This window comes from Solanum tuberosum, unplaced genomic scaffold (genome assembly GCF_000226075.1).
Source record: "Solanum tuberosum cultivar DM 1-3 516 R44 unplaced genomic scaffold, SolTub_3.0 scf00171, whole genome shotgun sequence".
Classification (NCBI taxonomy): Eukaryota; Viridiplantae; Streptophyta; class Magnoliopsida; order Solanales; family Solanaceae; genus Solanum; species Solanum tuberosum.
This window is the reverse complement of record NW_006239097.1, coordinates 889,233-961,321: the sequence shown is the minus strand read 5'-3', so window position 1 is coordinate 961,321 and position 72,089 is coordinate 889,233. Positions and strand designations below refer to the sequence as shown.

Below are 72,089 nucleotides of genomic sequence, written 5' to 3'. Positions count from 1 at the left end.
AAGGAGCTATGTTGTCTAGCGACTCAACCTCTTGGAAGGAGGTTGTCAATAGTGAGATTGAATCAATCTTAAGCAATCATACCTGGGAGTTGGTTGATCTTCCTCCAGGAAACAAACCCTTGGGTTCGAAATGGATCTTTAAAAGGAAGATGAAAGATGATGGAACTATTGACAAATATAAAGCAAGACTTGTTGTCAAAGGCTTTAGACAGAAAGAAGGTCTTGATTATTTTGACACATACTCGCCAGTGACTAGGATTACATCAATTCGGATGTTAATTGCCCTGGCTGCAGTATACGGTCTTGAAATCCATCAAATGTATGTGAAAATCGCCTTCTTAAATGGAAAGCTGGAGGAAGAGATTTACATGGAATAGCCTGAGGGCTTCGTAGTTCCCGGTAAAGGAAAGAAAGTATGCAAACTTGTTAAGTCACTTTATGGACTAAAACAAGCACTGAAACAATGGCATGCAAAGTTTGATCAAACCATGTTGTCAAATGGATTTAAGATCAATGAATGTGATAAATGTGTCTACATTAAAGACACTCTGAATCAGGAGGTCATTGAATGCCTTTATGTGGATGACATGCTGATAATGAGCAAGGACATCGCCAATATAAAAGCTACTAAGCATATGCTTGCTAGTAAGTTTGATATGAAAGATCTAGGAGTAGCCGATTTAATATTGGGAATAAAGATTCACAAAACTCCTAACGGTCTAGCATTATCTCAATCTCATTATATTCAAAAAGTACTTGAAAAGTTCAAGTATTTGAATTTCAAAAAGGCAAAAACCCCAATTGATGTAAACCTTAATCTTGCTAAGAATAAAGGTGAAAGTCAGTCTCAATTGGATTACGCCAGAGTATTGGAAAGTTTGATGTATGTCATGAATTGTACACGACCAGACATAGCCTGCACTATAAGTAAACTGAGTCGATACACAAGTAATCCCAATCAAAATCATTGGTTGGCAATGAAGAGAGTTTTGGGATACTTAGAAGACACTCAAAACTATGCTTTGCATTACAACAAATATCCAGCAGTTCTTGAAGGATATAGTGATGCAAATTGGATTACTGGGTCAACTGAAACCAAATCCACGAGTGGATATGTTTTCACTATTGGTAGAGGAGCAATATCTTGGAAATCATCCAAACAAACATGTATAGCTCGCTCTACAATGGAGTCAGAATTCATTGCCTTAGACAAGGCAGGTGAAGAAGCTGAATGGCTCCGGAATTTCTTAGAAGATATTCCGTTTTGGCCCAAACCAATGGCCCCTATATGCATACACTGCGATAGTCAAGCTGCAATAGGAAGGGCTGGAAGCGTTATGTATAACGGGAAGTCTCGTCACATAAGACGAAGACATAACTCTGTTAGACAACTACTCTCTAGTGGAATTATCACAATTGACTATGTAAAGTCAAAGGATAATGTGTCGGATCCACTTACAAAAGGCCTAACTAGAGAGGGAGTTGAGAGATCATCGACGGGAATGGGACTATGGCCGAGAACAAGTCATCGTGACGGTAACTCTACCTAGAAGACTGGAGATCCCAAGATCTAGGTTCAAGGAGATAAAACAAAGTCATAAATGACGGTTCAACATTGTCAAAATTTATTTTATGTCCATTCTCATGATGAGACAATGTTCAGTAACCAGGATAAAGGCATAAGGACCACTTATAAACCAAGACGTGTTCATGGCTGAAACGAACAAAACAATGAGAACCAAAAACAGTTCAAGGGTTGATTGTGTGACTTATGTTGTCTAGGTATACACCAAATCTCGACGGTTCAAAGATATCAATCTACCGATTGACCGAGTATATCCGATATATGTTCACTATGGAAAGTTCAAAGGGAAACTCACTTATCCAGATGCAATCAATCTTTACTTACGAATCACACTATTTTTCATGCATATGTTTTAACAATAGCCATTCCCCATTCATGTGGTGGATTGTTGTGTTTAGCAAGGTGTGAATGGGAAATAAAAAGAGAAAATGGAAAGTGGAAGAACCAATGAAAATGGGGGAACCAATTTTGGAGGGAAAATGAAAAGTCATTGCAAATAGCAAATGAAAAGTCATTTCTCCCATATTAGTAGAAGAAGGGAAAATTGGTGTCCTTATAATAGGAAACACTTCCTTTAGTTCTTAAAGGGTTAAGAAGAAGGTTCCCCCTCGCGCCGTCGTCGTCGTCGCTCGCTCGGCTTTGGATTTGGATTTGGCAAATGATGTGATTGATTGATAATATTTTTTGGACAAAATTTATCTAATCAATCTCATTAATTGATTTCCTTTCTCTTAAAAATTAATTCAGAATGTTAGTTAATTAACAGAATTAATTTCGCGTAACGGAATTTATTTGAAATTCGCGTGTAACGGTAAAAACGTTCTGAAGGGACCTGTTCCTTCCGAAAAGGCGTTACTTTTCCCAAAAAAGACACAACGTTCTGGAAATACACCATTGTCCGAACAGACGCGTTCCTTGCTGCAAATGGCTATAAATAAGAGGTCTTTTTCATTTTTTATTCACTGGAAATTTTTCCTCTCTGCATACATTTTCTTACATAAGCAAATTGTCGATCGACTGAGTCTATGTGTGCTCTCGTTACTGTTCTTGCGTTAGCTGAAATTATTGAAGTTTGAGGTACCGCTACTTCTCTAATAGGTTAATCCATTTTATCTTGGGAGAAATTAATCTGCAACCTCGGGTACTTGAGGGGATTAAATTTCTTAAGGAAACACAGTGGGTTCTGTGGACTCGAATTATTATTTCTCTATGTTTCATCTATTTTTCTGTTTCTGTTTTGCTAACCTTAATACATGAGATAACAGTGACTTGGAGCTGTTTTGCTTTTGTTGGAAGGAGAATGCTGCTGAATTATAATTGGATAAGTTTTTCTTTGATTTTGCTGGAATTACAGCTTTAGCCGTAATATTGTAGAGGCAAACCTAGGATTTGAAGACGACAGGCGCTTCATCAACGGCTAATTTATATTAGTTAAAACATGACACTTACTACCGGTTCGTATGATAATTTCATTAAACATAAAAATATATAATTAATGCACTAACGTATAAATATGAAGTAAATGAGTCTACTACATAAAGTTTGCTTTATGGAGTGGTGGTTTTACGTTTCATTCTGCAAACCTGTCATCCCTTTATTTTATTTAATATTTTTAAACTTCACAAATAAAAACGAAAAAGAAACAAAAGTAAATGGGATTTGAACCCAGTCCCTCGATATTTTTAAGCTTTACAAATAAAAACAAAAAAGAAACAAGAAAATGAGATTCGAACGACCTAAGTCCCCGAACCTCAGAGGTGTGCATTAATGTGTAAGTTAGAGAAGTTAACGGGTGCACGTGCACCCTAAGGACACACGTGGATCCGCCTTTGCGTAGTAGTGCTATCAAATCCAAACATTGCCCTCCTATCAAAGTAGTTGTCTAAATTAAAATGAAGAATAAAAAAATACAAAGTTAAAAGAAGGACAAGGTATAATTATAAATAAATTTCTTAAATTTAAATTTTTAATAAGTATATAATCTTACTAATTTTTAGTATAACAATTAATTAATACAACATCCAAAGAATATGCGTAATGAATACCTACATAATTAATATTTATATAATTAATATTTGCATAATTAATACTCATATTATTAATATTTGTATAATAATTTCAATCAGCCAGATCGATTAGAATCTTTCGAATATCAAATCAAATTAATTATGTCAAGCTTTTAAATTTATAAACCAACCAAACTTACAAATGTCGGGTTTTCCAACTTCGTAGTTTTTGCCTTTTTGGTGTTCTTTTTGTTTTCTCGGATTTTCAGATTATTATTTTTTTTATAAAGTCTTCATACAAAAAAAATATAACTTGTATATAATATTTCTTTGATCCTAGTAGAATATAACTATCTAAGGTGTTTCTTAATTAAAAAAATAACACAAAATATTAGATGAGTGATGATTGTACTAAAATATTCGACAAAAGGGATAATGAAATAGCATAAAACAAATATTGTTAATTAATAAGCCATAATGAAAATGATCATACTCCAAGGCCTCTTTTGTTTTTATTAAGATTAAGACGTCTGAATCAAGAATGCACATCTGAATAAAGTTGTGCATTATTAAGATTTAGAGGTCTTAATTTGAATAAACATCTTAATATTACGATATTGCATTAAGATTTGAATACTAAATTAATATAATATTATATCAATAAAATATTTTAATTTTTTTATATGGCAATTGGTGATGATGATGACTAACCATGATTAATGTGTGTCGATTTGGGATGATGTTAACTGATGATGCTGGTTGTGGGTAGTATTTTATGGTATAGTGATTGACCGTGATTGTTATTGGTAGCAGCTGATAATTAGTAGTGGAATGATATTGATAACTAATGGAAGTAGTGAATGGTGACAATTAGCATATATAATGTTGACTAATAATGGTAACTATCAGTAGTGATTAGTGGATGTAATAATAGTTTAGGTGATAACTATAATTAATGATGGCTAATGGTGATGATAATTGATTTTGGTGATTGGCAATAATTATGATTGGACTGTGGATGGTGGTTATGGATGGCAGGTGGTGTCATGGTAGTGATTGACAGTGGTGGTAGTTGTGATTGAAATGGTGGTTGTGGGTGAAAGTAAATGAAATAACGGTGAACTGTATCTTTGTAGAATATTGTAAATAGATATATTATAAATGACTTTAAGACTTTGTTATAGATCTTAATCATTTAGACCCATTAAGTGGTTGTAAAATAAGAACACGCTTAATAATTAAAATCTAAACGAAAAAGGGTTAAAATTGTCCATAAACTATACGAAATAGATCACTTATATCTTTTGTTACATTTTGGGATAAAAAATGTCCCACATTATTCCAATTAACCACAAATATCCTCAAGAGTTAACACCAATAATGTGACAAACGCCATGACTCTAATTCCTCCACCTAAATTTGCTAACTAGGATTCACTAAAATATGGGTCATTAATTTTGGCTCAATTTATAACCCAATCCTAACCCATTTTTAGTAGAACCAACTTACTAAAAATTAAGAGACAAACGTTATCTTTACACCTTAAATTAGCAACCAACGGCTAGGGTTTTTTAAAGAACATAATTTCGCTTGAAGAATCTCAATTTATAATGACTCCGTCTAGTCTTCTCACAAACACAGATATCGCAGTTTGCATGACTCCAACTATTCTTCTCACAAGAAGATACATATGCTACTAAAGAGTGACACTACTAAACTGTTATTATGCAAAGTATCATTTTCATAGGAAACAAACAACTAAAGCAAGTGCAAAAACCGAGTTGGTCGGGTATGCTGAATTGAATGGTGAAAATGCGAAGAAAAGATGGTGTTTGTCTTTTAATTTTAGTGGATTGGGTCTAGTAAGAGTGGCTTTGGATTGGGTTATATATTTGATTAAAATTAGGATAAATTACATATATACACACCTTTATTTTCCATAATTTCTATTATTCCCTACCATTTTAAAATATTTCCAAAATCCTTCTTTTTCCTTCCAAACCCCATTGTTCCCGGATACATAAAGTTGTACACGTTTCTCTTCCCATTTTTACTCCTTATTTCACTCCCTCAATCTCTTCCTATTTTTACTCACTCAATCTCTTCCTATTTTCACTCCCTCAATCTTTACTTCCTTCATTTTTTAATTTTCAGATTTGTTCTCTCTCCTTTCAGTAAGATCGCTCCACAATTTTTTTCGAAGAACCCAAGTAAGTCTTCGCTCCACATTTTTCCCAAAGAACTACCAGATCTCCTCCCTTTCCACCTTCACAAAATGCATAAGGGAAAGGTGAAAGAGATGATGTATCCACATTGCTCCTTGCAAACAATTCGATTCCAGGGGATCCTCTTTTGCTGGTGAAACTACATTATGAAATGGAAAGAAGTAGTCTCTACCAAATGTATCATTTTTATTATGTATCAAGTGTTGCTATGTATCTTCTACGATTATCCAAATTTAGAAGAATATGTATCCGTACACAATACCAAATTATATTCATGATAAATTTGTGAGCGGAGAAATCGAGGAAGGACACATGCTCGAGCTTTAAATCTACTATTGAAAAAATGCCCAAAAAAAAGAGGGGAAAAAGTTGGATCTACCATTACACTACTATCACTGTAAAAGATATAGATTTTCAATGTATCTCGTTTATTTTTATTCTTAAATTACCCTTTGTTAGTGTCACTGATCTGATACATCACTGTCACAGTAGCCTTTGTTTTATGCAATGTATCATATTCATATTTAAGGTGTTGATATATAACCCTAATGTTGTTGAATATTCGATTAGTTTTAGCATATTCAATATAAATGTTGTTGATACATAAACATTACATAATGTATCATTTGCATGTATCAAGTTCTTTAATGTATCATCAATCTTATTCAAATTTGAAAGGCTATATAGACAACAATAAATCAAGTTGTGTGTTATGTATCTGCACTCTTTAATATTTGTTCAGTCCTACCCAACTTAGAATGCGATGTATATGTACATATTACCCAATAATAATCTTGATTTATAAATCGTAATGTTCTATAACTGGAGCATTGTGTATCAGATCCAACAATAGGTATATGATACATATCCATTATTTAAAAAACAATCTTATTTATCATATAATCTGCATATATATAACTAATTATATACTTCAAACTAAAATTTGATTAAGACTAAAAAAGGAATACAAAGAAATGTGAAGGAACGAATAACCAAGCCATAATTGCTTAGAAACCTCTTGTTTGAAAACAATGATGAGACTAGATTATATATGATAGTCAACACAATCTATTTTTATGTGAATTGGGAGTTGTTAAATTCTTTTAAAATAAACAATATAATTATAATAAAAGAATACAAATTGCCAAATTTTATGAATAAAGAGAATTAATATTATTTTAAAATTTAGCTAATGGTTCCATATATAAATAACGCCTTCATTTGATATTAAGGTGCCTTTTTTGTTTCGAAAATTTTCTCTCATAGTTTAAATATTTTTTGGCGTAAAAAGAAAGTGAATATTTCCTTCCTTTTTTGTTTTATTTGTTTTTGCAAAAGAATTTTAAAAATAGTAAGCGAAGTTTGGTTTGGTAAAAGTTTATTTTAAACTACATGTATCTGATACTTAATAACTATCACACAGTAATGTATCATCCACAAAAATCCAAGATTGATATATATATTAATGTATCATCCACAAATTTTCTTGATCAAAACAAGTAATTTACATATCTTGATTGTTACACTATTTATATGTACAATATACACAATAATAGTCTGATACATTTATACAAATTTGTGATACACACTTGATATTCAAAACGTATTTGATTCATCTCATTTGTTAAACCATTTATTACATGTATCATATACAATATATTATGTTGAAACAGTTTTATACAAATCACATTCAGATACAAAATAATGACCACATCATAATCTATAGATACAAAATTACTATACACATGCGTCGTTTACCACTAATGTATCATGACTTACATGTTCACATCAAAACGACAACATAAACGTCTTCTTCAACCTTTTGCAACAAGTCTTAACTTGTCCCCTCAAATAAATCCTCGCAAGATCCAGGAGTAACCAAGTATTTAGCTTGACAAGTAATCATTTTTTGGATATTTCTGAAGATAGGGTCTCTAAATTTCCCATAACAAGACCAACAATGGGGGAATCATTCGTTATATCAATCAATGGTGATTGTTTCCCATTTTTGTTTCTTGATTTCATCAATGTTTTCTTCTAAAATTCTTCAATTTTCTCTAAACAAGAAATGAAATAACTTTTCTGAAATCAAATTAAAATTTAATAACGAAAGATGAAAAGAGGGAATAGAAACTTACTAGTTGACAGAAGAATCTTGTTAGCAATGTTAGCAGCAGCCAAGGTTGTCCAATTAGTTTTGCGTGATACATTGAATTCAAATTACTCGACGATTTCGAATTGATGATTTGAAATCGTGAATCGTTTGTCCAATCATCTACAATGGAGGATTTGAGATTCAAGATTTCGAATTGATAGAGAAGATGAAAAATTGATTTTTGAATTTTGTGAAGCTATTACAGATTGGAATGGAATGATATCAATCCCTCTGCGTGATTTGTGGGAAAAGAAAATCAGTTCTGCCTGATTTGTGGGAAGAAAATTAGTTATGCGTGATTTGTGGGAAAGAAAATCAATTTTACATGAATATTTCATTTTAAGCGCAACAAACAAGTTTATGATGTATCATATATAATGTATCCGGAGGAAACTTATGTATCCGGATGTTTGATTTTTAAGGGATTTTTGTAAAATAGAAAAGAGTAGGGATAAAATGTAATTTAGGGTCTTATACTATGGGATTTAGGTAAGTTATACTTAAAATTAATGACTCATATTTTAAAGGAAAAATTACATAAATATACAACTTAAGAATATCATAATCTTTAAAATTTCTTATCATTTAAACAAATTACAAAAATCCCTCTTGGATATATCCAGATCCCCTCTCAGATACATCCCTCTCATTAATTAATGTATCATTTGCAATGTATCAGACAACCAAGGAATGTATTCGAGAGCAATGAAAAAATTGAGATTTTGTTAATTGGGGAAACTTTCGGGATAGGATGTAAGTAGCCCCCAAATGTATGAGATTTCGGTAAGTTATACAATTTTAAAAGATATCCTAGTTGGCAAGCTTAGGTGGCGGAATTAGTGTCACGTGGCCTGTCACATCACTATTGTTAACTCTTGAGGGTAGTCTTTTGGGATAACGGCACGGATATTTTTGCTCCCAAAATATAATGAAGGGTATAAGTGATTTATTTAGCATAGTTTAAGGGTCATTTTGATCCTTTTCTGAAATCTGAATGATGAAGATTCATACCTCAAAAACAAACAAACTTAATGACCAAAATCTGAATAATTAAGATTAAACATTCATTAAGTGCAAACAAATGAGGCCTAAAAGTACTAAGTCATGTCAAAAATAAGTACGGTTAATAAATAGTAGTTACATAATTAAATATTAAAGAAGAAAAATTTAACCAATGCAAAATTAAAGAATATACATCTAATATTACTTTTATTCTTAGGGTGTGTGGTATGAAGGAAAATATTTTCTTGAAAAATAAGTGGTTTCTTACTTATTTTCATGTGTTTGGAAGTAAAAAATATCATACTAAAAGTATTTGTATATATTTAACGAGAATGGGTGGGACTAGGGTGAGGGGTTCTGGTGCAGGAGCGTATCTAGGGGAGGTTCTCTGGTTCACGTGAACTCATGCTCCACTCTCTAGATGATATATAGTAGTGTTATAGTTTTTAAAAAATAGTTAAATATAGAGGTGTGAACCCATGTTCAAAGTATCATATAATAATACGATTATGATTGAGTGCACCTTTCTAAGTAAGGATAGAAATTTAAATCTTATATATATCTTGTGTTTTTGAGTAACACCTCTCCAAGTGGTTATCGGTAACACTTCTGGCATTTTTATTAATTTTTCTTTTGTTTTTTTTTTTGCCTTACTCTTTCAGAATTTTCAAGTGTGTTACATTGGGAATTCCTAAAAAAATTAGCACTGTGAAATTTTTATATAATTAAATCAAATGTGTATATTAAAAATTAAAATTAGTAGTATTATCTATTTTGGACCTATAACTTTTATTATTTAACAGTTCAGTGATAAGAACTTAAAGATAAAATCAGTCAAATTTATATTTTAGATGCATCTTTTCGTAATAGTACACTCATCCTTCTGAAATCCTGAATTCGCATTTGTTGTAGTGGGGTTGGGTAAGGTGGTAGAGTGGGTGTTGGTGGTGGTGGATTTGTGATTGGGTGGACGATATGTGGTTGTGGGGTGAGTAATTGTGAGGGTGGAGGACACCATCCCACTTGTTTTCCTTACTTTCATTAAGAAAATTATTTTTCTTATTTTCAAAGAGCTTGTTTTTCTAAAAAAGTATTTTCAACTTTTTTACCCAAATGAACATGAGAAAAAATATTTTTACCGAACACACCCCTAGTGTTGAAATCATTTCTTTTGTTAGTATTAGTGTAATTGGTTTTGGTTTGAGCAATATTTGAGTTAATAACATGCATGTATAACCTATAAATTTATTGGATTATTCAAAATTCTAAGTCCAAACTTGAAATAATATATTAAAAGGATAAGAACTATAAAAAAAAGTTAAAGAGATATTTATAAAATGCATAAAAATTTTATAAAAGTTATAAGCATGTAATGTCGGATTGGTTTGGTTCGTTTTGACTTTTTTTTAAGTTAAAATCAAATGAAATCAATTATAAATATATATATATATATATATATATGAAAACATTCTTATCAATGCAAAATTTATTTAAATCTCGAAATCCAAAGGATATCACGTAAATTGAAACTGAGAAAACGTAAAAATGAAACCTTTGAGCTTTTTAGGAGAAATTGGAAAAACAAAAAGGGGATTGGCAAAAGTATATGCCATGAAAAATTGGACCGGGCTAAAAAAGAAAATAACATACGCTACAAGAATCCACAAATATAGCTTGATTTTGATACAAAAATTAACTGAAGCTGATCTGACTGTGAATAGGAGCAAGTGTGGTCCAATATTTAGACGATTAGAATATTTTTAATATCAAAAGATAATGAAGAATAAAAGTGTTCTATTTTCTATATTTCAGAAGTATTTTTGATCTTTTTCCGTTAAAACTGTAACACAGACCACATTATTTGTTTATCTTCTCATTCCATATATCATCATAATTTCCAATTTCTCATATAACTCTTATTTTTAGTTTTCTACTTCTAATAAAAATGTGACTTAAATATGTAAACAAAGCATATGTAGAACAGCAAAGTGTGTGCGGGTGCTAGCTCTTTTCTGGTGAATTCTTTAAAAAAAAGTCTGGTATGAGTGAGTTTATTGATGTGACTCACTCACATCATTGGTTTGCCTCAAAGATGGAAAAATTATTAATACCACTAACATATAGTAATAGAGACTAGGAAACAGTTCCATACGTACATGTCAGCTCATACAAAGAACCACCTTAATTATTAGTGCAAATCACATTTTCACTTATTGCTATTAGGCTATTAGGGGAGTAAGAATTTCAATTTTGCAAGTTTTGGATTTTACAACGATAATTTTTAGTGTTAATAAATGTCATTTTAAACTTAGTGTGTATTTTGTATATATGAAGAAAGGTATTTTTTAATTTTATCGTCTTTGATTGGTTTAAATATTTTTCAAGTTGACTAAATTTCTTTCAATTTAATGAGAATGACTTTTCTCTATGAAGTAAGGAAAATATGTTTCTTCCAACATTACTATCCGACCTCAACTCGGGACTCGATTCCTAACCTTAATTTGAAACTCAACTCTCTATTAGGGACCCGACTCGGGACCCGATCCCAACCTAGGTTTCGATTCTCGCCACCAACCCATACGTATGATCGAACCCCTCAACCCCTTTCCAAGACTTGACTCCTGATCTCGATTTGGAAAAAGACTCCAAATCCTGACCTGAAACCTAATTTCTGACCTTGATATTGGGATCCCTGACATGTCCCCGACATGTCCCCGACCTCGGATCAAACGACAACCTCAATATCGTGACTTGACTCCTGACTCAACCCGAGACCCTACTCCTGACTTCAATCCCGACTCCCGACTCCCGACCCTAACTCGGGACCCAACCTAGGTCCCTCTTGACCCCAACCCATACCAGAGATCAGACTTCCAACCTCGATTCAAGATCCAACTTCTGACCATGACCCCAATTAGGAACAAGACTCCCAATCCTGACATGAAGTCGATCTTGACCATGATATTAGAACCTTGACCTGACCCATGATCAAACCCTGAACCCGACCTCGATATTGGGACCTGACTATATATTGATTCCGATTTGGGACCATATATATATATATATATATATATATATATATTTTCGAAACCAAACCACTAGTCGAGATTATTTTTTTTCTAGGTTTGACTCATATTATCGATTTGATGTGATTTGTCAATTTTATTTGTACACCCTGCTAGGCAGCATTCAAGAATTTAGTATATTTGGATGATTTGCTTGAGGCCTGGGGAAAGAACCTTTTGCCAATTTACATGCAAGCTACAAATGATTTTTAGAATCACAGATCAGCTTAGGCTCTTTACAAACTATTATGAGTATATCTTTTGTACATGTTCCTTGTAGTATCCTAATTTTTCCAGCTTAATTACAACAACATATGTGAAATTTGAATATTTTTTAGTGTCTCAAAATGGCAAGTCATACAATTTCTTGAATTTTTTTAGTGTCTACCTACTTGTTCACACGAAAAGTTGGAGGACAGAGATGTCAGTTGAGACCAAGTTAAAACGTGATGTTTATGTATTATGTCAAATAAAAATGTAGATGCTTCATAAAGGTACTTTTCTAAACAGCCTAAATAGTCAAAAGACCCCTTTCTCTTTTTTGCATTTTAAAGTTTGCACCATAATATTGACAATATCTCTGGAAAACAGATATTAAGCATATTCCTCAACTTTGAAGCTGATTTGATTTTCAATATATTTCATTTCAATGCCTGATTGAAATATAATAGCAAACATGAAGAGCCTATATATGTATGTATGAACTTATGTACAAACCATCAAGTACTGAAAAAAATATTAAGAAGAGGAAAAAGCAGCAATTGAAAGTCAGCTAGTAGTTCATGTAAGCTTGTTGTTGAATTTTAGACATTCTTAGCTTGTTGTTTTGAAGGAGGAATGTTATGAAAGAAGAGGCATATTGCTGAGATATCATCCATGGGAACGCCCCTTCGTTTGCGTTTCCACGCACAAATAGCACTTTCCACCAGCCTCTTAGCTGCATCTTCCCTTTCTTCAGTTGAAAATACTATCTCCACTGCTTCTTCATTTGACATCACATCCCAAACCTAACCAATATCAACAATGAATTGACTTATTTTCAAGTTTGAGAAATAAAGACAAACTTTTGGCCTTGCACGCGGTCTTTAACATACATGACACTTGTATGGCTATAACAACGTGTAAATATGAAGTTTTCAAGTGAAATATAGAAAGCTTTCATTTTTATGGAACAAATTAAAGGGGAAAGAGCGTCATATAAACTGGAACAGCGGGAATACATACCCCATCTGTTGCCAAGATGGCAAACTGATCTCTATGTGTTATGTTTCTGGATGTCAATTCTGGTTCTGAAATAAGGCCAAAGTCCTTTATGTAGTAATCACCAAAGGCTCTTGATATTGCTAATCCAGGCCCTTCGACTGTAGGCATCCACATTCTATACACCCCTGGTTCATCTTCACATGACAACACTCTCCCTCTTGACTGCATTATTCGCTCGCTTTCCCCTGTAATGTAATCATTAACATATTTACTCTTTTCGAAAAATGCTCATGAAACTCAATATTATGTGAAACATGGAAGAAAACTGACGAGGTAAGTTAGGTTTGAGGTCAACGGTGAGCTGAACTGATACTAATCTACCATCATCATCTGTTGTTGCTAATACAGCTCGAGAATCTCCAACGTTTGCTACTACCAGTAGATCACCCTGAAGTACCAAGTTTTCAGACACGAGACAAATAAATTTTAGTCACTGATACAGGTATTATAATATTTAAGCAATCTAAACTGCTTTACGAGATAACAGTGATGTAGTTTAAACAACAATTGTCCGCTCACTACCACAAAAATAGCTTTTAGCGGCAGTAAATATGCACATTAACAAAGAGCGCTAAAGTCTTTACCGGCATTAGTTAATTGTCATTGAATTCGATGTCGCTATAGGCTTAAGGGACATTTACAAAGAGTGTTACTTGCCTCAAAAAATACATATTTTGCTGTAATTAAGTTATTGTCATTAATTAATTGTCACTAAAGATCATTTTTGGTGTAGTGGCTCCTGATTCTAAACGAGAGAGTTGCAGTGAGAAATTGAAGTAAATGTCATTATATCCTTCCGTCCTAATAATTATAAAGTAGTCTAACTTGTTAAGTGTGTAGACTTTACCTGTCTAACGAGCGTTAAAGCTGTGGTACCACTGTAGAAAGAGTCAGCATACTGTTCGAGCTCTTGATCGATGATGGAGCAAGTCTCAAAGTAGGAGTGCTTCCAAATGTCAAACTGGAAACAACTTCTATCTATCGATATCCCATCAGTACCATCCACGGTGTGTGAAACTCGTTTCTGCCAATTACGAAGCAAAGCTGGTGGCATCAGTTTTCTGACTCTTTTAGCAACAAGATGACCCCAAGGACCATGCCCATCAAACACCCCACAGAAGATCATGTCATCTTGGCATCCAAAATCCTAAAAATCAAACTTTATGTCAACAACTACAGATACATGTTACAGTACTAATGCAAAAAACGAGATTTGATTTTCGTAGTTACCTCCCACACAACAAATCTATCCTGATTGATACCTTTCTTCCCTCCTTTGGAGAAAACAACAGCCAAATTGCCAGCTACAGAGCCAGATGACGTTAACATCATCTCATTCTTTTTAGCTTCTTTAGCCAGTGAATCTGCAGTTTCCCTTCCGTCATCATGTTTACTTTTCTTCCCATTTCTGATTGCTATAGATTTCGTAAAGCCAGTGAAAATAGAAGAGAACTGCACCATCTTTTAGTTCCTAATTATACCCAAGTACAATTATGTAGAATTAGGAGTACTCCTTGTGACTAGCTACAATATATGAAAACAACCAAAAAAAACTGAAATGGTCATGATATTCCAACATATAAATCAACATGCATGCTACAGAACATTAATTTATAACCCACCAATTAAAAGTCAAAACAACTTTTTGTCCATATGTTTCTTTTGATCAACTTATTAAGCCTCCAAGTGATGATAAAGGCCAGTGCACTAACTATGTGTGGGGTTCAGGTAAGGGCCGGAACACAAAGGTCTATTGTAAGCAGCCTAACCTTGCATTTCTGCAAGAGACAATAGCTTGATCCCCCACCTCCTCAAAGGAAAAATTAAATTGAAAACGGCCCTTTGTTGTAAGCAGTTTGAAGCTGTATTCCAGAAATGAAAGGTTTTCTCTACTGATCAAAACAAAAAAAAGATGTAATCACCAATAGTGCAACTCATCCAAAACAAGATTCATTGTCAAGGCTAATATTTTCTTTGAGTTAGTAACTTCACAGCAGGAAAGCTTACTAAAGCTAATAGTCAACCATTAATCAGGATTTGAGTTTGTTTGATCAAGGGGCAAATTTAAGCTTAGGTTTAGTCCCTGACCCCACCATGCGAATTAAGCTTGGTATTTAAGTGGAACGGGATAGGAGCTAGCGGCTTTAGAAGGCTAGCAGTGCTTGATCCTGAGGGTTGGCACTTGGCTCCAAACGGATTTCTCAGTCATAAGAAATTGAAAAGGTCCAAATATCATGACTGCTTCAAGAGAAGAAATACATATATATTAGTGGCAACTATATAATAGTTGTCTTTAATTTCTCACCATATATACTTGCAATATTTTGGATCCAAAGAGGCAGATAAAGACTACTATTACCCTAGTCAAGCATTCTTCGGTAAAAGGAGAAGCTAGAATTCCATTCCATCAGATCCATATCGAATATTTAAATAAATCTCAACCAAAAACATAATCTATAAACTTCGTATTATCTCTAAGGATACAAGTCAAGAGGAGGAACAAATTACCATTCCCTCCCTTCTGTTTGAAAATGACATTTCTAAGGGTAAACTTTGAAAAATTAAAAGTCATGTCATTCTTTTTAGATTGATTTCCAACCAAAAACATAATCTATAAACTTCGTATTATCTCTAAGGATACAAGTCAAGAGGAGGAACAAATTACCATTCCCTCCCTTCTGTTTGAAAATGACATTTCTAAGGGTAAACTTTGAAAAATTAAAAGTCATGTCATTCTTTTTAGATTGATTTCCAACCAAAAACATAATCTATAAACTTCGTATTATCTCTAAGGATACAAGTCAAGAGGAGGAACAAATTACCATTCCCTCCCTTCTGTTTGAAAATGACATTTCTAAGGGTAAACTTTGAAAAATTAAAAGTCATGTCATTCTTTTTAGATTGATTTCCAACCAAAAACATAATCTATAAACTTCGTATTATCTCTAAGGATACAAGTCAAGAGGAGGAACAAATTACCATTCCCTCCCTTCTGTTTGAAAATGACATTTCTAAGGGTAAACTTTGAAAAATTAAAAGTCATGTCATTCTTTTTAGATTGATTTCCAACCAAAAACATAATCTATAAACTTCGTATTATCTCTAAGGATACAAGTCAAGAGGAGGAACAAATTACCATTCCCTCCCTTCTGTTTGAAAATGACATTTCTAAGGGTAAACTTTGAAAAATTAAAAGTCATGTCATTCTTTTTAGATTGATTTCCAAATTATGTCATTCTTTTTAAAACGGATTAAAAAAAAATCGATTGTCACATACAACGCTACTAATTTTTTATTTTTTTTTTGTTGTATATGAATTTAAACTAGGTATCATCATCAGGAATTAATGTAACAATAGCAACAAACAAACTTAAATAAGAAGAGTATAAAAAACGTACTGAGGTAGAGTTGAATATAGTATTTTTTATCGATCCTATGTGTGTTCAGATTACGAAATCCTGGCAAGCGCACGTCTCCGTCAGAGCTCCGGCGAAACTCCGGCGACAAAAGCTGATCGGAGAAGCTTCAAGCAATTTATGTTCCATTCTTAAGACTCTTCATTCATCATGAGTTGAACTCTAATATATATGTGCATGTCCAACATTTCAGACAGATGGAATTACTAAACAACCCTTTATGAGATCATCACACTACAATAGTCTTAGGGGTAGTTTGGTCAAATTAATTTTGCTTTTGAACTTATTTTTTCTTTCTTGTCTTGTTTTATCTTATAAATTTCTCCGCCTCTCAATTTATATGACTAGCTTTCCATTTTAGTCCGTATAAAAAAATAACGATACAATTCTATAGTTAGTAATAATTTAACTTTAAAATGTTAAATTTACCCTTAATGAAATGATTTATAGTCGTACAAATATTTATGACTTATTTCAGACCACTAATTTCAAAAGTCTTTCATTTTTTTTTAAATTTTGTATGAAGTCAAACTAACTCATATAAACTGGAATGGAAGGAGTAATAATTTAGGGCCAGGCAATTGTGGAGGAGCATATAATTTAGGACAAATTACTTAACTACACTCCTTTACTTACCTTAATATCCATTTATCCCTACTTATTTCAAAAATTTCAAAAATCCCTTATTTTACTTATGTATCCCGCATGTATCCCGTGCACAATGTTATGTATCCGTTTCTGGTTAAAAAATTGGTGATTTTTAAAGGACAAATTACTTAACTACACTCCTTTACTTACCTTAATATCCATTTATCCCTACTTATTTCAAAATTTTCAAAAATCCCTTATTTTACCTATGTATCCCGTGCACAACGCTATGTATCCCGCTATGTGGAATGTATCAAACCTAATGTATCCCGTGCACAACACTATGTATCCCGCAAACATCATTTTTAAGGGATTTTTGGTAAATAGAAAACTAGAAGGGATAGGATGTTATTTAGTACTTATAATATGTGGTTCCTATAATTTATACTATAATTTAAGATATCAAACTAATACTGGCCATGCATTGTTATTAGTTGCTTAAAATCTAACCAAAAATATAGTTAAACTAATGAACATAGAATTTGACCCACAAATATAATAATAGATGATTAAGTAATAGGCCTGGTAATTAAATATAGTATCTTTATGGTTCTAAATTGATGAAAATTTAGTACGTTACCGCAGTAGTAGTTGATATGAATAATTTATTGGTTAGATTAATTAACATTATCATTTTACATAAACAAATATTAAACATTCTTATTAAATAATTGTAGGTGCTATTTGACGTTTTCCAATATACTCTTATTGGTTCGGCGGTGTCATTAAACCTTAATTTATGTCAGTCTTAATCATTTGTTCTCATTAATGTTTTTGTTTTCTTGTTGTACTTTTACTAGACTGACAAATTCAAAACAGGTGGTGTTTAATGTGTAGTTTAAAGATAAGTAAAAAAGTTTTTTTTTTTTTTTTTTTTTTTTTTGTAAAACTCAAGAATTGTCATGAGGAGTTAATCTATAATACTTTCCCGTTTCAACTGTGTTTGATTTGACATAGAATTTAAAAAAATTAAGGAAAACTTTTGAAATCTATAGTTTAAAACAATCTTTGATCAGTTCATTCTTACCCTGAAAAAAGCAGGGACATCTTACATTCTTGAATCGATAATCATCTTTTGATTAATCTAGCCTCCTCTGTCCCTCAGGACTAGCAAGGGGTAGTACATCAATATTCACCTGTTGTCCCTCGACTATGCCTTATCAGCCTAATCTTAGGCCTTGACTCTGACAATAAATCATTCCATTAAGGGTAGGGGAAATTTTTTAAATTAATTGATATTGCCTCTATTTTTTTAACTCTTACCCAAATTTTGAATAAAGCTCTTTTCTCAAGTTGCTTATCTGAAACTTATAGTGCTATGATAAATAATTCCATTAAAAGAAGTCAGCAACCATGAAAAGAAAAACAAGTCAACCTCCAAAATTGATGAGGAACATTTTTAAATATTAAATCTAATTATTAGTACTTGAAGTCGTTATTCTAAAATGTAGAACTCAAAAATTCAAATTCTTGATCCACAATGGATGAGGAAGAGTAGTTGTCCAAATAATTAGAGAAGTGAATGAGCAAGTTGAGCAAATGCATGTGGCATGTCTTTTTTGACAAGTAGAATGAGAGGGAGAGAAGAGTGATAGGTCTAAGGATACAACATTATTGAGGGACCAAAACAAGTAAGTAATTGCTACATTCCAATATGCAAATGATGACCATGAGAATGTATATATAATATAGCTATATGGGGAAGCCAAGAGCCAGTATATCCTATATTTGATGATCAATTAATAGGCCATTGTCAAGTGTTATTTGCACCTTTATTGTACATAGCTACTCCATTTTGAAAAGCAGTTTTAATGTCCCTCTCAAATATGATTGATGTCATTATAAGGTGCATTTCTTTCCTGTACCACACCAAAAGTACCTCCCTCAAATTAAGGTAACCTTTTTTTGGTTTTCTTAGCTCACCATTCAATTCTACGAAAATCAGTAATGTTCTCACTTACCATTCACACGACTTACACCTACATGTAAGTTGCGTTTTAGGCACCAAAAATGTCATAAATAAATAAAGTTGTAGTACCTATCAAACAGAGGTTACAATTCGTCCGAAGAACAGGATTTGGGATGATTGGCTTGGGTAGAGCCCTATTTAGTCGCTCTAGCCATGCGAGTTTGACCATTTTCACATATAAAATCCGAGTGATAAATTTAAGATCAAATTGTAAGTAAGAAAAAAAAAAGTAAGAATTAAAATTTCTTGACCAGTTACGAAATGAATAGAAGAAATGACCTGGTATACAATGTTATTTATGTGATCAACTGTTCCAATTTATCTATAGATATACTATTAAACTCTTCAGCTGAATTTGGATTGGCCCAGTAAAAAGTGATATTCAGGGTCCAACAATTATTGTAAAAATAAGTGAGGGGCCAAAAAGAAAGGTGTAAAGACTTGTCCATTTTGCTTTGGAAAGGACATGTTTGCTGGTCATAGAGAACCCAAAAACAACCAGTACCAAGGGTTGTAGTTGAGTGGTAAGTACTCTTTTATCCTTAATCAAGAGGTTTCGAGATCAAGTCACCTTTGTTAGGGAGCGATTTACCCCCAAATGTGGGACTTCCCTGCTCGAATCCAGATTTAGTCGGTCTCAATGTGGGTACCAGACACCGGGTGGAAAACCAAAAAGAAAAAAAAAAACCAGTACCCTCTTTTCTCCTAACAATAGAGATTCAAAAGTTGCAAATAGACAACTGATTTATAATACTACTTCCAACATCACCACTGGCCATGCATGCCTTTCAACAAGAGCTAAGAAGGAACACTGCATTTTGCAAATTGTATAAAAAGGCTTCCACTACAACCATGAATATGACAAGAATGCCCTTCACAACATGAGATCTAGCTATTACTTTTGGTAAATTTTCATTGATAAATCTTTCACTAAGGCGTCTAACTATTCAACGACCAGCTTGGAAATCTCTCAAGAGTTTCAGAGATTGACGATAGAGATTGAGATCCATTCCATCCATATTTCGTCCAACTCGTGCCTTCAGAATTGCCTGTAATCAGAAATCAACTTTGTATATCACACATCATAATTTATAAGTAACATCCCTAGCCACAGTAGCTGATACTCCTCCTCTTACAGTTTAAGGGAAAAAGACAACAACTAATTGGCTTGTATACATAGACACTAAAACAACAATGCCATAGTGATCTAATTGTCAAGTCATATTCAATAATTACGGTTATTTCTTTTATGACCGAGAAGTCCATCTGGAGTCCACCCTTTGGGCCAACCCTAGCCTTCAAACTCAGGTATGATGGGTCCGTCTCTCAACCCCTTCTCCACTTAAACAATGGACTTAGTTCGCTTGGTGTTGGGCTCGAACTTGTGACCTAAGACACAAGTTCCTCAACCTTTGCTAATTTTCTCAGTGCATCACAAAGATGAGTGTTTTTCTTTTATCATGTAATAGCACCATTATTAAATTCAATTTTTGTGCTCCTTTTTCTTGGGGAAGGAAGTGGGTAATAATCTAGATATTAGAATGGTGTAATATGAAGACTAAATGCATGTATGCAGACCATAAGCAAGTAAAGCAGCTTGTGCCACAATATGAATATTCTATATTCAAGGTATCATACCTCATTATCGGGTTCAAGAAGCAGTTCTCCAATAAACTGGAAGATGGAACCAATGCGAAGATTGATATTCAAGTGTTGTGTGTCAACTTTTAATGATGCATTTCTATCAACAATCACAGCAACAGCAGTCTCCACATCATAATCTTGGAGCCTAGAGGGAACACAAAGAATAGTCAAGCCTTGAGTTTCAATTTCCTTCCTTTTGCTTGACGAGCAAGTTCTTGAACCAACTCATGGAAACCAAAGTATGATCTATGCACATTCATTTCAGTAGTAACAATTACTTTTTTGCGCACAAGTTCCATAAGTAACAACAATGTAATGCGAAAAATTAAGTTAGAATGGGGTTTGTATTATCTCCAAGTTTGTTATGAACAAGCATTACCCTAAATGTACGGACTAAAGGTTAACCCTTTACCTGCCGCAAAGAATTACAAAGACTGACATTTATCACAAGTATACCACACATAATATTCTCTTCAAACTGAACTAAACAATGCGATCAAATTATGCAGAAGATTCTTGAAATGAGCTTCATTCTTCTTAGACAAAATTTCTCTTGTTCATTATTCTCATGAACAGCAACAACTACATAGACTTTCCAGTTCAAATGTATTGGTGATTGTATATAAAAGACTACAGCGGATGGGAAACAGTCAAGGCAGGAAAACTAGTTACATTATTAAAAACAAAAAGTGATTACTCACTTTCCAGTTACGCGAAGAGAGATCCCATGCTTAAAGTGTTGCGAAGATGGAACCAGCTCTTCTAAATTAATCAAAGCACCAGAAGCTATTGTGGCCATTGAAGCAACTGGAACAAGGAAATATCAAGCTCCTATTCCTTCCTACAAATTAATTGTGTCATGTATGATGAATATATAAGAAGAATTTCATCTTTGAACTATCCCATTATAGGCAAAACTGAGTAAATATAACTGTAGGCAAGTTAGTCAAGTCCTAAAATATCATACTAAAAATCATCATAAAAAATACTCCCTCCGTTTCAATTTATTTTCCTTACTTTACTTTTAGTCCATTTCAAAAGGAATTTCTTTCCTTTCTTGGCAATTCTTTAATATCAACTTTCCGTGTGACATAAAACACTACACATTTAGTTTAAGACCACAAGATTCAAAAAGTATTTGTTTATTTTCTTAAGAGAGAAGTATCAAAAACATCCTGAACTTGCACAAATTATTAGTTTCGTCCCCCGAACTATTAATAGTCTTAAAAACACATCTCTACTTGACTAACTGAACTCAAATACACCCCCGATCTGTCACATGATATAGCAAATGGTTTTAGGAGCATGGAACTCTTAATAAAAAACCGAGAAAAGTGTTGAAAACACCTCTAAACTTGACGAAAATTTAGGAGTGTATTTCACTCAAGTTGTAAGATTAGGATGTATTTAAGCCTAGTTAATCAATTTAATAGGTGTTTTTAAGACGGTCAATAGTTTAATTCAAGCCAAGTTTAGGTTATTTTCAGTAGTACTTTTCTCTTTTCTTAAACATTGCAAAGTCAAAATCAGGCAAACAAACTGAAAGACAGGAAATACTTATTATTACCATCAAAATCATATACCTAAAACAAACAAAATAGTGAATTGAGTATGCACTAATAAGTAAAGTGAATTTGAATGAAGATATGTAAGTGAAGGCCAACTCAGCCATTCTTTCGAAGAACAATTTGCAATTATCGGCAAAAGTTCAAATTCAAAAAATCCATATTAGAAGAAGCAAAATGGGGTTATAAATTTGCAATTATAAGAGAGGGTGGAAAATGGGTAAGCTTAATTACTTACTGGTAATGAGAAGAGTGTGAGAAGAATATGACGGCGGCTTCCCTTCAGACTCCGGCACCGGCCAACCTTCCACAGGGGTTTTCTTAAGTTTTCTGCTTAGTATAATATAATATTTACAATTCTCCCCCAAACAGCTTTCTTTAGTTTATTATTTCCTTCCTAAATTTTTATTTGTCACTGTTTGACTTTAGCATATTCATTAAGAAATAATTATTGATATAACTATTTTACAATACTATCCCTACTAACTACCTCCTCCATTTCATATTAATTGAATTTTTGAGGTGTTTCACATCATTTAAGAAAAGTAGATTAAGACATAAATTGAACATAATTTTCCATTTTTACCCTTATTAATTATTGTCAAATTTATTGAAGTTATCACATTAAAAATCCAAATGAAGGGTAAAATTGGAAGAACACTCTGAAAGTAATCTTGAAAATCGAACAATTAAATTAATTTGAAAAATGAAAAATGTCTCAAAAATTCAATTAATATGAAATGGAGGGAGTAATGTTTAGTATAGAATCTTGAAAAATGATATGAAGAATAGTATTTAATGTTAAGGATAAAACATAAAACAAAATTGTATTTCCTTGATATGATATATACTAAAAGAAAAAACAGAATAGTTTCCACGTCGACGAGTAAAAAGGGACTGCCTAGGATTGAAGAAAACCAGCATCCACAGAAGCAAATTTGGCAAATCCATTTCGGGGCGGGCAGTTGTGTGACAACACTACAGAGAAAGCGGCGCTTTCGTGTAACATGCTATGGTCCCAACGCCCTTACGAGGTAGTGATGATATGTCAAAAGTGACAAGTAAAAATGAAAATTTATTTTAAGAATAAATGACAAGTAAAAATCTTCGAAGTGAGTAGTACTTGACACGAAGTTTAAGAAAAAAATAGACATTGTAAAGTTAAACTGTTTCTTGATATAAAAATGTTTCATTTCTTTAGAACTGACTAAAAAGAAAAGTGAGATTGAGAGGGAGTAGTTAATTTTGCCAACTAGAGTATGTTTGACATTACTGCTAAAAACTGCTTATTTCTAGAAATACTTTTTTAAAATGACTTTATAAAAAAGTGTTTTTGAAAAAATAATAATTTATGTTTGACTAATTCATTTGTGTTTTTAATAAGCAAATTATGTTTGGTTAATCGTTTTTTAAAAAGTAATTTTGAGAGTCAAATTACGAAAAAAGATAAGTATCAATTTACTTTTAATATTAAGATTACTTTAAAGGGAGAAACTATTTTTAATATCAATTTACTTCTAATTAATGTAAATGTACGTATTCAAATTTCAATCAATATTATACGTAATAAAATTAAATATTAATATGATAATTTAACTATAATTAAAAATATCAAAAAAAAAAAATTTAAAATCATTCCACAAATTAAACCACTATATATGAAAAATTCACCAAAAAAATAAATAAAATCTTTCATATTTTTATTCCTAAAAAAAATATTGTTGTTACGTATTTCTAATTCTGTAAATTAAAATGTAAATAATATATAAAATATAAAATAATAATATATATACAAAAAATTAAAATAAATCTTAAATAAAATTTAACCAAACTTATGAGATATGCTAATAATTAATAAGGGATATATTGATAAATATGTATATATGGAAGAGATATTTTAGGCTTCGAAAAAATAATTTCCTGCTTCTACTTCTTCTTTATTTTTAAAAAGCAGAAATTTTTAATTTCTTCCCAACAACAAAAAAACTATTTCTACTTTCATAACGTATTTTTTAAAGTATTTTATTCTATAAAAAAAAATACTTTAAAATTTTGATCTCTCAACAGCAATGTCAACTCTTATTATACTATCGGGTTAATTATAGCTTATCAAAAAATTTCCTCTACAGACGAAATCCCCCAAATCCATTTAAAATACACAATATCTATTAATTACTTTTCCCCATATGACCCAGAAGCACCTAACTTAAATAAATAAATAAAAATGATCTTTACCCCCGAAAAAGATAAGATTAACAAAAAAAATCACACGCATATTTATAATTTTACTTTAATTAGAGATTTCAGGAGATCAGCCTAACGTATTTTTATTTATGAAAAAGAGTCTGAAAAATATTTTAATTTTGGCCGAAATTGTTGTTACGATATTAAACTTTATGGAGGATCTTTTACCCCTACATTATTTAATAGTGCATTTTAAAGGTATATATGTGTCCACGTGGACATGTTACTATTTATAATTATGCAATATTTATGATGTCCACGTGAGCACATATATACCTTTAAAATATACTATTAAATAATACAGGGGTAAAAGGTCATTTCCAAAGTTCGATATTGTTACAGTAATTTCGATCAAAGTTCGAATATATTTCAGACATTTTTCCATTAAGCTTACTCTTTTTTGTGTATAGAATAAAGGGGCTATTTCAGTTTGTTTTTTTTTTGTGTGGATTGATTTAAATGGGTGAATACGTAATTTCGTATTTTTGTTGGAATTGGATATTTTGATTGAATTTTGGAAATTCTGTCCATAAAAACTACTTTTAATAAGTTTTATAACGTTGAGAATATAATTATCCCAATAGTAAAACAAGAATAAAATTAACTAATAAACTAGGGTCGAGGAATATTTTTTATTCTTTCCTTCTTTATTTATATTCGACAAAATGTTCATTAAGTTAAAAAATTTAAGCAAAATTTGGCCAATTTTCTTCTTCTTCGTTCTTCTTGTACTGTTCTTCTTCTTCATTCTTAGTCGTCATTCTTCTTATTAAAAATTTGAAGTATCGCAAATATAAATTGTTTGGGGTAAATTATAAATCAAAAGATATAAAACATCAAGAAAATTTCATACCGAAAAGTTGAAATTGTTTAGAGGTAATTTTGAGTTGATCGAGATTGAATAGTTATGTATATTTAATGTATAGCTGGTGTATACTTCATGAATAGTTAAGTTATATTTAGCTTTTTAAGTATATTATAATATATAGTCATTGTACAACTCATGTATAAGTAAGTCATGTTGCAAAATCAATGTATACTTTCTGTGACTTTTGGCAAGCTATATTCTATAGTTGGTATACTTTCTCGTGACTTTTGACTATTTTTATGTAAATAAAGTATGACTATATTTATTACTTAATAAACTAATTATTTGGAAAAATCACACCACATATATATTTAAGAGACAATATTACATGTTTTAAATCTATTTTTTAAATATTACTAGTTATAACATTTTAATTGCGAGTTATAGCATATCATTTTTTATTTATAAATTAATTAATTCCATTTTATTAAATAATTAGTCTTTTAATAATTATATTTTATAATGTAATTAATAGGTGATATAAATAAAATCATAATAGAGAATCAATCATAATTATCTAGTACACATTTTTAGGGATTTGTTACTTTTTAAATAGAGAATCAATCATAATTATCTAGCACACATTTTTAGGGATTTTTTACTTTTCAAATACACTTTTTTTACTGCCACACATTAACTATCCACCCCCCACACCACGTTTCTTTCTATTTCACACTCTAACACAGTACCCCCCACCCCCACGTTCAAACGGTAAGAATTTCTCTCTCACCATATTCATTCTCTTCTTCATTGTTCAACCATAAATTTCTCTTTGTTCACTCAAAAGAGAATCAAATCTTCTTCAAAGTACTACCAAACTAGATAAACATGTCGAAGAACTAGGAGCCCCAGATTAGTAGATTTGAGTTCTAATGTTGAAATCGAGGCATCAACTTTTAACATATTGACTCAAACGCCGCCGACCAACAAGAATGTAAATTCGGTGAGAAAGAGTGTTATCCCTCGAAAGAAGGAACAAATTCCCCCTCGAAAGAAGGAACAAATTCCAGAAAAGGAAAAGAAAAGTGAAGCAAAGAAAATTGCAAGTCCTCAAAATCAAAAGGGACAAAAGAGAAAAGGGAAAATGGTGGAACCCCCTTCGAATTCGCACTCAGATTTTGTAAGCGAGAAAAAAATAAAAATAAAATAAAAAATTCAACAAATTTCGATATGGGTCAGTCATCAAAACCCTCCAAAAGAAGAGCAATAATGAAAGATGACTCAGAAATTCCAATGTCAAACAAGGACAAAAAAGTTCTTAGGGTAAATTTTTTATTTAAATTATTTTATCAACTATTCAATTTTTATTTTATTCAATTTTTAATTATTTATATTAAATTATCATTAAAAAAAATTCCAAATTTGATATATGATATGGTTGAATAAATTGAGTTTTATTATTATTTTGTATTTGTTTAGTTGTATAAAAATTGCATGAAATTTGAATGATATAAATTATGATATGTATTAAATTGGTAAATAATTATCTGAACGAGTATATTTTTGGTATGAAATTGGTATGATTTCTAACATCAATATCTACATGTATTGGCATAAAGTTGATATAATTTTGGTGTGTTTTTTCTCATATATGTATCAATTTTGTTGTAAAGAAATGAAGTTGATGAAATGCTACACTGGTTAGTATGATATTTTTTTCAAAATTGTTTCTTTATGCATATGATTTTGATATGAAGTTTGTTTAATGTTAGCATGAAATTGGTATGATTTATGCATCTATATGTATATTCATTGTCATGGCGGTATGAAAGTACGGAAGAAGCAAGAATGATGATGGTGCAAATAGTGAGAGTAAAGTAACTGGAATTGTTGCTAGCAAATTTGGTGGATCCTGCATAGCAAAAGAACATGCTCCAGATACTCCAATTATCTTACACCAAGACTACGAAAATCAAATTTGAAATAGTTGATTGCAGCTTAGACTCTTAATTATTACATGTTTTTTTTTAATTTTTGAATGATGTATATTTCTTTTTACTACAATTTTATACACAATATAATATGCACTGTTTTACGTTGTCAAATTTATTCTTTCCAGATTTATTCCAGTTGGATACCAACTTCATACAATTTTATTTTTCATCTACCTAAAATTTTCAAGTTGGATACCAGTTGTATACCAATTGGATACAATGATAAATAGTTTTAGTTTGGCTAATTTGATTTGAAATCTCAATTACATCTTGTTGTTTCTATTTTTGCAATGAGATATCAGTTGGAAACCAAATGGACACCAATTGAAAATTATATGAAATAGTTTAGGTTGGCTTACATTACATCTAATTAATCTCCAAATTGAAAATTAAGAATGACACTAAATTGATATCCAATTTGTATACAATTAGTATCCAACTTGAAAATTTAAGACAAACTAAAAAATAAAAAATATATGAAGTTGGTATCCACCTTGTATAAATCTGGGAAGAATGAATTTACAATGTAAAACGGTAACCATTATATATTGTTCTAAAAAAAAGTAGCAAAAAAATTATACCTTAATTACATCTTGTTTTAAACTTATTTCAAGTGGGACACCAGTTGAATACCAAATGAATACCAATTGGAAATTACATTAACTAGTTTTAATGGGACTTCAATTGCATACTAAATGGATACCATTTCATATTTATATTTGACTTGATTTTTCCAGTCGATACAAATTGCATATCCGCATTACTTAATCATTTTTCACTATATATTTGAAAAACAATGAATACACAAAAATGATTAAGTAGTACACATAATAAATTTCTGAAATTATAATTCATTAGCTTAAAAGACAAAATAAATCAAAACATGAGTTTGTCACAATTATAAATTATGACTCGTAATTTGAACATGTCTTCCTGTTATTGCCCTCTCGATGAAGTTGTCGTATTTACTAGACCACTATATAGGCTGGAAGATTCATAAATAATTTCCTCCACCTGAAAATCAACATATTTGCCTGTTTCATCAAAAATCACTGTGTCGATATTACAGGATACAAAGTAAAAATACATATGTTATATCGGTATACAAATTTCATACAATTTTTATGCACACTTTTTCATACATATTTCATGCTAAGCACTTATTCATACCAGAATCATGTCACTATAATACCAAAATAATACCATTTCTAACTATTAATTGTCATTTACTAAATAAATAGTATACCAAATTCACTTCATTATTATGACCAAATTCATTCCAAATAAAATGTCCAAAAAAAAGTTCAATCATATCAAAACCCCGACAACAATTTTTATGCACACTTTTCATACATATTTCATGCCAAAAACATCACTTATTCATGTCAGAATCATGTCAATATAATATTAAAAAAAATACCATTTTTAAATATTAATGGTCATTTTCTAAATAAACAATATACAAAATTCATTCCAGCATCATGGCCAAAATCCATTCCAAATAAAATGCCAAAAAAAAGTTCAGTCATACCAAAATTACCCAAAAACATTATCAATTGTCATACATGCCTGGTATAACTAGTATATCAATTCCAAACAAATTTTATGTAATTTTTTAAAAATAAAAAACATATCAAAAAATGAAAAATGGTTAAAAAAAGAATGAACAAATTCAATGTTCATACCAAAATCTAACTGTCTACATAGAAAAAAAAACGCCATAATCAAAAATATTATACACATAAACATCTGATTTTTTTTCAGTATCACTGTTCCATAATTATTTTTACATTTTGTTGATAATCGATTAAGAAACTTTCATTCACAATTTCATAGCATTTAAACTGAATAGAAAAAAAATATTTATATATTGGAATTAACACTAACCTGAAGGATCCCATCTACCACAATTCTTTACCACCATGTTTTATTAATGCTGATAAGAAACCGTCAATTATAAGAAAATGAAGATTATTGAATTTAAAAAAATAGGAATTAGACGACAGTGACAACAAGAGAGAATATTGAGAAGAGAGAGAAATGGTGAAAAAAATAGAAAAAATCATGTTTGAACTAAATTAAACAAGTGAGAGAAAATGGCAATAACTGTTTTGAGCTAAACAAAGAAAATAAATATTCTTTTTATTATGACTCTCCTATTTTTATGCCTCCCATTAATTATCATTAATTTTTTCAAATTATTTCCTACCAAAGTATCCGTTTTTATTTTATTTATTTTTCAAACTAATTGGTTTCTACTGTTATTTTTAATCATTTTTTAATTTAGTAAAATGTTTTAACCTGTAATTATTTATTGTTATAACATGAAAGATAAAGAATAATGTCATAACTTATAATTATTAATCCTATATATGTCAATTATAACATTTTCACATTATTTTATTGTATATATTTAAAATTGATCCGAAAGTTGAAAATTATTCAAATTGTCATAAACAAACATAAAGTTTCAGACAACAACTTCAAAATTTAAAATTCAAATTGCATGTCTAAACACACTACAATTACAAGTTTATAAGCGCACTTAGCATTAAACCATAAGAGATCATTTGATAGAATGCATAAGAATAGCATTGGATAGGACGTATTAATAATTTTGAGATTGATTATGTTGTAGTTAGTTCTTATCCATTGGTTGATTTGGTGTATTACTCCCTTCATTCAACAATAGTTGTTCACTAGACTATGTTGGGATGTCCAGCAACATTTATCCACTTTATGAAACCAATAGACAATTTTACACTTAGGGGTCGTTTGGTTGGGAACAAGTTATCCCAGAATTAATCATCCTGGAATAACTTATCCCACCATACATGGTGGGACAAGTTATCCCATCACTATGATATGAATGGTGGGATACCTTATCCCACCATGTATATGGGATAACTTATCTCATTACTATGGTATAAATTGTGGGATAAGTTCCCAAAATGACAACCAAACAGGACTATCCCAGATTATTATTTTTTATCTCAGAACTATTTATTCTTATTCCTCACACTAAACAACCCCTTAATTTCTAATTTACCCTTATCATTATTTATAGTCATTTTTCTATTACATTTTTCAAGATATTATATTTATTATATTCAAATGATGATATAGTAAAATTACTCTTCTATTCATAGTTTCTTAAGAAGTGTGCAAAATCAATAGTGGACAAGTATTGTTGGACCGAGGGAGTAATACTTATCCTTGTATTAACGACCCTTATATTACTAATACCATAATTTGATATGTATTAATTATACACCTGGTAGTATCATGACTAATACATCCTACTAAACAAACCCTCCCTCGGTCTCAATCTGTTGGTAATAACTAATAAGTAAAGTTTGTGATTAGCATACAACTAACTTTAGAGAAAATCAAAAAGACTTTAATGACTCAAGGTTTATATTAAGGAAAGGAGAGTGTAGGAGAACGAAGGAGAGAGGGAGCAGCCCTCGACCCGATCATCCAATTCGCTCCAACAGAAATACAGGTTGCACTTCTATAAGCTTAAAGTCATAGCTGAATGAAATAGGCAATGCTAGTACGAGCTCTCATATTCATGAGAATGAGACTATGACTGCTTAAATGGAACTTAATGAGTGAAAATGAGGTTTCATAGTTTAATCATTATTTTATATTGTCATCAGAAGTAATCAGCAACCTTATTATGATTACACTTATTCCCAGGTGCATAGTACTTTTAAGAATTCAAAATCTTGTCTTGAAAGGGAAATTAGACAAGAATAAATGGGTATCAACATTTAAATAACTGATCTAACATTAATCATAACTCTATATATCCAAGATAAGACAACTACTGCACAACCATGATCCTTACAATTAAAAGAGCTGAGAATAGCATCAGACAAATATATATATATATATTATTATATTATTATATTTAGATATGGCAGTTTGTTAGGATCTGCCGTAAAGAGCTGGACTAAAAGCTATACAAATTGTACATTGAGGCCCACTAATTTCAAGGTATTCCTTTTCTTCTTCTATCTTAATAATTTTTCCTTCAAATTTTAGGGGAAAATCGAAATGGAAGTCCCTAGCTTCAATTTTTTCTTCGGACCTTGTTTGTGAGCAAGGGAAAAATCAAAGTATGAGTTTTCACTCATGCAACTGAAAAACTCTATTTTATGGGTTTATAAAGCTTTGATTTTTTGTATTGAAAGAGAAATTAGGACAAAAGTGTACAAGTTTCTCCATCCTAAGTTCTTATTTCTCCGTTTATTACTACTATTACCACATTTTTCTGCTTTCATCTCCTGATGTTTACTTCTCTTTCTTAATTCTCCCCGTCTTATTCTATTTTTGAATAAATTTGGATTTGTGATCATATTTGGTAGATGGATCTTTGATGTTATAAGCGGGTGCTTACTATTGGTAAGTGGGTGAGTAGTGGTTGAATTCTCTTTGTCCTTTCTTTTTATCTGATTTTCGTTTTCGTCCAATGTAGTTAGTTGAAAATTTTAATTCTAATTCTTTGTCCACTTACTGATTTTTGGTTAATTTATTGCCACTAATAAAAGTTCAGACTTACAAGTACAATGCTAATAGGGAACTCAATTGATCATCATGATACTATGTTTCGAAAAAGAGCCTGTATATTTAGTTTTTTAAAATTTGCCTTATTTAAGATACTCAAGGAACTATTTTTATGTTGATAAATGCAGAAATTGAGGATCTGTTGTATTGCGGTTAATGTAACATGCCTAATAGTGCCCTAAAAATATTCTTTGTAAAAGGTACTTTTCTCTTCCATTTTTTACTCTTTGGATTTCTCATGCCTCTCTTACATCTCTTGAGAATTTCAACAAAGTGCGTCATAGTTTTCTTACTTTGATACAAGTATATCGCAAAACCAACTCTAACTTTGTTTGTGCACAGTGGGTGTCGAGGCCAAATTTCAGGTTCCTTTTCTTCTATCTTATGCTCAAATCTTTTTCAGTTTGAATTTTATTTTAGGCTTTCTCCTTATGTTTGATGTAATTTTGGTTTCTACTTGATAAGTGGAAAAATATATGCATATAGAACATGATTTATCTTTTTTGTATGTTTGTAATAGTTGTTGGCTGCTGTTACTAACATCAGTTTGGTACTACTATATTCATTAAGTAATTCATGATTTAACTTTGTGTTTTCAAAACCCTTCCATTGCTTTGATGGACCAAAAAATTAGAGGGCATATAAACATGTGATTCTATCTTTTTAAGAAAATCTTATTTGTGTCCATTCTTTTGCATTTTTCTTCCTTATCTTTTCTCTGTACTTTTTCTTAGTGAATTTTGTACTACATGGTTGTAGTTGATTGTTTAAACTCTTCTTCAGAACTAACTTTGATTGATTAAATCAGAAAGGATAAAATATAAATGAAAAGAAAAGAACTTTGATGCAGCAAAGTTTTTGACGATATGCATCAAGTACAAATTATTCTTTTATTTATTTTTTAAATTAGGCATTCTAAAGTTGTTGTGTGAGATCATAGGAATGGATTGCTGGTATTCTGTGGTAATAGGAAGTTCTACCCTAAAGTTTATCTATCACACCTTCTGTCCTATTAACCATTTTTCGTGAGTGCATCTAATGTCATCTTACTATGTTTACATGGAGTAGGTAGCGGAAGATGTAAAAATAATATATAAGAAAGAGCCTATATGTGAAGACATGATATTTCGTGAGCTTACTTTCTTTAATCATCTCACTATTACATTTGACTTATCATGTGAACAAGCAAAATGTTGAAATTTTGTCTTAAAAGAAGAGCATCACATAACATGATAACACATAATAGGAGTGTCACAATGATAGAATTATGTATAAACTATATATTTTCTGTATTTTGTATTATGGTTATGATTCTTTACATTTATCTTATGTTTATATTTTTAACACACACCAGCTATTTGAAGAAGTGCAATAGTTAGAAAGTCAGAATATCTTTGCATTATTGTTGAGACTTAGCAAAAAAATCTCAATTTTATGTGCCTTTCAACTTCATTCATGGTTCCCTTATGTTAATTTAGTTAATTCTTACAAGAAAAATAATTCATATTGTTTTTGTGCCATGACTAAATAGATTCATTGTCCGAGGAAAAATGAAGAATAAGGGGAAGCGATTTTGGCTAAAGGGTACCAATAGGACAAGCTTTGCGGAGAGTTTAATGGTAAGTTGTTTTTAGCACGCAAATGAAATTATCTAAGTGGTTATATTTTCTGCTGTCTATGAATATGCCAATGTTATGTAGTGGCTAAAGAATGATCTGGTTTTGATGGTGTTCTGCCGCATCTCTTTATAATATATTAGTTGCCTCTATATTTAATGGGAACTCATGAAATGTTAAAGTATCTGTTAGAACCAGTGAACATTAGCTCTTACAATGGTGTCATTTTCATGTCTTGTATGTTATTTCATGTCTTTATAATGTTCCCCAAGTTCAAAAAGTAGTAAGCTATTTGATTTGATAATAATTAAGAAAAGGAATATAGAGATTTTAATGCCATTTTATTCCTAAAAGAAGTTCCTTCTTTTAATTTCACCTTTGTCTCTCGAAGTCCTAATATTATTGACAGAGGACAAGGTAAGACAAGTGACTATATATAATTGGTCTCATGATAAAAGAAAAGAACTAACAGTGAAATTTATCGTAGATGGTGTATTGCCGAAACAGAGATTGTAGGTTAAGAGGTAAAGTGACATACCGCAGACACAAAAGCATTTACTAATTAAATCTGACAAATAAGGATATTACTTACAAAATGATCGAAGTGCAAGACACCATAAAGGAGGAAATCAACTCCTATCTCCAGGTAGTAGGAAGATTTTTTGAGAGATATTTCAAAGGTTTGACAAATTCTTAAAATACTTGCTTTATGATTAGGAGAAGATGTCGTTTCTCCTTGAAATCCTTCAACTCAAAAGTTTCTTACCAATGTACTCCACATTTTCTATTTTTTGAAAAATGAAAATCCTTTCTATTATGAAAAGTGATTTCATGAAGTCTCGACATAAGAGAATCAAGTGTAAATTATATTCTCTGTTTTTTCGTTGTTATAACATTTTCAGTTCTAATAGCTTCATAAACAAGTCGCCACTAGGTTCTCTATAGTAGTATTTGATTTGAGTAATGTGAACACAATATTAAAAAAATAAGTTTATATTGTTAACAATTAAGATTTGCTTCAAGTTTTTGGTCAAAACTTTGATTTGCACAACTCTTATGCAGGGAAGACATTTGAATGGATGAAAGTTCCTTTGCATCAACTATAGAAGATATATTTAGTTTTTGAGCTCCTGTTATTTAACTGGAACTACAACGATGATAAAATTTCTTTTACATATGTTTTTATGCATTATGCAATGACAATCATAATCAAAGCTCAAATTTTCCTTTTCAGCATTTTAAATCAAAAAAAGTTGAAGATACACAAATGCACATGTTGGGCCCGTGCCGTGCCCATCTAGTATAATAGAAATGGTACTTCATATGATTGTTGATATGAATGGATTATACAACCTAAAGTGCTTCGCAAAGCAAAACCCAGGAGCTCAAATAGAAATTGCTCCCAACAGATAACGCATTATCTCTCTACATTGCATAAATTATAAGTGAACAGAAAACAGCTGCTGCAGTGTTCAATCATAAATGCGGAGTATGGAGGATAATGTAACCAAAAAACTATTTACTGTAGAGAGAGCTCATCTACCCAAAATGTTCAGTCAAAACTGAATCAATTGGAAAAGATCCTATAGTAGCTCAAAACACTTGGCTATGAACCATGCGTTACAGAAATCCAACAGTCAAATTGACCTCTGAGCCTGTCAAGTGTGAACCTATTGGCCTAAGTGAGCACAATTATCAACAATTCTATCCTCTTTTGCTAGTAACATAAAGCTTATCTTAGTATGTGTGCACCTTCCTCAGTATTCAACAAATAGCTTCACAAGTGTGTATCGCCACTTTTATACAATGTTGTGATACAGAACACAGTCAAAATAAGAAAGCGGGAAATTGTATGCTCTGAAATGGTGTCCTATAGAATTTCTGTAGAACGCATAACCCACTGAGACACTTGATAATTTTTCTGATTTGTGTAGTCCATAAGACGAGAAGCTTTAATGAAAAACTTGAGCAGATGCATAGTACTCACTTTCATTAAACACAGGTCTTAAATCTTCTTTGCACATAAAATCCAAAGGGAAGGAAACAAGATGACCTTTCACAGATTTTAATCTCTCCATGGGATCTATACTCTCGATATCTCCACCCTGATAAGATTCAAGCTTGCTTGGAGCTATTCCTAAATCAATGGTTGTATGACCAAGTTTTTCTTTTGAGAATACCATGCATTGTCGGAGTGAAACCCTGCATGACATCAGAGGAGAATATGAGATCAAAAAAAGAAAGAAGGAAAAACAAAGACAAAATGGATCGAGAAAATGATGGCAGCTAGCAATACCTGGATTGCATCAGATCGTTGGGTATGCAAGAAAAAACGTCTTGGTATATCATGGTATTTGTCTGACAATAACACCACAACCAAGCATCAGAAAAGGTTGACATATTAAAGCACACATGCAAAAAAATTGAGTGTCAATAATTCAGTAAGCAAATAATAGCTCGAAATTTTGAGTGTCAATAATTCGGTTTGTAAGTAATCACTCGGTTGATTTTAAACCTATATAATAATATTTGTATGCAAAATTTAGAGGACTTGAATCATGAAAACTTCAAAGGAGCACTTCACCACACATACCCTAGCAGTTGCCATCCAAATATCCTTATACGTCGGATCAATCACAGGGTCCTTAATTTGACCAACCTAGCAAGGAACAACAATTAGTCAGTTGAAAACTCATATAGCCTAGAGCAAAAGGCCTCAAGAGTAAATTAGCACCTCGCCTGAACGAAGACCAAGGTGCTCAGACCATAAAGAAAGGCGAAGAGTTAATGCAAATTTTCCCGCCTTCCTTGGCTTGCCTCCCATGAATGAATCAACAAACTCCTTGTCCTCGATAAGTACACCAATCTGAAATAAAATCACAATCCCACTGATCGGTAAAAGAAAAAGAGGACGGGTAATAAAACATAATACAATGAGTATAACATAAGTCACTGGATACAACTCTAAACATCTAAGGTGACTCATAAATAATTCAGAGGTGGGACTGTCGGTAAAACTGTCAAAAGAGTGCAATAGAATAAATGAATACATATGATGCTGTCTTCCATAGTTATGATGCACAATGACGAGTCTTTAAGAACCGACTCGTTGACATAAATATTAAGCTGATCATCCTAGTGTAGGATTGTTTAAAAAGGAAATCAAACAATTTGCTGCCATTAACAAAAACGGACAATTATATGTAAGGTTCAAGTATAGTATTTTGAAAAACTGATTCGGTAGTAAGTTGGAACAAAATTGGTGCAATAGCTCATAATGGTTACAAAGATTTCATACAGCCTGCCCAACTGTTTGAGATCAACACATTGCTGATTGACTGACTTTGGTTGTGAAGTAGACTAAATTCTTATAACAGACATTTTAACATCAACCCTTGATAAAAGATAGTTATAACATTTAATCACATCCCACAGTGCATCCATGACCAAAATGAATGTCGCAATAATATCAACATTAGGCCTGAATCCACCCACCCCAAAAGGGGTGATATCAAAGTAATGCTGGGAATTTGCATGTATGTGATTGGACTGAGTAGAAAGTGGAACGACATAAATTAGTCAATTAACCTGCCATGGGGGATACTTTATTTAGCAATTCAGTAGCCTCTGTTGGTGGTATGAGAGACATGTTTGGCCAGCTGAAGAATTGATAGATTCTTGTACTCTTCATCATGGGAAGAGCAATTTACTCTCATCAAACAGACAGTATTACCAAAGTTAGGATCTGACCACAACCCAATCATGCTATCTTGTGGAGAGTTGAACTTCAAGAAAAAATATTTCAAATTTGAAAGTTGGTGGCTGAGGGTAAAGGGTTCAAAGAAAAGGTACGACAGTGGTGGGGAGCTTTTGTTGTTAAGGGAAGGCCTGACTATATTTTAGCTGAGAAACTGAAGATGCTAAAAGAAAAGTTACAAAAATGGAGTAAAAATAACAGGGGCAATTGGAAACAAAGAAAGGGTGACATTTTAAACCAGCTTGCAGCTTTGGAAGCAATCCAGGAACACAGAACTCTCACAGATGATGAGGCAATGCAAAAATCAAACTTGGCTATAGAGTTTGAAGAAGTTGCAAGAAATGAGGAGATAGCTTGGAGACAAAGATCAAGAATACAATGGTTGAAACAGGGAGACAGAAATACAAAATACTTCCATAGGATAGCTACAGCTCACAAAAGGGTAAACTCCATAGATAACTTGAAGGTGGATGGTATGGAGGTGACAGATGCAGAGGAGATCAAAGAAGCTATTCAAAATTACTACAAGGACCTGTATAAGGAGGCAGAAGAGTGGAGGCCAGAATTAGTGTTACATGAAGCTACAAGGATATTTGCAGAAGAACAGGAGCTACAAAGACAATTTGAAGAGGATGAAATCTTAGAAGGCATTAAATTGTGTGCTATGGAGAATGCACCAGGGCCGGATGGATTCCCTATGTCCTTTTATTTGGCTTTCTGGGAACTTATGAAGGAGGACATCCTGAAGACTCCAATATTTCTATGAATATCAGAAATTTGAGATAAGCCTTAATGCAACATTCATAGCCTTGATCCCAAAGAAGGTTGGAGCTTCAGAGTTGAAAGATTTCAGACCTATAAGTCTCATAGGTGGAATATATAAAATTGTGGCAAAGATACTGGCTGAAAGACTCAAGAAGGTGGTTAGCAATTTAGTTAACAAGCATCAGATGGCATTTATAAAAGGAAGACAGATCATGGATGCAGCCCTAATTGCTAGTGAGTGTGTGGACTCAAGACTTAAAGGGGCAGAAGCAGGTGTCATGTGTAAGCTAGACATAGAAAAAGCCTATGATCACGTCAACTGGAGATTCTTGTTGAATACTCTGAGATGAATGGGCTTTGGTGAGAAATGGTTGAAATGGATTGACTTTTGCATTAAAACTGTCAAGTTATCTGTTTTGGTGAATGGTGAACCTGTAGGTTTTTTGGTCTGAAAGGGGTCTTAGACAAGGTGACCCTTTGTCTCCTTTCCTGTTTATACTAGCTATGGAGGGATTTGATAGCATGATGAGGATAGCATTACAGAATAGATGGATTAAAGGGTTTGAGATAGGAGATAGTAGAGGGGAAATAATGGAGGTATGTCACCTACAACAAATAGGTTACATCAGAATGATTTTGACTATTTTTGAAGCTTCTTCTGGCTTGAAAGTTAACTGGGGAAAACCAGTTTGTTCCCGATAAAGGAGGTGCCAAATAGCCAAAATCTTGCAATCATTTTAGGGTGCAAAGTTGAAAAGATGTCAACTACATACCTTGGTATGCCACTGGGCAGTGAACACAAGGGGAAATTTGGGATGGAATATTAGAGAAAACTGAAAAAAGATTGGCTAGGTGGAAGGCACAATACATATCACTAGGAGGGAGGCTCATCCTTATCAACTCTGTACTTGATGCACTTCCTACGTATGTAATGTCTCTATTTCCCATACCTCCCAAAGTTATGAAAAAGCTTGACAGACTTAGGAGGGGTTTTCTGTGGCATGGCGGTAAAGAGGGCAAAGGATATAAACTAGTCAATTGGCTGACAACAATGCACAGTAGAGAACAAGGTGGTTTGGGCATCAGAAATCTGAGAGCACGGAACAATAGTTATTGATGAAATGGCTCTGGAGATACAATATGGAGGATCATGCATTATGGAGGGAGGTAACTAGACACAAGTTTGGTGAACTCAACCCATGGTGCAATGTGAGCACTGATACTTATGGAGTTGGAGTATGGAAGACCATTAGAGTTCTATGGCCCAAATTGGAAAGAAACTTGCAGAAGAGAGTTGGAGATGGGAAAGGAATAAAATTCTGGAAGGAGCAAAGTCCATTAATGGAGATTTTTCCAGACCTGTTTATTCTAAGCAACAACCCAGATGGCACCATTTATGATATGTGGAGTGCACAGGGATGGAACTTATTCTTCAGGAGATTGTTAAATGACTGGGAGATTGATAGAGTAGCCGATCGAAGAACAAGAGGAAGAATGCCTGTTTCAAGTGTGAATTTGTGGGTAAGCATATGCAGTCTCACAAATAAACCTAAAGAATATGCCTAGTGAACCAGATACATTAAGATGGAAACACAATATTGATGGGCAATTCTCTGTTAAAAGGGTTTATAAAATGGAAGAAAGGGTACAGTGTAGAGGGCAACCAAAAATATGGAGAAACTTATGGAATAGTCCATCCCCAACCAAGGTAAAATGCTTTACTTGGTTGGTGGTTAAAAGAGCATGCCTGACACAAGAAGTTTTGAAGAAAAAAGGGGCCATCATAGTTTCCAGGTGCTTCTTATGCAATGAGACAAATGAAACAAACAGTCATCTATTTTTGCACTGCACCTTTACAGCACAACTTTGGTCTCTATTTCTCAACATAACAAAGACAAGCTGGACTATGCCGGAGCATACTGCAGATTTGCTTAGTTGCTGGATGAAAAGAGGAGGCAGCAAAAGTCAAAAGAAGTGGTGGAGGATCATCCCACAATGCATCTGGTGGACAGTTTGGAGAGAGAGAAATGGGAGGTGTTATGAAGATAGATCCAATTTCATCCAGAAAGTTAAATGGAATTGTATAATATCTTTCTACTTTTGGTGTAAAGAAGTAGGTTTAGAGGATATAGATCAGTTTGTAGATTTATTAAGATCTCTGTAAGTATCTTCTTTTCTAGTTTTTTTTTTTTTGTTTATCTAACACTTTTTTATGGTGTCCAGCATGTCCTTAATGCTGAGGAATACACATTTACCATTTCAAAAAAAAAAAAAAATCTTAAGCAGATAAATGACAATTCAAACAAAGATACAGTAACTCAAAAAAAAACTTCCAATATGATTTGGAAGTGTAATTAACAAGAAAAATGTAATGTTATGTTCATGCATGATACAGCTCAGATTGGGGATTAAGCAAACAAGAAAGGGGAAAAAAAGAAATTTGCTTCTTCAACCCACTATGAATATCAGAGCAGTGGCATGCACAGTATATGCAAACTAACCACATTATGCAGGCAGTTTCAGTTAGGTAATATACTCTTATCAACAATTGAAGGCTCCACTCATTTAAAAGAGTTAAGGTCTTTTAGGTCAAAACTGAGAAGCAATACCTCGGAGTCTCTTGAACCAAGCAAGCTTCTGTCATTTATATTTCCAGATCCAATCAAGGCTGTGTGGTCATCAACTATCATGATCTTGCTATGCACATATATCTGAAGAAACAAAGTGTTAAAATATTGAGTGAATGTTTGTCTAGATTCAGACCAATCTAGATTTGTTGTACTTGAATAAGGATAATCAACAACAACATACCCCGTGAAATCCCACAAGTGGGGTCTGGGGAGGGTAGAATGTACGCATACCTTACCAGTATCTCGTGGAGGTAGAGAGGTTGTTTCCAAAAGACCCTCAGTGAAAAAGGAAAATCATATAGAAAATTCTTTAGGACACATTGGATATTCCGTATTTAGTAAAGAATACTTATTTACCTTATTAGTATAGGGATTAATTATCTACCATATTATGCATAGTGTAAGACTCCCCATAAAAAAAACATCTCTTGTACATTATTACAATTAAGTCATTGAGAAGCTTTTCTATTTTTCATATGGCATTATAGCATCTACAATCTTGAGAGACTTGAATAGCTTCCACTACAAGCGGGTGGGGTACTTGCCAATGTGTGTTACCCACCGGGTCAACGTTTACTCCATTTGTTCTTCCTTCTGATTTTCGACGCCATTCCTCTCTCGGGCAACAAATGCCCCCTACTCTCTGGACGGCCGGTCAGGCATCACTCCTCTCTCTAGGATCGTTAGAGCACCATTCATCTTTCTGGCGACCGGCTATGTTACTTTCTACACAGTTGGCACCCTCTTCCAAATCTTGAATTCCTTATCACTACTTTGCCAACTCAAGTTACGCTGATATCGTTCTGGAGATTTGCAACACCATATCATAGAATAGCTTCCATTTCGTGAATAGTGTAAGCAAGAAGCACTTTGCTTCATTGTGCAATTACCAATGACTTTTTGGAGGAAAGAATTCTAGCAAAACTTGTCTTTTGGTAATTGTGCACTATTCAGCGAGATTTCGCAGACAAATTTCTATAATTTTCATTTCAAAATAAACAAAGTCAAATTGGTGTCCCCACTTTGAGTTTGAGGGGGTATTTCAGAATATAAGTAAATGTATGTCTAGATTCATTGTCCTTGAACAAGGAAAATAATATAGAACATTTCACAGGATACCTTGGGATATTTTGTATTTAATTATAGAATACTTAAATACCTTATTAGCATAGGGATTGATTACCTACCATATCATGCATAGCCTAAGACTTCTATATAAGGAACACCTCTTATACGTTGTTAAATCAAGTCAATGAGAAGCTTTTCATATTCTCACACATTGCAACATACGCCCACCATCAATTGGATATATTTTTTTATAACCGTAGTGTCCGGGTCCGCTTGCACACCTCGACTAATTACACGAGATGCCTTCCACCTCCCACCGGCAACATAACTCTGTCCACCAGTGGTGGACCTACCTTTGGTCGGAAAATTACGTTGTATATAGTGGTCAAATTTTAGTTTAATAAATATAAATATTTAAATTGACACCTCTTGAAACAATTTGCCGTAGTGTCCGGGTCCGCTTGCACACCTCGACTAATTACACGGGATGCCTTCCACCTCCCACCGACAACATAACTCTGTCCACCAGTGGTGGACCTACCCTTGGTCGGAAAATTACGTTATATATAGTGGTCAAATTTTAGTTTAATAAATATAAATATATAAATTGACACCTCTTGAAACAATTTGAAGGTTTAGTCTATTGGTTAGGGGATTGCAAACACTCCATGAGGTCATGTTCAAGCCCTACTAGCCTCATTATAAAAAAATTTACTATAATCATTGACACCCCTTAATGAAAATCCTGTGTCCGCCACTGCTGTCTACCAAGGACAATTGAGAAGAAATCACCTAGTGATTTTGTCATGGGATTTGAACTTGAGACCTTGTTATTGACTACTAAGTCACACCCTTGTGTGCAAAGTTAAAAGAAAAAAACGAAAAATAAATTATCATTTTATATTCTAGCTGACGACACACTTTGAGTTCAGATCTTTGGTTCCAACATTACATAAGTTCTTCTTCAAGGATAAGCAATAAGTGAAGACATGATTATGCACAAGAACTACAAATTAAGGGGTCGTTTGGTTACTGGATAAAGGAAAAGTTAATGTATTAATTTCATACCATGTTTGGTTTGTAAATAGGATAAAAATTATTTCATGTATTTATTTTATATGGTGTTTGGTTGCATTTTTTATAGTCCTACATAATTAATACTTACATAAATTATAAGGGAATCTATGTATAATTTATGCGAGATAGAAGGTGGAATAAGTTATGTGGATATTAGTTATACATGTATTAACATAGTAAATTACACATTTACCCCTATCAATTTACTTTTAAAACTTTCAACTCAATATTTTAGTCACTACAAAAAAGCTTTTTTATGTCACTACAGAAAAGCTTACCATTTTTAAAGATTCCCGTTTTCTCACTTTCTTTTGTTTTTTTATAATTCAATTATACAATATAATTTGATACTATTTTTTACTTATTTATTTGTAAATAATATATTATTTTACAACAAATTAAATATACAATAATCAATTTTATGGATTGCAATCTCTACATAACCAAACAGTACATAAATAATACCTACATAACTAATACCTGCATAACTAACACCTGCATAACTTATTCCTGCATAACTTATTCCTACATAACTCTAACCAGTAACCAAACGACCCCTAACTGGAAAGTGGAGTAGAGTAAGACCTAGTGTGGTAGTATGGGTGTGTTTAAGTAATAAGATGTCTAGCATGAAGGCACTTTCTCCAAAGGTTTGGTGAACATCTAAATGTGTTTGTAGAGATTTTTATTAAAAACAACCACTTTGACCAAAGCTGAAAGATACCATTTCAAAAGCAGTTAGCCCACTTTCAAATTTCAACTAATTAAATTTAAATATTGTTTAATGGATGAAATGGAAAATTTTAATCCCAATCCATGTTGTAACATTATTTTAAATCATATAGTATAAAACAAATTTTTGGAAGGGCTTGACAAAATTACCTTACCAAAAGCAAAAATAGACCAAAGTAAAAAAATTTAGTAGTACTTTTCCTGAAAGCACCATTATAGAGATAACTTCTCCTAAAGAAACTAGGGTATAAAGGAGGCTGGCCTGAAATGTAAAAGCATCATGCAATTCCAGGCCAACAGATTTCTCTTGAACTAGTCTCGGCTCTGTTTAGCAAACAATTCTGGCTTTTAATGTAAATCAAGTCAACACCCTACCGAAAAGGGGTCTTGACAGCATGGCAATAGCTATCTATGTGTCTTGAAGAATCTTGTTCTTGATTTCCCCACTGTACAAGGCCTATCAAATGAGTAAATGCACACAGTACAAGGCTACAAGCCTTAGCCTTATAACACTAAGAGGTCGTTTGGTACAAAGATTAATAGCGCACGGATTAGTAATGCAGAGATTAGTAGTGCAGAGATTATTTTTTATCAAGTGTTTGGTTCATTGCTTCCCTCCTCATCTCGTGTTAGGATTAAAACTCGATAAAAAGCTTCTTTCCAATTATACCCTTGAATTACTATGTAATTGGGTCAAGGTAGATAATTGTCAGATAATATTAGTTTTGTATCATTTTCTAACTAGCTATGAGAAGAACAATTTTGTTGCCATGTTTGTTATTTTCTCACTTGAATTATTTGAGGGTAGATAATTGTCATCTTATCAGTTTTAATTTTAAAAAGATACATCGGCTACTTTTAAAATCGAAAAGATGGTAAACAATAGTTAAATCGAATAAACCATCTACATTTATACATAAAAAATGCAAGTTGTAGTTTTAATATGTATGCAATTTTATAAATTGTTCAAAATACAAATAATTAGAAAACCACATACATATATATCAACAAATAATTCATTCAATTAAGACCACAAATGTCATGTGGTGATATATTTGCCTTTTTAATTAGTAAATGTTAACCAACTCACATTTCAAATATTGTATTAATTTGAATTGGATTTATTTAGCAACAAACAACTCTCTCTAAATAATTTGTAAGTTAATTAATTTAAATAAATTTACTAGTACAAATATAAAACATAAAATCAAGAAAATAACAAAATGACAAATGATTTGAGAGATATTTTTGTCTTTACATAGACTAATTCCATGGTATTAAATCTTATTATTACCAATACCACCAAATGGAAGGTATTAGTAATACATCCTATGATTCCATGTAGTGTGTATAACTAATCCATGAATTAGTTATACATAGGCCCAAAATTCCTATCAAACATAGTACTAAATAATACCATACATAATACATGGACTATTTCTCCTAATACTCCCTACCAAACGACCCCTAAGCAGCCGTTCTCAAGTCTTGACACATGACATAGAGGTGAAACTCATCCACACCATCCAGTTGTAAGTAAAGATTCAATACCAGCATAAAACCATAGAGAAGATAGAGTTAACATACAAGAAGACACAACAGCCTAAACTTATAGAAAGACGTCCACTGACTATTAGGACATGAAAAGGGAAGCCTTTAACAATTCATGGAGTATGTTGTAAAAATCAAGGACGAAGGATGGAAAATACCTGGCTAGTTGCAATAGGACCACCATCAAAGAGCCTTCCATAAGCTCTGAGACCATAAAATGATATATAGTCGTGCATTCTAGAGCCCATGAGGTCATTAAGATTATGCAATATTGAATTAGATCCTCTGCATATTGTTCGATATTGCCAATGCATAATAGCTCTAACTGAAGCAGCACCACTATCATCCAAACCACCCTGTTGTAACTTAATCCTTAGTGGAAAAATATAGACAAATATCCACAAGAAAAGATCTAGGTCAGTCTAGTAGTACTGTTACCTGGAAGCCAGGAAGAAGTGGAATCACAATGATAACCCTGAAGGACTTCTTTTCATTATAAGCTCGCATAATACGCCTGTACAGTGCTTCTAAAACACGATTTTTTATAATATCATCTCCAGATAGACCAGAAATGAAAAATTGATTCTGGACAAAAAAATCATTGGAGCTGTATCAGATATCAGATACATTGAATGGTTGCACAACATCAGTAAATCAAGAATACAAACAAAATTAACTGGAATCAGTCTGGCAGAAGGTTCTAAGGTGGCAAACTATTCAGAAACAGGCATCAGGGTGGAATGAGGAGCAGAGATGGGCACAAGACCATTACAAAGGGAAATCACCAGAAGCTGAAATCTTTCGAATCACACTTGCAGCCAGTGTTCACTGCACCTGGCAGGAGAGGAACCATAGGATTTTTCAGAAGAAGTATAGAAGCTGTGACATTATAATTAAGAAGATTGTCCAAGAAGTCCATATCAGAGGGGGAATGAAGCCGAAATTGAGCACGAAACTACAGATGCTAGATTGGTAACCTATCTAATTAACTACTGGGTTATACGTGGTATTGGATATACTAAGCAATGGTTTGGGCTAGAGTATGATAGAATCTGGAAGTATACAGTTCTGGGAGATGTCCAGACTGTTTTTTTTATTTGTAATTCTCACTTGGTAATAAAATCAGTTTATTTACCCCCCAAAAAAATTAACTGGAAATGAAAACGTTATCATTAAGAGAAAGAAATAGAAAGCAAAACTACAAAATACATCATTGTTGCTCTAACACATCTTATTCAAAACTCAGTATCACTCTATAGCAATATGATAGTTGAGTCATCTTCCACATATTAAAACTTAAAAGTATATGTAATAACCCTAGTTAAAGCATCAAGTAGTCAATAGACCTTTAAAGCTGATTTTTTTTAAAATAGAAAAAGACCTTTCAATTATAAGGTATTCCACCATAAAACGTATCCACAGTACTAATTACAGAATGTAATGTGGTAAATCATAAAGAATGGTTTCCAAACTATATATATGGCTTGCTAACCATGCTATGTCCTAAAATGTACTTCCATTGCTTTCACAATCTGGAATTGATTACAATGACATTGATTATAGGACAGCCACCAACCCAGGCAAATTTACTGAAGAATAAGAGTCTAAAAGGCAAAACAGGAAGTCGTGTCATTAAGATATTTACATATGAACTAAAAATTGCATAGTCCCCACAGTGAATAAATACTAACAATCATCAAAAGAAGTTAATTTTTCAAGTTTAAATAACATAACTTGAACTTCCATCAGACTACTACAGATGTCAAAATTTGAAGTTTCTCAATGAACAACTCCCAGGCTTGGACTGCAGGATTATCCAGAGGAATATGAAAAACTATCAACTTGATATAGCGTCCACCCACAGGTGAAAACAGAGATGCAAGAAATGAGTACTTAAAACAGAAAGAGAAGTTCAGTATCATGCATAGATTCAACACTACAGTAAACTTGTGTGTTTTTTTTTTTGAGAAAAGGGTAACTTTGTATTCATAGAAAAAATTCATCATCCAAGAAATGATGAATTGGAACTTGTGTTAACTATTAAAGCACTACATCTTTGAGAAGACAACAATTAAAGCTTGCACAATATCAGAATATAAACAACTTCTGTTGTAGGCTAAAAGAAGAAAATGTTCAAACAAAACCCCTCCTGCTACTTTATAATTGGAAGGTTAAGACAATATCCTTCTTAAGACAACTTAGGGTGGAGAAGTGGTGCCAGTACTTCAACAGAGCCAAGCCTCTATAATTCACGTGATCCTGTTTTTAAGAGATTACTGCCAAACAACCATCTGCAAGCAAGGACTATTTTATGCTGGAAAAACAACAAACTAGACGTCCTAATTCAGCCAATGGGCACTAGCTATATGACAGTTTCATCAAAGAGAACAGTATATTGTATACCTCTATGTAAACAAAATGTTCAGCCTTTTCGATAAGGGAGCAGTAAGCATTGTGTATGCTTTCTTCAATTTGACTAGTTCCAGCTGACCATTGACTGACACTCCTTATAATCTGAAAGCAAAGAGCTTATATCAACTATATGAAAAATCAAAGACAGAATAAGATATAAAACATCACAAGCAATATAAGGGGGATTCAAACCAACGACAATTGAACATTCAATTTACACTATGGAAGCAAACCACAAACCTAAAAAAGCGCCATCCAATTTGCCTAAATTATATTTGTAACCACAAAGATTCAGAGAGATTATAAATATAAAGAATAAAATATACATCCAAAGGTGCATAAAGCAAACTTCCAAAATGACGATGTTACAAAAAATCAAGAGAAGATTATGACGAGAAGAATTTTAAATGTTATGACATCTGCATAGGCATGTTATTCAATATTAACTAGTATGTGGTAGTCCCACATGAGGGTATATGAGCAGAGACTCCCATAGTCCAATTCACAACTCTTTAACATGATGTGTTCCAATGTCATCCGCCTTTTAGCTTCCGAAAAAAGAGAAGATCTCCAATAGTGATAAAACATGATGCAGCTACGTATGCAGATGGACCGTTGCAGATAGAGATAGGTGACTCAAGCCTGTCCCAATCCTTACGGCATCAGTCAACTAAAAGAATTTTCATTCATTTCTAATAAAAATTTGACCAAAAAGTTTCTGCATATATACAAATAGATATTCTGCGAGTCTAGCCTTGTAAGGCTTCAAAGTAAGGAAATACCTCTACCATTTCCATCATTTGTTGACCCACTAATAGGTATTTATGACATCAAAAGTTCAATAGTTCCATTATATTTTTTTTACAACCGAGAAATTCCCAAGGGCCAGTAGCGCATGGTACAAAATTTGGTGGATGATGTGCCCGCCCTTCTACTCTTCTCCACTTAAAATACTATGCTATTGTCTGCGGCAAGGTTCAAAACTGCGACGTACACCTAACCTGCACATCAGGCGTTGCACTCATACCACTAAACCAAAGCCCTGGGGGCCAAGGTCAACAGTTGCAATATATCTCTCTAGGTTGACAAAACTTAGATTCCAGAGAAGTCTTTCTACCACTCAATTGTCTTTCTCAAGAAGAACCCAGAGTTGGACATGCCTACTTCTCTCAGTTATATGAATCATCAGCACTTGAGTTATAAAAGACACTTCTATCTTCAACTAAAAAAAAGAGCTACAAAAGATATTTCAAATTGTGTACTTGGAAAAGCTGAAAGGTTTAAATCCACAGGGTTATTTTTTAAGGGACTATTAAGAGTTAAGACCACCTAAACATAAGGGGCCATTTTTGCCATTTTCTCATACAGTCAGCTAAAAATATAAGGAGAATTTTTTTAAACAAAAAAATCATGAGATTCCTCTTCCAGCATAATACACCAGCAACTAATTTTTGGTGACTTTTAAAATCAACTTTATTGGCACTTGGAAGTTTCAGTTTTAAGCGGGTTAAACAGTGGATATGTGGATTTTGAAAGAGAAAACACCAAAGATCAACAAAAATTAGAAGCTTGAAAAAACTGAATAAATTGGCACGTATAGAGATGTAGGCATGGGATGATTATAACTCACCTGGCAACGACATGAAACACGAGGACCAACTTGCCCATTTTCTTCAGGTGAAACAACTTGATTGCCTCTCTCTTGTTTCTCCCACCAATCCTTGTCCAACTTCTTCATGCCAGGCTGCACCAGATTTGAAGATAGCTCCAGATTTTGATCCAACTCGTCCACAAATCCTTTCATTGGCAAATCTGGAGCTAGAGGTTCTACACGGGTCTTCCGGAAAGAGAAAGGGATTCTGCTAGGCCTGCTACGCTGATCATGAAAACCATGCCCGGTATGGAAACCATTTATTTTTAGTTCTTCCTTGAAACTTTCCCCTCCTTCAGCTTCCTGAGGTATAAGCAAAGGAATATCTTGGGAAGAAGACCCTGAAGAAAATGAATTGTGTCTTTTGATATTTTTATGAGGACGCGCAACACCATTACTTCCATTGTCCATCTCACTGCTCATTCCCATGTAATGAGGAATAACCATGTGATGCTGAGGCATAAGCAGCGGAATTGCTTGCTCACGTGGAGCTTTGTTCCTCTGAGGAATTATAGAAAATGTCAATATGACAATACAATCATATCAGTGAAAGAAAAATATGTTTACAACAAACATGAACCTTTGCATAATTCCAGCGTTGAACAAAGTGTCGAGCAGCATCACGGCACGGCGGTCCCCAGAGAGCACAATGGACATCATGCCATGGCATACGTGGATACTGTTTCCGATCTAATTCATCCTTCATGGTATCTTCCCAGGAATTTGGTTCAGATTCCCTGAATGTTGTATTACATGAGCAACTAGCAAATTTACAAACAGAAGAAAGAGCTGGACTACCCAGATGATCAACTTTTTTTTGAGGACTCTGATAACCTATCAGTTTGGTTCTTAAAGGAAAAGATGTTAAGAATGAATATGAGGAACTCATCGACTAGATTTTGAAATGGGAAAACTCATTTATCTAAAAGAATCAACTAACCATACAGTTTTCATCACCTATCATAGAGTCTAGAGCAGAATAGTCTTGACCTAGACCGGAAAAGGAATCACCAAAAATATGTTCACCCTTGTAGTTCTTGCCATATGTTGTTTATTGAGTTTTGATTATCGCACTATTTTGCTGCTGCTATTGTTTCTTTCTTGTAAACTTTTTACACTGCTTTTCAAAATAACGGCTATGCTTTCTTCATTATTTTCTTCTTCTTTTACTTGGATTTGATGCACTTGAGCCGAGAGCCTTTCAAACACAGCCTCTCTACCTCTACGAGGTAGTGGTAAGGTCTGCGTATACTCTACCCTCCCTAGACCCCACTTAGTGGGATTTCACTGGGTATGTTGTTGTTGTTGTGTTAATTGTATCTCATACCTATTTGTAGGTGTTTCTTGTATTCTATTCATCAAGTTAATTGTTCGCTTCCTTCTCTTAGTTTCTCACATGACATTGGAACCTCTATGACTTCGTAAAGCTTATGGTGATCAAAACTTTTCTCTCGTGTATTAAGCGACAATATTAGCACAATCTTCCGATGAGTTTATTCTTCTTGAGTTCTTCAAAATATAAAGAAACAAGATAGTTTCCTTTCCCCAACTTGAGTTTAAGGGGAAGGAGGTGTTAGAATGTTGGCATATTGGTGTGTTAGAGCTAATGTTAAATTACTCCCTCATTGAATGAATATAAGATGTGAATTGTATCTCACACTTATATTGAGTTTCCCCTTGCATTCCATTGTCAAGTTATCTATTTATTCTCTTCCAGACCGTTATGTTTGTCATACAACCATCTCTTTTTGCTGTTGATTACACAGGTATAGAGGTTATACTTCATTTCTCTATGTCTAAGTCAGAAAAAGATACCAGACTGCGGGCCATCTGAACGAAGGGACCAAATGAATTAAATTATACTGCTGTCAGTAGTTACAGAGTAGTTCAACATTTTTCCTAAGCTTATATGAGCTATAACTACAAGTATTTCAGAATATTTATGCAAGAATGTTTTAATTATGTGCACCTGGAAACAATCAATATACTAAGGGCAATCTTACCATTTTAGTATAACCACACAAAAATTTATTATCCCTTAAAATATAATGGAATTCACACGTTGCTTAGGATTCTCACATTTGATTATTTATGATTCAAAGCAGGATATGACTAGTTCGAAACAAAATGAAAATACAGTTCTCATAAAAAGTTAGTGCGGAGAACACCTTGGATTATAGTAATCTTTTCCAGGCCATATAAGAGGTGGGCAATCACCCACTTTGTGTTCAGGTGAGTCATAACGGCCAAAGCACAAGTCCAGTCCTCCGATAAAGCAAATCTGATGGTCAACAATGACAATTTTTTCATGATGGGACCTATATGTAACCATACATAGCCATTAGTTGTAAATAGAGTAGCTAAAATTGCCAATAAGAATAACGAAACAAGGCAATAAGTACGTTCAGGGAACACATACCATAGATACACACCACTTGAGAAATGATCTGGATAACGCAGCACTCTGACATTCTCATGGATGCCTACCAGCTTTCTCTTGCTATACACACTGTTGATTTTTAACGCAATAGCAACCTCTTTGTACAGAAGGATGTAGATCTGCATTTGAAAATGAGCTAAAGCTTTTCACTTCAATTATCAGAAGAAAACAAGCCATCACACGGAAAACAGACGAAAAATCCCGTGCTTTACCAATGCATTCAATGGATTAATAAGAATTGCCACCTAATTTCAGAAAATACAGACCTCGATTAAGTGACCTGCAGCAATCGCCACACAAGATTTTACAAAATACTTGTGCTAAAAATATTTGAGACGACACAGGTTTGACTGGCTATTTACCAAAACCTAGGAAATGAAGCAACTGCCTTCCAACACTCCACCCCCCACCCCAACCCAAAAGGGGGGGAGGGCAAGAAAAGAGAAAGACCGCAGCACTATCAAAACCACAGAGGTAACTACACATTTATAAATAACTGCAAAATCTTAAGCACTTGGGAGGGGGTAGGAGTAACCAATCTGTTTGCAAAAGAGAACTGGCACACCATGTGGTAGCACTCGTAAATAAACCACTTCAAAAAGCTGAATTCTGGCAGGACTGGGACATTAACAAGATGGATACTGGTTTATGAAAAGAAAAGAGAACTCTGATTTACAAGTTCAAATATTTCTCACAGTGGAATTGTAGAACCTTTCTCTCTAAAAGCACATTACCTTACTATAGATTAAGAAGGATAACTCATAAGAGCAAAACCAAATGACAAGAATTTCTCTCCATTTCATACTAGATATTAAACAATCAGAACCTAACGAATGATTTAGACAAGCTTAATCACTAACCTGAACACCTTGTTTTGCTTTGGCTTCCAGTAAAGCATCAAGCCGGAAGGATGCATTAGTGTGAAAAGGCCGTCGCATATAAAGTTCGGGGCACAGCCACCAGCCACATATAAAGATCTGTAAAAACATTGAATGACCCAAATCCTTTCTAACTTTGAACATTATGTAGATAAAAATTGACTTCTGTAACAAATGCAAACTTAAACGCAGACCTCTGACTTTGATTCTTCAATAGCCAAAGCTATAGCTTCAAATGCTGATTCACCATCAACAAACCACTGAGCCTCACTGCCATCCTCTGTCAAACCCCTAGGAGGAGCATAAGAACCAAAGCGGTGAGGATGACACCATCCTTCAGGTGGCCTAAGCCCTGCATCATTAATTGCTGCTACCCAATCTTTAACCTTTGCATCGCTTTTGGTCCTCAGTTTGATACACCTTGAACCACAAGACACCTAAGAAAAACTTATGTTGTAATACACAAGTAGGAATCCCAAGCATCTTTAACTAGTATAATTTACTAAATATAAGATCTCAATGACTCTAGAGGAATTGGCTGAACTTCTACACTAAAGAATACAAAGCAGAATTCTTCAAAAGCATCATAGTTTCATAAGCTGCTTACCCTAAAATAGTGACGTAAAGGGTTTCCATCTTTTATTTCTTTTGCTAAAGAAACGCGACCCTCTCCATTGCCATCGGAGGCTGGTAGTACATCAAACACTATTATATCTAACGGCTCAGGGTCACATGGATCTTTGAGGAAAGCCAAGAATCCAGGTTTCAATACAGCCCAGACCTGAAATGAATCCAACCAAGAATCAAACAGAATCTCTATATCAAATTTAGACAATTACTCAAAGCCCTAGAAGATTGAAAACATAACTTGATATTAGAACAAGGCAAAAATCCTAAGCCATACATAAAACTTGAAAGATTCAGATATGACTCCATGTCAAAAGTCATTTTTGTTGCATTATAAACACTCATTTTTAAGACTTCAGAAGAAAAAAATCCAAAAAACACACCCCTTCTAACAGCAAAAAGTATACATTAGACTAACCAGCATAAAGAGGAAACGTCGATTCACACTAACAAGAACAAGGTTGAAAAGGAGCACAACAAACTGCACTAATCTTTTTCCAGCTAATGCCCAAATTAGATGTCAAAATGAATTACCACAGTCCACAGACCACACCAGTTCCTTAAACCATGCCCAGAGTTCAAATATAACACGGAAAGGACCTCAGTCCATCCACTAGTCCCTTAAACCATGGCCAGAGTTCAAATATAACATGGAAAGGACGCAAACCAAAAGAATTGTGCCAATAACAACAGAACAAGAACTTCCCTTATAGAGTAAAGAAATATGCTCTACTCGAAAACCTCAGGCCTAAAGAACACAAGTAGCTTTGGCGTTGTTTCAAAACCAAGCATAGAATCAAACTATAATTTCAAGAAAGTTGCCTCATCAATGATTTTGCAATTTAAGAGACAAAACCGCTACTCTAGACGAAGTGAAGGCTACTATTGCAGAATCATCTATATTTTAGTCATTAACGCCAAGAGATACAGGAATCAGTAGACAGCTCCAAAGAAATTTGAAGCTTTCATGCTCTATGACAATATAGTGCTTTAGACAACCCTTTGTAATAAACTTCCACATAAAAAGTAAAATCTGGAAAACATTTATTATGAAAAAAGAGAGTAAATTCTGGAAAATATATAAAGAACTCTCAATTTTCACTAAGTGATTATCGTGCCCTCTAAGTTCTTTGCAGGTAACAAATAATCCGACAAATGGACAGCTGAGAGGCTGAGTAGATATGTGTAACCATCTTAAAACCAGAGAACCATATACATATGAACCAGAAAGTATAGCTACCTTCTGCCAGTTGTCTTTACAGCAACCGAACCACTGACATGAACAACATTTCCGACTATCATCGTCCCTTTGAATTTTTGGTAAGTGCTTCACCATAATATAGTCTTCTTTTAGTTTAGGACCATACTCGGGCGAAAAGGATAATCTTGAAACTTCCAGAAACCTGCATACCTGCAATTTAGTTCCAGTTAAATAAGGTGTTGCCAAGTGTCTATTCATGTTTGCTATCACACTTGACATTATATAATTTGGGGAAAGTATTTTTAGCATTAACACGTTGATTAAGAAGACAACTGTTGAGCTATCTTCAAGTATAAAACCAAGGTACACTAATACAAGTATATGTTAGACATCTCTGGATAGAGAATGTAAGTGTTAAACCATCAGTTGATATCAATAAGTTGGGTTCTATATTTTAGATATTACCCTTAGAAGAGCGAAAACATTCTCCCTAGAAAAAAAACTTCAAGATTCAAACCACCACCCGTAGCTAAAACATTGGGAACTTGAATATAAGATTCGTTTACAGACACACATCGCACTTTTGATGGAGGAGCACACATGGCACCTCAACACAAATATATTAACTCTTATTTATTACAAATGTACATGATGAACAACTTTTTTTGGTATTGTGCAAAGCAAATGAAAATGTCTTCTTTACCGTTCTAGCTGATTTGTGTCACTTTACAAGTACCATCTAAATTCCTAGCAGACTATACAAGAAGGCAGAGCAATGAAGGTTCTTGGACATTGATTAGATGGTAAAGTCAGGGAGGTTCTTTCTCCGGCATTTATTTTTCATAAATAAGGGAATCCAGTCCTTCTAACTACATTTTGAAGTTTGTTTCATAGAGATGCAATTATGTAAACACAAAAACATCCACTAAGCAGGGAAATATACTTATCAACTAGAATTATTTTATTTAGAAAAAGAAATCTAATCAGGAAAGGCATCTTGAGAGGTGAGTGAAGTCCAGGAACTAGACATCAGGCTAAATGTCATTCCCGGGAGAACTCAGTAGAGTGAGGCAAAAGTGAAAGGTAGTACTAAGAAACATCTGATGACCTCAACATATGGCAAAGGGAAAAGTGAAAGGGGGTACTAAGTAACATCTGGTGATCTCAACCAACGGCTAAGGCAAAGAAAAAAGAGTTGCAAAGGATTCTTCGAGTAAAAACAGCAAAGAAAAGCAAGAGTTAAACCACTTCAAGATACCTCCTGGGAATTGACAATATCTATATTTCCAAGAAAGTGATTCAAGTAACCCTGCATAGCATTTTTTGCTCGATCTGACATTGAATGTTGCCTTCCGAGGGTTGGCCGAATTATTGGCAAAGCAGCACTAGACGGAACATCTCTGAACAAAAAACCACCTGTAAGAACGATAACTATTATAACAGGAATAGATGTAATTAGTGCTTCCCTTTTATCATGAAAACTGGTTCTAGTTGAAGAAGCACCTGTTTTTGGCACTTTCCTCAGCACGCAGAGGACTAGCCTCATCATCAGGTTCATCCTCATCTTGCATTACAGTTGTATGATCTCCTATCCCCAAGTTTTGAAGCCAATCTTTGACCTTTAAAAGAGTATGTCAGACAGAATGTCATAAAAAGTGCACCATACACAGTCGTCAAATCAAAATCGTGCTGCTGCCAAATGCACCAATCAACTAAACAATATGGAACCAACAATATTTCACGGGAAAAGCCCAATATACCTGCTCTTGCTTCTCATGAATCTCCTCAATGAATGCACGCTTTTTTAATGCAAAATGTAAATAAATTACATGCGAAGCTTTCTTCACCAATTGCCACTTGAACTACAAGCAAAAAGAAATGAAAAAAATGTGGCACTGTTAGACAAGAGTGCCTCAACTGCAAGAGAGGGAGGGACAAATATTTCAGGGAATAAGATCTTTCTAGAAGGAGACCAAGACAAATACATGATTTTGAATGGAGGATCACAACTCCATTAACACAAAATAAGTCTTATCATTCTCAAGAACAACCAAATGGTGTTGGTCTTTGAGCTTCAAATAACAAATGAATTCTTACCAACCTTCTACACTTTAATGTTAAAACTTCCCGAGTTAAATTGTTCATGTCATTTATCACTCAGAATAGATAATGTAAGGGACATTGATGTCAAATTTACTTATGTGCAATGATCTCTAGTACCAAAAGCAAGCCTACGAGCAATAATCTCTAGTACCAAAAGCAAACCTTTTCAGTGAGAACGACTACAACAAAAACAAATACTACATCTCAAACCCAAACTAGTTCGACTCGGCTATATACATACTCTATATCCGTCTCTTGCTTACTCACAATACCGTTCGCATTGCAAATTTAGTTCTTTCTGACCTAAACTTGACATCTTTTGGTTTAGAAATTTGAATTTCCATTAGTAATCAAGACAACGATTTACTAACAGCCAAAATTCCTTTCACAAAGTCAAAAAAGGCTAAAAACAATCAACCGAAATCACCTAACCATATAATTCACATATCCAAAATTCATTTCAGCTTCTTCCTTTAGTAAAAAATTCCACATTTATCGTCTAATTATAATTCCAAAATACAATTATTCACTAACAAATCTATTTGAATTAACCTAATTGCAAATCAAAAAAAAAAAGTTGTACGGAGTGAAGAATAGTACCTGCTTATATTGGACTTCAATGGTATAAGTTAGAAGCATGGGGCTGATGTCACCGGCGTCGGATCGAGATACCTGTATAATCGCAGCCTGAGGCAACTCATCGAAAATTCGAGTTGCAGTATCCTGATGAAAGGAGTATAAGGACGACAAGGTAGAAGCCTCCGGCTCCGGTTCCGATTGCATCTGGACGTAACGTGGTCCATCGCCGATCGTCAACTGCTCCATTTTGTATGATCGGAAAACAAATAAATATGTGTATATGTGATCGGAGATCTAAACTAGATAGAGAGAATTGATATTGATAATGATAATATGATTCTTCTAGTTTTTGTAGAGAGAAGGAAGATAGAAGGTGAGAAACGGCATTTGTTTTTGATTCATTCAAGCTTCAAACCAAAAATGGGTCAATTTTTTCTTTTTTCACTTTACCCTTTGTTTGTTTTATTTAGACTTGTACTCCCTCCGTTTCAAAAAGATTGGTCTAGTTTGACTTGACACGAAGTTTAAGAAATTAAAGAAGATTTTTGAATCTTGTGGTCCTAAATTAAAGTTATGTCAAATGTACAAAATTGCCCTTAATCTTGTGGTCTTAAACATGTCACGTGGAAAGCAAAAAGTAAAATGTTACCAAAAAAGGAAAGAGGTCATTTTTTTGAAACTGACTAAAAAGGAAAGGAGGTCATTCTTTGTGAAACGGAGGGAGTATTAATTAATGGAATATCTAGCTAGTCCGAATTATAATACGGTTTGACGAAATAAATATGCTTTCTTTTGGGTTACGTAATTAATTAACCTATAAATACGACGGAATTCTAGAAAACTTGGTTATTACTTATTAGTCATCATATTAATTACTATTAATAGTGCCAACTACGTACTGCCAAGTGCAAATACAGCACTACTAATCTGTCATATAAATTTTACTCATTTTGTATAAAGATTAATTAACGTTCTAAATATGAATTCACTTAACGGTAAATTAGAGTTTTTGGCCAAAAACATCCTTAAATTATACCTCAAACTTAAACTACATCCTTAAAGTATCATTCTTAGCAGAAAACATTCTTCAAGTATTTAAAAGTGAACAATTTTCATCCTTCTGTTAGATATCATCAAAAAACTAATCGATCCTACAAAAATATGAGCAGTTCACGTGATTATCAATAAAAGTTTTCCTGCCTAATTTTATTACCTGCTATAGGAAGTTTCGGAAAAAAATATTAAATTTTTTAAACATCATTGCTTACTGAAACAAAAAATGTTTGGAAGATATGAGGATATATGATATGATTTTTTTCTCATTTAGTAACGGAACAAAGCTGGAGCTTAATTATCTTTACCTTTTTCAAAGAAAAACTGCATTTAGATCAATAAAAAATTTGGCCAATCTGATATTAAAGTGATCAAAATATTGATTATGTCGCATTTGAGTCTCATCATACATTATTAGAAGCGGAAGTCTCCAACAAACGACGCTTCTAGCATATTCAATTGAGAAGAAACATATTGATTCCAAATAGAAAAACTTCAATCATTTTTTTTGTTTGAAAGTAGAAAAAAATAGGCAATATCGGTACCTAAATATTCAACTAATAATATTTTTAATATCAAATTACATGAAAAGTAAATGATAAAACTGTCAAATTAAAAGATTTTGCATGATGCTAAACTCAATTACCGAAAAAGTTAACGATAGTAGTTTTGGTGTATCTAAAAATAATAATTACGAAGGAATGACTTGATTTTTGTGGGATATGTTAGTTTTCAGATAAATTCAAATATAAGGATGAAAATTGTTCACTTTTAAATACTTGAAGGATGTTTTTTTGCTAAGAGTGATTCTTTAAGGATGTATTTTAAGTTTGGATTATAGTTTAAGGATGAATTTGACTAAAAAATCCGGTAAATTACGCAAAATGTCAGCTCATAAACTTTATTAACTATCTTAATAGCTCAATTTACAATTTTTATAGGGAAAAGGGTTTAAAATATCCCTAAACTGTTGACTATGCCCTTACCGTTAAAACAAAGTTAATTTTACTTCTGCCGTTATTAATTTCATCATTTGTACCCCTCAATTGACGGAAATTCCCAAATTGACTCAAATTAACCCGAATTTCTTAAAAAGACCTATTCCCATTTTAAACCCAATGCCCCGACCCCTCTATGGTATAACCCGTCAACTAATAACACAAACCCCTCTCTTCTCCTTCTCCTTCTCTCTTCAACTTGTGCACATATCCGAGAAAAAGCTTAGAACGATAACAATGGCTTTTTCTTACTCCATCAAAAAGTTCACATGATAACCCAAATCGTCATCCTCAAACAAGTCGTCAAGCAAGTGAAGGATAACTCTCTTCGTCCTCATTCTGTTCTTTCTTCGATTCCGACAAACCGGCGCAAATCGATTTGAACCCCTATTTCTAAATTAATTCATGGGGGCATTTATTTTCTCAGCTAATTGAAAGAAAAAAAAATGTCCTCCGTTTATAGTTTGGCTCAAATATGCCTTTACCATCAATACTTTGGTTCAGAAATGTCCTTGCAGTCAATACTTTGGTCCAAAAATGCCTCCATGGTTACAAAATGGGTAAAAAATGCCCTTTTCCGAATAAATATATTATATTTTCCTTTTTAAACACATCTTCCTGATTAAAATATTATTAAAGAACACTATTCTTGTTTTCTTTCTTTTAAAATCACTTTAACAAATAAAAATGTAGGAAATATTTTTTTCCCTCTTAATCTCATTTTATCAATTAAAATATAATAATTTCATGTACCCTTTCGATAGATAATATATTGGCATATATATAAGCATAGTAAATTTATCATTAATTTATATTTATATAACGATAAAAAATAATGATAATAAAATAAGTAATATTTTCATTTTTTTTTTTTTCTGAATTGAAGTAAAATAAACATTTGCTAATTTATCATTTTCCCTTTAAAAAATTGTCTGGTCTTCTTTATTGCAACTAAAGTGCAAGTCCAATTCATTTGCTGGCATCTGCGTCTTCTTCTTCTTCTACGTTTTGTGGTCGTCCTCCTCCTCCGCCTCCTCTGCTTCTTCTGCATCTTTTTCTTCTTCTTTGTTGCTTCGACATATCACAAACGTGAATCGTTTCAAGCGAATTATATATCAAATGATTCACAATATCGAGAAGATTTCATATCTAAAATTTGAGACGGTTTAGAGGTGATTTTGAATTGATCAACGTTAAATAGTCAATGTATACTTCATGTATAGTTAAGTTATTTTCAATTTTTTGAGTGTACCATATACAGTGTATAGCTCATAGTATATAGATAAGTTATATTGTATAGTCAATGTATACTTCCTATGACTTTTGTATAGTCTAAAACATAGTTATATTTATTAATAACTAATTATTTTATTGTATATTTTTGAAATAGCATGTTTAAAGCAAATAATCATATTTAACTGAAAGTAACTAAAAATTACTTTTTAATTCAAACCATTGTTCCACAAGTTCGAATGCAAATTATTTTATACTATTACATATTCTTTCCGTCCAATAATAGTTGTTCATTATACTATTTTGGGATGTCTTGCAATATTTGTCAACTTTATGAAATCAATGAACAATTTTACACTTAGTTTCTAACCTTTGTCATTAATTATAGTCATTTATGTATTATATTTTTTAAAACACTATATTTATTTATAATTTCTTAAGAAATGTGTCAAGTCAATAGTGATCACTTATTATTGGAACCAATAGAGGAAATAGTAATGTGCAAGAAAGTCATATTTCTTGTGACGTGTGAGAGAGAACAATACATTAAACATGAATTGAAAAAAACTAATTAATGAAATTGAGTAGCGTGTAAGCCTTCAATTTTTTACTACAATTAAGAGTCGGAATGAACACAAATTAAGTTTCAATAAGGAAAAAAAGACTTGCGTTTATGATGTTTCACGCAAAGAGAGAAAATAAATGTACTACTAGTCTAGGGGTGTTCATCGATTAAATCTTTATTTAGTTTGGTTTTATATTTTTTAAAATTGGTAATATTTGGTTTGATTTTAATTTTATTTTAAAAAATAAAGAAATAATTGAACTGAACCAATAAATTATATAAGTATTTTATAATTATATATACGTAACATATTGTTTTTATGTGAAAACTGCAGCACACTAAATTAAATTGTTGAATAATGTGAAAATTGCAGCATTTAGTGGGCACTTCACGTGCTTTAAAATCCTTCTTGAAGTGTTAATGTGAACCCCGGCCGAACCCCTCTTTGATATTTCAATTGATTTTCTATTTTGAATCTTCTGAAATTCTTGTAGTTTTCTTGATTTTTCTTAAAAAATTAAGTGACAACTCTTTTCTAAATAAAATAACTTCTAAAACAATCTCTCTTTCTGGCAAATCATAGAAATCAAACATAAATTACATGCATCAAGTTATTTACCCACTTCAATTGATCCCTTTCGAGCATCAATCGAACATCTAAACTACGATTAAGTTTGCAACCTTAATCTATGAATTAACCCCATGCTAAATAACCTAAATACATGGATGAACATCAATAAAATAGAGCAAAGCACAAGACCCATTACATTAAATCAACACCCAACCCCATAATCACACCTCTAGAGTTGGAGTTTTAGCCACACATCACAAAAAGCAAAGAAATTATACCTATGATGTTACCAACCATCAATTGTGTAGAAATTATGCAATCTTTAACACTCACTTCGATTTCAACCCTCAATTGTCAATTACAAGAGTGTTTGAAAACCTCAAAACTGAGAAAATAGTATTTTTTTTCAATATCCAAAAACTAACTATGAAATTAGAGAAAAGATTTATGTTTTAGATCTCATATATATTTTCTCTCACTTTTGGGCTATTTATAGTTTCCCCAAAATTAGCTCAAAATTTCATGTGCTAACGGTTCGGTGATATTAGTCGGGCTCGCCTAACACATTCGACAGATCGTCGTTCACTCCTTAGCTCGCCATTCTTTTGCTTCAGGGTTTAGGTGTTTGAACCTCTGTTGACGAACTCAATTGAGTCAGCCTTTAATATTCGGCGAATCGCCGATTATCACTTTGTTCACCCATTCAACTTTCATTTTTACTCAAAAGTTTGTCACCTTCGGTGATGGAACTACAGCTCACCCAATCTACTTCGGCGAATTGCCATTTCAATTTTAGTTCCTCGACATGCCTTGAATATTTACAATTATAAACACTGTCAACTTGGACGAGGTCTGGCCAATTGGGTCATCCACCCTTTTGGTTAGGCGACTACGAGTTGAGAGTTTGTACTTCTTTCAATATTTTTGGCCTTTTTTCATATATTTATCCTTGCCTTGTCCTTTAGCATTCATAGCTGCAAAATATCAAAATATCATCAGAATATGATATAAATAGGCATTGAGAACACTAATTGTTGAACTAAAAAGGCCACAAATGAGTGAAAATCTACCACTCATCAAGTTATTCCAACTTTCTTTCTGATGAGTAAAATACTGAATAGTGAATATAACATTCAAACTAGCTTAGATGCTGAAATTGTTAGGGGTCGCTTGTTTGTAGTTGTGTTGGAGTGAGTTATGTCAGTACTAAATCTATTATTGTGTTTGATACTTGGGTAGGAGGTAAGTTATTCATGTATAAATTAATACGGTGTTTTTTTTTTTTTGCAATTTACAAAATCTGCATAACTAATACATGTATTAGGTATGAAAAAATATATGTATTATTTTGTGCAACATAGAAGGTGGAATTGCTAATACATGCATAGTTAATTCCTATTAATACTTGCACAACTCTTATCAACTAAGGGATCGTTTAGTAAAATGTATTAGAAAATCTAATACATGTATTAGTCAAGGTATTATTCAATGCTTTGTTTGGTAGGATTTTCAACTTATATAACACTTTTTTCAGTATTATAGGGTGTATAATTAATAAATAGCAATCATGGTATTAGGGCATTCCCAATTCATAACACCAAATTTTACACTAAAATGGTGTCAACACTATTTGGTATTTACACCAAATTTAATGTGATACTATTCACACACTAAAATAGTGTTGGGTTGGAGATGGGTCTTAGCAGTACAAGACTAATTACATGAATAATCATGACTAAAAATAAAACAATTCCTAATACACCAAATCAAATAATATATAAGAAATACTCTCAATATTACTAATATACTCTATCTGTTTACTGTTATTCTTATACACTCTATCAAATGACCCTGTGTTTGGTGGTAGTGTTAGACGCCAAAAGAGGAAGAATAGGTGTATGAAAACAAAAACTCATTAGTATATGAGGTGTGTTAGCTGAAGTGAACTTAAAGGTGGTGTTTGATCATGATTTTTTTTGTTATTTTGGAGTTGAACTTTCCGTAATTTTCACTAAGAAAACATATATTTTTTTGAATTTTCAAATGAAACATAGACAAACAGCTACTAAGTGTACACCTTAATTAATTGAAGGCAAATACTATTTTTCTATTATATAGAAGGGAGAGTTTTCATCTTTCAATATGGCTGTTTTTTTACCATATTTAGGAAAGCTTAAGGGCAATTTGATCATTGCCCCTTGCAGTTAATATCCAGAATTGCATAATAATCCTCCTGGTAGCCGTCAGAAACATATATACTATATTTTTTTATTAACAACATTCTTTATTTTAATAGTTCAAGATTCATGTTTATCAATTGAGTTATTATTGAGTATTTCTCTATTTATTTTTATTTGTCATATTTTATTTTTAAAAGTTATTATTGAATATTTCTCCATTCATTTTTATTTGTCGTTTTATTTTTAAAAGCTAAAATATAAAAAATTTAATTAATATTTGAAGATGTATTTTCTTATTATATTAAATTAATATGAGAATAGTTACAACTTATAGTATCTTTCATATAGTTTTAGAATATCTAAAATTTAAATTTAAACTATTGATAATCAAATTCAGTTTGTAATTTTTGCTGAGCATTTTTTCAATGAGATTGTTTTAGAAGCAACAAAATAATAGGATCTTGTGATTTTGATTAGTTTTATATTAGTTTTGGGTTAGAAGATATATAATTTGAAGTTTTGTGTTAGAGGAAGCAACTGATTGTTTGTTTGAATTATAATTGTTTCGTAAAACAATTGAATTATAATTGGGTTGTGGATTAAATGTTAATGACGACGATAATTCTTATCTTTTGACTATTTAGTTCAAAAGAAAAAGTTAATCATTTTGCTTTACGGAAAACAATATAAGCAATTTGCCTTTTCAGAGCACGATAACACATACTTATATATATTCATATTTTTCTTCATTAAAAATAGTTTTTTTTTAATGATTAAGACGACATTACGAAAAGAAAGAGCAAGAGCACAAAAAAAAATAAAAAAATATACTCCTTTCATTTTGATTTATGTGGTGTATTTAATTAAAAATATACTTCTTTCTTTATGCGGTATAATTTGATTAAAAATATTTTTTTAATTTAAATTTATATGATATAGTTTGATCGAATGTTGATATACATTTTAAATTTATATGATATAGTTTGATTGAATGTTGATTTGTTAGAAGATTTTACTTGAAAGAAAAAAGTTATGTATTAACATATTTGGGTTCATAACTATGATAAAATAAAATCTTTAAAGTTAAATTATTATTATTTTGAAATTAAAAAGTTAAATTATTTTAAAACATATATAATGACTTTTTTTAAAAATGAAAAATAATACCATATAAAATTAAATGAAAAATATAAGAAATTGAGTTGTTTCTCGATGATAAAGTTGAAAAATATCTTCCTCTTGATATAATCCTTAAATAATTTAGAGTTTAGACTTTAATTAGGACATTAATAGTTATTTATTTTTATTTGAATAAAAAGTGAATATATATATATATTTATCTAATATCTTCCTCTTGCTATATTTCTTAAATAATTAAGAGTTTAGACTTTAATTAGGACATTAATAGTTATTTATTTTTATTTGAATAAAAAATAAATATACATATTTATCTTGAAATTTGTTGTTTTAACCAAAATATATTAATAATTTCAATTTTTAATAATATTGGTCTCGTGTCACGGGCCATTTCCTCTAGTACTATATAGAGTAGGGACTACGTATCCTTTGGTTTGATTTGAAGTTTATCAGTTATCGATTTGTATACATGTAAAACTATTATAGAACCATTAAGATATTGACTTATCGGTTATTGATCATTATCGGTTCGGTTATCAGTTTAACCATTAAATTGACACAAAAAATTGAAAATAACTTAGAAACAAGATAACAAACCAAATAAATCATGCACATGAGTTGACATATTGCATCTTTTTCCAAAAACAAACATGGTCACATTGTAAATAACCAAGAATTTGAGATAGTCAGAAATAGAAATATAAAACTAAAGTCTAAGGACCCATTTGACTCCAAAAATACTTGGGAAAAACAAGTTAAAAATATTTTCCTCCATACCAAACACACCCAAGTCAAGGAATTTTTATACCAAATGGTATAAATATATTTAATTTTATACCCTACATGATGTTGCAGATGCGTTATTTGCCAAGCTTTGGTGGATATTCAGAACATCCACCAACTCCTTATGGAGTGAGTTCATTTGGAACAAGTACTGCAAAAAGTTGCACCCTGTTATGGCCCAAGGGAACGGAGGGTCACATGTTTGGAGGAAAATGATTAAAATTAGAGAAGAGGTCGAATATAACATCTGGTGGCAAATCAAATCAGGAGTGGTGAGTTTCTGGTTTGACAATTGGACAAAACAAGGGGTTCTATATTATGTGGAAGAGGACAAGATAGGGGAAGAGGAGACTGAGGTCAGAAGCTTCATTATTGGAGACCAGTGGGATAAGGAAAAGTTCCTACTTTATGTATCGGAGGAGATGACTGAGCATATTATAAACAATATCTCACCAGTAATCAGTAAAGGAGAGCAGGACACACCATGGTGGACGAACAATGCGAATGGGAGGTTTTCTGTGAAATCAGCATGGGAGTTAATGAGGAAAAAAAAAGCAAAGGAAGAAAAGTATACGTTCATCTGAAGGAAATAGTTGCCTTTTAAGATTAATTTTTTCCTATGGAGAGCATGGAAAGGAAGGATTGCAACTGATGATAATTTGAGGAGGATGAGAATTAACATTGTCTCTAGATGTTGGTGTTGTGAAACACAACAAATAGAGACAATGTCCCACTTATTTCTAACAGCTTCTATAGCCCAAAAGCTATGGAGGTATTTTGCTTCATGTGCAGGTGTAGATATAGCAGGCAAAAATCTCATGTAGATTATACAATGCTGGTGGTATGTTGAAGCTCCTAGCAAACTCAGGCTTGTTTTTAGGGCAATACCAGCGTTGATACTATGGAGCTTATGGAAGAGGCGAAATCATATTAAGCATGGAGGACAACTCAACTTGGAGGGAATGGTGAAACAAGTGACCAAAAACATCCAGATGCTAACATCGGGAAGAAACGCAGGTCTCAACTTGTTTGGGAAGAACTGGTTGGAGACGGTTAATATATTAGGAAATTACAAGCCTAAAATATACTACCATATTGTTCAGTGGAATCCACCAAGGAGTGATCAACTGAAATGTAATACTGATGGAGCTAGCAAAGGTAATCCATGAGAGAGTGTTATTGGTTTGTGTTTCAGAGACAACAATAGAGATATTATTTATGCTCAAGCTAAAGGAATAGGAATTGCTAAAAATATAGAAGCAGAGGCAAGAGCAATCCAAGAAGCGCTAAAAATCAGTTCTAGGATGGGCTTTCAAAATCTCATAATTAAGACGAATTCCCTTACTCTAAAGAACATCATACAAAGGGATTGGAGGATACCTTGGGAAATCGCAGAAATAGTGGAAAAATAGTGAAAGATATAATAGAGGAGGTGCGAACACAGAAGGTTAAAATCAAACATATTTTCAGGGAAGACAATCAAATAGCAGATTATTTAGCTAACCTAGCTATTAATCGGACAGAGAAACAAGAGTTCAATAGCTTTATAGATCTACCAACAGCATGCAAACGCATCGTAAATATGGACAAAACACAGACTCCATCCATCAGAATAAGGAATAAGAAGATTAGACACCATGAAGATCCATGATTAGACATATAGACAAACAAGGATGGAGAGCAAAAAAGCTATTTACGAAAAAGAAAACCCTCAGAAAGGGATCCTTACAACTATCAAATTAACTTTTTTGCTAATCTATATCAGCACAAAAAAGTTTTCGCCAAAAGAACAGGGGTACAACATCATCAATAAGAGTCAACGCAGGATCCAAACAGATATGAATATGCAACACAATATCAGCTGACACAAAAGAAGGAGGAGTCAGAACATAAAAAAAGAAAAGGAAAAAAGAGCAGAGGACAAGAAACAACCTGGAACTGAGTTGCGTCTGGATGGCGACCACTACGCACTCCACGATACGAGGAACGTCAATTTACATCCTGATCAGGATCAAGAGAAGAGTCAATCAGTAATGAAGGAAGAAGAACTACCCATCAGTAAGGCATGCTTCAATAAGAGCAAGGAAGCACATAAATGGAGAGATACAAGATGTATACATACCCAGAGGAAAAGACGAAGACGAGTAAAGCACAAGCGACATTCGAAAGGGAGCACCTGGGAGACAAAGATGAAAATGGAAAGATCGCAAGAGGCGGAAGATGTTAGGTTCACTTTCCTAATTAAGGAAGAAGGATTTGGTATGGATGGACTTGGGCGGGAATGGTTTTTATTATTGGGCCCTTTGACCAGACTGATGTTTTCAAAATTATTATTAATAAAATGGCCATCAGGCCAAAAAAAATATTTAATTTACTATCACGTTATCAATGAACCCACTAAAAAATAACTTCAAATTGTTAAGAACTAATAATTTGATAAAAAAAAACACATTACAACCGTTATCAAAATTGCTAAGCAAATAGCCTATTATCATAAATCAATAACCTTTTTTCTTTAGAATTATCAATTTCGATTCGGTTTTCAACCGATTTACAGGGCTGTTTTCTTTAGTCAGTCAAATATATTATACTACCGAAGCGGGAGTTTAGAAACAGAAAACACAAAATCATGGCGGGAGAAACCCTAGACGATCGTATCAGTCAGTTGCCGGACTCACTTCTGCTTCAAATTCTGTCCCTTTTGCCGACGGAGGAAGCATTCACAACATGTATTCTCTCTAAAAGGTGGCAGTATCTCTGGACTTCACTTAATTCCTTCATTTTCTCTCCTAAGCGCTATTGGGAAAGAAGCATAGGATTCCGATCATTTGTTGACTACGTATTGTCTCATTCCACTGCTTCCAAAATTGACAAGTTTGAGCTTCACTGCGGTAGCCTGTATAAGCACAAGTCTCAAATCAGTCGATGGCTTACTTTTGCTGTTAAGAAAAATGTGCAACATGTTGTAATCTATTCTCATCCTCCTTACATAATGCCTCGAACTTTCTTCACTTGTTCATCTTTGATAACATTACATATTGCGAAATGTTCATTGGTTTCTGATATTGTTATAGCCTGGAAGTCTCTAAACACTATAAAATTGGAGGATATGGTGGTACTGGATGCCGAAATTAATAACTTACTCTCAGGCTGTCCTGCATTGGAAACTATAGTATTTAATAGTGTTGGGGGTTTTCGTCGCCTAGAAATTAATTCATTAAAGGTAAAAACCCTGAAATTGGAAGGTTATTGGGAAAATGATAGTGGTCACTCATTTGAAATTTGTGCCCCGTATCTGCAGCATTTGGAGCTGTCGCGCGATTTTCATGATTTCATGTGTTGTCTTGTGGATGTATCCTCTGTGGTTAATGCTAAGATAACTTTCGACGTTACATGTATTAAAGATTTTGAGGATGATTATCTAGATTCTGATGAAGAGGATGAAGACAGTTGCAGGGACTATCATGAAGATTTTAAGACCATCGTCCAAGATTACCTTCAAAAGCTACGTTATGCAACCGAGTTAACATTTGGAACTTTGTTCAGTCAGGTTGGTGATGTTTGTCGTTAGTGCCCTGCATAGCCAAACAGGGATACTTTTGCTTAATTGTACATAACTTGGTGTCAAGTTATTAAAATTACATGATCTTTCTCAAAAAAAATTACAGTCCTTGTTTTCTCGGATTGAATTTTAGCAGACAGTTTCAGAATGTAAAATGCATAAATTTCACTAACCGAAACTAGAACTTTTGTTAGATTTGTTACAACACTATCTCTTTTTTGTGAAGTGCTTTCTTTATTGCTTTTTCCATTGTTTAATAGTTTCATTGGATTTACTGCACCAGGTCCTATGCATATTGCAGTTCAAAGAGGTGCCAATTCCAGAATTGGAATGCAAATATCTAGCGCTAGAGTTGCATTTGGAAAAGTTTAGTTTGTATAGGGCAGCTGGCCTTTTGCGAGCCTCGAGTCTTGTGGAGACACTGAACATATCAATAGAAAATCAGCCTGTAACTTTCTGGAACTTTTTCTTTTCTTTTTACATCTTTTCATTTAATGAAGTTTTAACATCTCTGTCCCCATTCCCCACAAGTTGTTTTTGAATGAGAACTCAATATATCCTAAATTATCACTAAGAAGCTCCGCTTTTGTAATTGTGACGCTACACTTTACTGCTTTCTTTGTGGTAAATGGGCTCTGAAATGAAAGGGGTTGTTACACTATCACACTATGCCACAAATATTTATGATACGCATGACCATCATAATCTTTTCCAAGCACCACTAATATCTGTTGGTTTTGAAATTTGTCTATACCAGACATACTGTGAAATCATTTTTGTCACATTAGTTCAGTTTCCATTAGGCTGGCTTGTATTTAGTCCTGGTTATATTCTTCGTCTCCAGTTTGATGATTCCAGGTGCTCTTTTGAGAGAAAATATTTGGTCAAAGGTGATAGTATTGGTTTGCAGAGATATATTTCAAGCTTTGTGTTTTCCAACCTAAAGAATGTTAAGATTGTCATCTTCTCTGGGGTGTGCCTGAAGGAGCATACCAAGAAGCTTTTCAAACTTTCAAACTTTTTGCTAAAGAATACAGTGGTTTTGGAGAAGTTCGTTATCGTATCAAATAGACAAAGGTGTGAGATATGTGGAATCAAGTGTATGCCTCGATTTTTATCGCGATTGGCTAATAAACTGGGATCCTCTGCTGATTCTGTGATTATCTTCCAACAGTGAGCTTTCTATAACTAGACTACAAGTATTTTTGTCTCAGGATACATGAATTTTCCCTTGTGTTAAGTTTTTGATCAACTTCATGCAATCCCAAACCTTAAACTTCTCATGTTATAAATTATTGTTCTTTTGAAACTTACTGTTATGGTATATCAAATGGTATAGTAGCTTGGTTTCTCATGAAATTTTTGTTTGTTGCATTTTAGATGTTTTGCTTGTGCATTGCTAGTTTCTTTCAAGATGTAACACTTTGTTTTCCTGAATACATTATGATGAGTAAATCTACAAACCACATTTTTATGATAATTTCCCTCATTAAATGTTGTCTTTTGCTTCCTTGCTTTGGCAATAGCATCAAACCTGATTGCGAAATGGTTCCCTCTTTGGTTCTTTACTTGGAAGAAAGAAGTCTGCATTGTTTGTTTACCACAAATAATTTTAACAGTCTGTAATTGAGGCTTACAGTGCTGTTGAATCTTTTTAGATGAAGTTTAGGTTTTATCCTTCCGTTAATGCGTCCGCTAGAAAATTCAGAGCAAGTCATTTCCATCACCACCAGACAGTTCCCCCCACCTCCCTTGAAATCTCATTTTTTTCCTGCTGATTGAGGTTATAACTTTATCATTTGTTAGTCACTTGGCATACGACTTGCTGACTTGGAAGTTTTTGGATTTACATTTCTGCTATCACAACCTTTCTTATATCTCTCTTTTTCTTCATTACCAACGGATGGAAGTTCTATTGTGTTGTCCTCTAAATCCTGTCTTTTCTTTGACCTACTTTGTTGACAAAATTGATATACTATGGCCAATATAGTGAATCTTGTTTTTTGTGAGTGACAACTGATGATCCTAATGACAATAATCCAGGTTTCTTTCAAAACGTTGTTTATGTGATCTGTTCTTTTGAGCGTCACCAACTAGAAAAGCTACCTTAGGGAAAGAAGAAAAAGGGATTGGTTTAGTTTTGCTGTTAAAATAAAGTCGAACATTTTTTTTAATGACCGTGGTGTCCGGGTCAAGTTCCACGCACCTCGACTAATTCCACGGATACCTATCACCTCTCACCAGAAACAGGTACCAGGTAAATCTAACTACCAAGGCTAGGACAGATGGAAAGAATCACCTAGTGTTTTTGTATGGAACATGTTATAGTCTATTCTGATCCTCTTTGTGTATTTCCTGAATCTTTCTTCACCTGTTTGACGTTGAGAACATTACATCTAGTAGAAAGTTCTTTGGTTTCTATCATTGTCATAGCGTGGAAGTCTCTGAAGAGCATAACTTTGGAGAATATGACTAGGGAATTGTGAACTTACTGTCCTGCTTTGGAAACTATTTTGTTTCACAAGGTTGGGGGTTTTCGTTGCCTGGAAATTAGTTCTTTAAAAGTAAAAACCCTGAAATTGGAAGGTTATTGGATGGAGGATGATGTAATAGTCCCTTTGAAATTTTTTCTCCGTATCTTCATTATTTGGAGTTTTCACATGATTTTCATGATTTCAATTGTAGGCATGTAGATGTATCCTCTGTGGTAAATCCTAAGGATAAATCTGATCAAGATTCTGATGATAATGAGGAAGACA

At 32.9% G+C, this 72,089-nt stretch overlaps 4 protein-coding genes and 2 long non-coding RNA genes across 13 annotated transcripts in view; 2 read left to right on the top strand and 4 right to left on the bottom strand.

Moving 5' to 3' along the window:
* Positions 1-12,682: 12,682 nt before the first annotated feature.
* On the bottom strand, positions 12,683-16,872 carry LOC102598860 (probable protein phosphatase 2C 34). 2 transcript variants are annotated; one of them, XM_006354229.2, is made up of 6 exons: positions 16,700-16,872; positions 14,532-14,825; positions 14,149-14,448; positions 13,572-13,689; positions 13,263-13,486; positions 12,683-13,045 (listed from the first exon to the last, which is right to left on the bottom strand). In XM_006354229.2, exons 2-6 carry the CDS (start codon positions 14,760-14,762, stop codon positions 12,842-12,844), a joined length of 1,077 nt encoding a protein of 358 aa, XP_006354291.1. In that variant the 5' UTR covers positions 14,763-14,825; positions 16,700-16,872; the 3' UTR covers positions 12,683-12,841. The 2 variants fall into 2 exon arrangements, with proteins under 2 accessions (XP_006354291.1, XP_015167246.1); XM_015311760.1 differs by having other exon boundaries at positions 14,532-14,772.
* Positions 16,873-20,133: 3,261 nt separating this feature from the next.
* LOC102598530 (uncharacterized) lies at positions 20,134-22,897 on the bottom strand. 2 transcript variants are annotated; one of them, XM_015311759.1, is made up of 4 exons: positions 22,778-22,897; positions 21,680-21,821; positions 20,973-21,123; positions 20,134-20,383 (listed from the first exon to the last, which is right to left on the bottom strand). In XM_015311759.1, the coding sequence occupies exons 2-4, from the start codon at positions 21,775-21,777 to the stop codon at positions 20,282-20,284; spliced, it is 351 nt and encodes a 116-aa protein (XP_015167245.1). In that variant the 5' UTR covers positions 21,778-21,821; positions 22,778-22,897; the 3' UTR covers positions 20,134-20,281. The 2 variants fall into 2 exon arrangements, with proteins under 2 accessions (XP_015167245.1, XP_006354290.1); XM_006354228.2 differs by having other exon boundaries at positions 21,680-21,819; positions 22,782-22,897.
* Positions 22,898-31,646: 8,749 nt separating this feature from the next.
* LOC107061847 (uncharacterized) lies at positions 31,647-35,010 on the top strand. Of its 3 annotated transcripts, XR_001474267.1 has the most exons (5): positions 31,647-31,999; positions 32,290-32,361; positions 32,504-32,526; positions 33,693-33,780; positions 34,840-35,010. It is a non-coding gene; the product is annotated as an uncharacterized lncRNA (long non-coding RNA). The 3 variants fall into 3 exon arrangements; XR_001474266.1 differs by lacking the exon at positions 32,504-32,526; XR_001474265.1 differs by having other exon boundaries at positions 32,290-32,526.
* A 177-nt stretch (positions 35,011-35,187) lies between these two features.
* LOC102597975 (phospholipase D zeta 1-like) lies at positions 35,188-57,687 on the bottom strand. 2 transcript variants are annotated; one of them, XM_006354226.2, is made up of 20 exons: positions 57,270-57,687; positions 56,327-56,428; positions 56,070-56,185; positions 55,825-55,966; positions 54,606-54,776; positions 53,346-53,519; positions 52,933-53,175; positions 52,721-52,837; positions 51,840-51,979; positions 51,589-51,738; positions 50,001-50,157; positions 49,400-49,921; positions 47,761-47,871; positions 45,796-45,942; positions 45,516-45,713; positions 40,909-41,010; positions 36,512-36,643; positions 36,371-36,436; positions 36,074-36,135; positions 35,188-35,979 (listed from the first exon to the last, which is right to left on the bottom strand). In XM_006354226.2, exons 1-20 carry the CDS (start codon positions 57,492-57,494, stop codon positions 35,730-35,732), a joined length of 3,327 nt encoding a protein of 1,108 aa, XP_006354288.1. In that variant the 5' UTR covers positions 57,495-57,687; the 3' UTR covers positions 35,188-35,729. The 2 variants fall into 2 exon arrangements, with proteins under 2 accessions (XP_006354288.1, XP_006354289.1); XM_006354227.2 differs by lacking the exon at positions 57,270-57,687 and having other exon boundaries at positions 55,825-55,982; positions 56,327-56,418.
* A 9,755-nt stretch (positions 57,688-67,442) lies between these two features.
* Positions 67,443-68,000, bottom strand: LOC107061840 (uncharacterized). The gene is made up of 3 exons (XR_001474249.1): positions 67,891-68,000; positions 67,701-67,769; positions 67,443-67,629 (listed from the first exon to the last, which is right to left on the bottom strand). It is a non-coding gene; the product is annotated as an uncharacterized lncRNA (long non-coding RNA).
* Positions 68,001-68,308: 308 nt separating this feature from the next.
* The window catches only part of LOC102603418 (F-box/LRR-repeat protein 25-like), a 4,275-nt gene continuing 494 nt past the window's right edge, over positions 68,309-72,089 (top strand). The window contains exons 1-3 of one of the 3 annotated variants that reach the window (XR_001474264.1): positions 68,309-69,318; positions 69,614-70,503; positions 72,016-72,089. The exon at positions 72,016-72,089 is cut by the window's right edge and continues 137 nt beyond it. Coding sequence is in view for 2 of the 3 variants with exons in the window: in XM_006354225.2 (XP_006354287.1) it covers positions 68,398-69,318; positions 69,614-69,871 (1,179 nt within the window). In the remaining variant the exon portion in view is untranslated. Of the gene's footprint in view, positions 69,319-69,613; positions 70,644-72,015 lie in introns of those variants that run through there. The other 2 variants (XM_006354225.2, XM_015311758.1) reach the window with 2 other exon arrangements.

Bases quoted from the DNA above. Each gene is read 5' to 3' on its own strand.
- LOC102598860 (XM_006354229.2), bottom strand. From the start codon at position 14,762: ATGGTGCAGTTCTCTTCTATTTTCACTGGCTTTACGAAATCTATAGCA. The intron at 14,449-14,531 runs GTAACTACGAAA...TTTGATTTTTAG, and splicing joins ATAGATTTGTTGTGTGGGAG to GATTTTGGATGCCAAGATGA. The intron at 13,487-13,571 runs GTCAGTTTTCTT...ATTACATTACAG, and splicing joins CCTCAAACCTAACTTACCTC to GGGAAAGCGAGCGAATAATG.
- LOC102598530 (XM_015311759.1), bottom strand. From the start codon at position 21,777: ATGGCCACAATAGCTTCTGGTGCTTTGATTAATTTAGAAGAGCTGGTT. The intron at 21,124-21,679 runs GTGAGTAATCAC...TGTTCCCTCTAG, and splicing joins TCTCTTCGCGTAACTGGAAA to GCTCCAAGATTATGATGTGG. The intron at 20,384-20,972 runs GTATGATACCTT...TTCTGATTACAG, and splicing joins TTCTTGAACCCGATAATGAG to GCAATTCTGAAGGCACGAGT.
- LOC102597975 (XM_006354226.2), bottom strand. From the start codon at position 57,494: ATGGAGCAGTTGACGATCGGCGATGGACCACGTTACGTCCAGATGCAA. The intron at 49,922-50,000 runs GTTCATGTTTGT...ATAATTCCTCAG, and splicing joins AACGCTGGAATTATGCAAAG to AGGAACAAAGCTCCACGTGA. The intron at 36,136-36,370 runs GTATGTGTGGTG...TGTTATTGTCAG, and splicing joins TTTGGATGGCAACTGCTAGG to ACAAATACCATGATATACCA.